This window comes from Salvelinus fontinalis, chromosome 40, assembly GCF_029448725.1.
Source record: "Salvelinus fontinalis isolate EN_2023a chromosome 40, ASM2944872v1, whole genome shotgun sequence".
In the NCBI taxonomy this organism is placed as follows: Eukaryota; Metazoa; Chordata; class Actinopteri; order Salmoniformes; family Salmonidae; genus Salvelinus; species Salvelinus fontinalis.
This window is the reverse complement of record NC_074704.1, coordinates 11,079,678-11,136,345: the sequence shown is the minus strand read 5'-3', so window position 1 is coordinate 11,136,345 and position 56,668 is coordinate 11,079,678. Positions and strand designations below refer to the sequence as shown.

Sequence of the window (56,668 nt, the reverse complement as noted above, 5' to 3'; positions counted from 1 at the left end):
TATATTTTCAGCTTGTATGGGAATTAGGTAGCTATGCGCCTAACATTCGTATGTATTCTTGTCTAGCTGGGTTTATTAAAAAATCTGGTATTGGAATTAAGCTCGTTGGGTTTCCAATGAAACACCTGTTGGATTTCACCATTGAGTCCCAATTATGAGATGGACCTGGTCCATTTTTAGCCCACGGTCATGGTCATGGATACCTCATTTCAGGAGATCAATTACTAACATGAGTTCAAACCATTACCAGTTCATTAAAATAATAATGATTCTCATAAAATATTCCAACATTACATCATTTTAGAACAGTAAAAGCAAAACTGGGTTTATTCTTTGTCCACTAGATGTGAAAAACGTGATTTTGATCATTCAGCATCTCTGTCCAGCCCTTGTTTTGGTTTTTCACCACGAGGAAACATACACCGAACGCTTATCTAAACACAACCAGACAGCAACAATAAAACCCTCATGTTCTTGTCTCTCGTTGTCTAACCTCTGTCTGTAGAATAGGGCCATAGAGCCACACACACACAACCTTCGGACCATAGACTGGAAACCCAAAGTGAGATGCTGCAGATGATGCTGAAAGTATTAGAGATGCTAAAGAGATGCTGGAAGTATTTAATGCATTAGGTAAACCTTCCTCCCATTTGGAAAGGCAGGCTCATAAATCACACTTTCCCCCTGTCCTCGAGGTTCGCTGTAAAGAGTTATTAGTCCGTGGTGGCCATCACAGTCATTAGTTCATGTCCCTGGCACGAGCTGCAGCAGTTTCACAACCGTTGAGACCAGCAGCCCTGAGGCTGGGTCTGGTGTTGAGGCCCCCCAGGGGGTTAGGATCAGGTCCACTGCACTAACTGAATAATCATGCATAAAAATGTAGGGGGGGGGGGGGTGCGATAGAGAGCGAGAGAGTGAGAGTGTTTAGGACTCTTTAGGAGTGGTTCACAAAGTATGAGATATTGGCAACAGTGTGTCTGTTGGCCTGTTTGTTTTGCTATCTAGTAGATGTCCAAATCCTTCTCCGGAGTCCCATCATTTAGCCCGGAGGAACCTCAGATATCCGGATATAACCCCCAGGTCTCTCTTGCCAAAGACATTTGATTTCTTAGGAATTAAACTGCACTCTGTTCTTTCAGAGTGCCCCGGGGTGGCTGACAGTTAAGAGTGGTAACGACAAACCCATAGAAATATAATTAGGTGTAACGGCTGTCGTCGGGAGAAGGAGAAGAGGACCAAGGTGCAGCGTGGTAAGTGTCCATATTACTTTTAATAAATACGAAACACTTGAACAAAAACAACAAAACGACAAACGAACAGTTCTGCATGGTATACACAAACAGAAAACAACTACCCACAAACACAGGTGGGAACAGGCTACCTAAGTATGGTTCTCAATCAGAGACAACGATAGACAGCTGCCTCTGATTGGGAACCATAACAGGCCAAACATATAGAAATACAAAACATAGAATATAGAATGCCCACCCAAACTCATGCCCTGACCAAACAAAATAGAGACATAAAAAGATCTCCAAGGTCAGGGCGTGACATTAGGCCTACTAGATTGGATAAAGACCCTCCGATCAAGGCAATTTGGCTGGTACACTCATGGGTACACTCAATATAGCTGACATGGTGTTGTGATGCATCATTACTGTGGTCATTCTAATTCTATGCACATCCCCACGGTGAGTGAGAGGGGGGGGCAGAGAGAGGGGGGGGGGCAGAGAGAGAGAGACAGAGAGAGAGCGTGTGAGCGAGAGAGATAAGGAACATAAAAGAGGGGGAGAGAGAGAGAGAGCTGAGGAACATAAAAGAGGGGGAGAGAGAGAGATATATGATAAAGGGAGGGAAAATGGAGCGAGAGAAAGACAGAGGCAGAGAGGAGAGAGAGAAGGGAGAGAGACAGATAGAGGGGATGCAGAGGAAGGCAGCCACTATACTGTGTTCACTGAAATTGTGACATATTTGATATTTACTAAGCCCACATGAATTCCTCTGTCTTGCAGGTTCGCCTATAACACTTTATGGCAGGCACGTGGAAAGGCAGCTATGAGGGCTGATTTACAGTAACTGAATTGGAGAATGATGAGTGAGAAAAAGAGAAAATCACATGTTTACATTGTCACCTACTCTCGTTCTCCCTGCATCCACTTCCTGCTTTGCTTCAAATTGATCCCTTCCTCATCCCCAACGGCCATTAAGCACCTTTTAAATTACACCTTTCCAAACAAACGTGTCTAGCCAGGGCCCTGACATAAGAACGTAAACAAAATGTATTAATAATGCTCAATTACTGTCTCTGAGCCTCCAGTGGCTTAGGCTATAAGTGATCTCCTGTAGATGGCAGTAAATTAGTGGCGATCCTCGTGACAGACGTTCCTATGGAGGCCTATAAACCTTTCTATACCGAAGAAGAAGAAGGTTATATCACAGAGCAGCGGAGAGAACACTGATGAACAAATGATTCTAAAAGAACATGAGTCATCTCTAATTCAGGAGCCAAACTTTGCTTGGGTCTCCTTCTCCTCGGCCAAGTCCCAGAACAAGAGTAGGAGTCAGCAGACGTTTACTGAACGTTAGACGTGTCAATATAAACAACCCGGGAGCACAACCACTTATCAACTTCTCACCGAGAAGTCAAAGAGAACCACATTTTCTGGACCGTTGTTTGGAATTTGGCTTCGGTTTTTTATTGTGCCGCAAAGACGAGGAGGATATGTGTTTATGTCTCTCTCTCCCCCAATGAAGAGTCACTGAGTTGAAGGGCTGGATTCAATCAATAGTGCCGAGGATCAGCGTTGTGGCGGGATTGAAATGTAAAGGCAATGTTTCCACGTTCGCGGAGGCTGCATTCCCGGGAAACACTGCATATGTCTGCTCAACCCCGCTACCACGCTGATCTTCAGCGCCCCAATACATGGAGTGTGACTTCCTGCCATTTGACTTTGTCACATTTTTGGAAGAGTGTGTGTGTGTCCTCAGATGCACTGCGGCAGATAAGGAGCCGAGAGTTGACCCTGCTCTGTTGCTGAGTGATGCAGGGAAGTCATCAGGGTTTACACAATGGTTCAGACACACACACACACACACACACACACACACACACACACACACACACACACACACACACACACACACACACACACACACACACACACACACACACACACACACACACACACACACACACACACACACACACACACCAAGCTGACACACCTATAAAGTGCTCACTTACCCTCCAGCTGACCCCCCACCTTGTATCAGTAAGCCTTTCTTTCCTGGAATACATTTGACCATGTGTTGACTCAGTAGACCACACCACTGGCTTGATAGAGAAGAGATATCAACCCCTATCCATTGCAGGCTCTGTATTGTTTCATATGCTCTACTACTGCACGACACTACCCTCTCTAATCCAGCACCTGGATACATGTTTTAAGGGATGTGAGCATCACACCTGGGTTCAAATACTATTTGAAATGATTTCAAATACTTGTATCTGTTCTTGATTGAGCTTGCCTGTTACAATGGAGCCAATAGAAAAGTCCCAAAAAGTGCTAACCCCTCCCACCTAGCGCTCCAGACACCGGTTAAAGCAAACGATCAAAGTATGAAACATTTCAAAAAGTATTTGAACCCAGGCCTGGTGAGCATACCACCACTATATGCATTGTAATCAAGGCTTAGATGAAGTACAGTATATGTCATTCTGTCATTGAGGTACACAGCCAATATCCTGCTCATTTACTCATCCTCTCTTCTGGTTTTATACTGGTCTACTCTAATTGGTTACAGAGTTTAAGTGTTGCCATAGCAGCCGAGACAACCTAAACCTAAGAAACGAAAGATCCTTGAATATCTGCAGGCGGGCTGCACTCAAAAAAAAAACATTCACCCGTATTCACAGACCCACCACCAGCAACAATAAAGGGACTTTGGCTACTAACTCCAATCTGTCTGGATAAAATAATAAACCCATTGGAAGGTTGAGTGAGTAAGTTCTTGGAAATGGAAAGGAGACACCTGACAGCGGACCATTCCCACAATGACTGAGAGCCACCCGCTCGCTCACTGCAGTTACAACAGATGTTTAGCCCTTCCTCAATGAGGACCATGCCAGTTTCTAGATGCACACACATGAACAAAGCACACCTGTATGCGCACACACATTCTCTCTCACTCCCTTCCAGCCCAAGGTCCTCTGGTTTCCACTGAAGCATGAGAATGAGATTACATGGAGGAGTCATCAAATCCACCCAGGTTATAAATGGATCATTGGTAACGTTATACAGTGTTGGGAAGGGAAGGGGAGACTAGGCCTGGATTGGGAAGATTAGATGAAGATCAGATCTGAATTGCAAATTCAGCTTCATTGGAGAGCCACCCAAAAGCCTTGTGCTTAAAGCCTTTATCATTTCAGAATAGGAATATTTCTTTCCTTGATTGGTATCTAGGACAGAAAGAAGAGATATGTTTCAGTAGCAGAGCTTCCCTCTGTTCTGTGTAATAACCATGGCAATCGATCTTCAGTTTAGAGGTTCCATTATGGTCCTCAGGAAGGAACACAACTCCAAACTTGTCACGTTCGTTGTAGTGAGGAGACCAAAGCGCAACGTGATGTGAATACATATTTTTAATAGAAGACGACTGAACACAAAATGACCGTGACCGCTATAAACACTGAGTGCAGACATGCAACTTCACATACACAATAACCCACAAAACCAACATGGAAAATGGTAACCTAAATAGGATCCCCAATCAGAGACAACGATAAACAGCTGCCTCTGATTGGGAACCAATCAAGGCCACCATTGACCTACATATGCCTAGACTAACTACACACACCTAGACATACATAAACCCTAGACAATACCAAAACCCCATAGATATATAAAACCCCTAGACAAGACAAAACACACATACCACCCTCGTCACACCCTGACCTAACCAAAATAATAAAGAAAACAAAAAATACTAAGGTCAGGGCGTGACAAAACAAATATTTTCTGGTAGATCTATTTCACCATCCACCCAACAAGGTCAACTATGTCTGTTGAAGGATCGTATGTTCATGACATTAAAAATGTCTGCTTTCATTAAATATAACAGTTTGATTAATTGGGTTGGCTTTCCTCCTTTCAGCAAGAAAACAGAAACTCTGTCTGGACTATAGTCAATGCTCATCGCTTGTGTCCCAAATGGCACCCTATTCCCTATATAGTGCACTACTTTTGACCAGGGTCGTATATATAGGGAATAGGATGCTGTTTGGGACGGAAGAGTCTTTTTGGACTACAGTCAATACAAATCAAGTACAGTTATATGGAAAGAGTTGAAAGGAGAATTAAAGCTATTGAATGAAATGAATGATGGGGTTACTGACTGAAAGGAACAATTATTGGGTTGTTCTACGAAAAGAGTGCCTTTAAGTAGAAATTGTGGACCAATATTGAATTTGAAAGTCTGTTATATTAAATTAAGTGCCCTTTAATTTTGACCAATTGGAGAATTCAAGAAATGTGATTTGTAATGTGAATAAAGGGTTGCTAAAGTGCCAAAATTCTATGAAGATTTTAACCCATTTAATCCCAAAATTCCTCTGTCAACCCTGTGTCAATTTTATGAAGATTTTGACCCATTTAATCCCAAAATTCCTCTGTCAACTGTGTGTCACTTCTCGGAAGACTTTAACCCACTTAATCCCAAAATGTCTCAAATTTCACCATCATTATAAAGCCTTAGTTATTGTGTTTGACAAAGAATGTGTTTAATGTGATTAGTGATTAATTTACATCTGTCCCTCATTTTAAGGTCAACCCTGTCACGTAAAATGAACTCTCTTTTGAATGTGGTGAAACATTTTATTTTAATTCTAAAGAAACACTGAACATCTAAGCAGGTGAGCTGGCTCTACCCTTTTTGACAATTTCTGGTGTTTTGTGTTGGAAAACTGAGCGTGTTGAGCGTTAACCTGTCAACACTGTTGCCCAGAGATACTGTAGACAGGCTAGAATCTTTTTTACAATAAAAAGCTTGAATTTTTGTGAAGCTTGCATTCAATTGCCACTCCCTGCTGCACACAACAAGCTTCCATTCCCCCTGTCACAAGGGGATTTATGGTTGATTTAAGAAGAAATTGTCAACCCTGTTACGGTCAACCCTGTTACGGTCAACCCCGCTACTTTATTTGACACTTAATAGGCACTTACTATAGCCATTTTTTTAAATGAGAAAACTCGTTTTTTATTAAGTTGAACATGTGCTCTTTATGACAGAATGTAACAGAGTTACACTACTTAAATGGCACCGAATTGGTGGAACAACCCTGCTACAGATGGTTGAAGAGGGCAGAGCCATAACAGAAGCTGACCATGTTGATTAATTGTATTGATTTATGTAATTATAGTTGTTAGGTGACGATAGCATGATAAAATAAACATAGCGTAAGCATGCTCCATCTTCATCTAACATTCACCTCCATGCATCTAAACATAATTGACCTAATACAAGATGAATGCTGAGTTCCAAGTCGAGGCATTGGGTTCCATTTTTAAAGTCTTTAAAATCTTCCAATGTCAGGGCATACACTGTAACCACAAAGCCACTGAGTTGGATTGACCTAATCACTTATAAAAATAGCCTTGTTCTTCTGACTCACATGTACCGAATGTACAAAAGACAGCGCTACATTCTGATGCTCTTGCTTGACCTATGACCCTGCATCCAGTCACTATTATATGCAGCTAGTGTGGTTTGTCCAAAAATGATGTACTATCTAGATTATAAATATTTCTATATTTTGTTATCAGAGCCATATTAGGGTGCAGAGGCAATGTTTGGGAATCTTTGATGTGATATGTGATAGTGGAGAGATATTTTTGTGTGTAGAGATCCTTTTAGGGATAACTAGAAATATACTGTATGGTCTCTTATCTCGAATGGCACCTTGTTCCCTATAGTGCACATCTTTTGACCAAGGCCCACTGGGATCTTGTTCAAAGTAGTGCACTACACAGTGAATAGGGTGCCATTTGGGACACACACTGTGCACCCTACAGATGGGCCTACTGTTTTATGAACCACTGTTCCTTTCCAACTCAAACAGAATATTTCAGAGTGTATGAACCCCCCCGTTTCACTTTGCTGGAATCACAACCACCATGAAATACGCCAGGATAAAATACTAAATTTTCTAGGCAGGCCGTTAATCATACATGACATATGATGTTGTTTGCATCCCAAATGCCAACCTATTCCCTAATTAGTGCACTAAATTTGATTCAGGGCTCTGGTCAAAAGTAATGCACTATATAGGAAATAAGTAGCCATTTGGGATGGAACCGTTGTGTATAGGAGGCTGGAAGAAGTGCATTCCATCTAATCCGGAATGTCACAGATTTGACTTATTTTCCTGGCAGAACATTGAGAGGGGGATGGAGGGGAAAGTACTTTAATCCTCTAGGTAGACGAATGATAATGTGGTGAAATCTCTAAATGCACAACCTAACTTGTTCTTATTTGTCCGAAAGCGTCATTGTGAATCACTGTTTACAGGAATTTCACTATTTCCACATTCATTGTTGATGGAACAAAAAACTTTGACATGAGGAACAATATTTTGACATCGTAATTGGACGTGTTGAATACATTTGGTTTGATGCTGCTAAGATTGTACTATGAGTAAGATTTAATGTGAGACTTTCCCCAAATGCATCAGGAACCTAAATATAACAGACCATTTACAGTAATAAGGTGGAGGGAAATCCTGGTCCGTTCAAATCACTCAGTAGTCTTCTTAGTGAGAGGAAATGATGTCACTGGAGATGTCTCCCATTTCCTGTTTGACGAGTTTTCCCAAATCGCTGATAGACATATAGACTGTAGTATATTTTAACTAACTACCAGATAACAACTTTATGTCATGGTTCCAAGGAGTAATTAGGCCAGGGTTCATTTGACTTATGCCAGTAATTACATGGAATATTGTAATTATGTGTAAGTAAACGTAAAAAAAAAACGAACTGATAAACCCCCTAAAACAAACAGACAGGCCTTTGAAGACTGAACAAGTCTCCAGACTTTTAAAGTTAGGAATGCATTATTTTCTGTCCCTTTATGGTCAACTCCCTTCACTGCCCAGCCCCAATGCCTAAAACAGAGCCCCTAGTGTCCCTAAGGAGTCCCCTTTCATGTCTCGTTTCCAGGCTAGGACTGGCATCACTCTCTGGTTCCAATATCATTACATGTCACATACTGGTGTGTCACAAATACCTTAATACCTGTGGGAATATTACTGGTATGTTAAATGTCCAATGACATGATTATTCCCCAAAATGTCAACATCTGAAACTTGGGGGCATAGAGAAAATACGGACAGGGTTAGAGGTGATAGGGGTCCCTCCTTTGAAGTGACATGATAGTGACACAAAGCATGGATTCAGTTTGGATCCCCGGTCATAAAGAACGACTGAGAGACTCTCCTCCACCTGGTGAGAACAGGTTACATCAGACTCCCTGTCTATCCACCTAAGAATAATGACCTCTCCCTCTCACTTTCTGTCCCGATTGACAACCATGCAGTATTGGAGGTGACATTGACAGGTACACTCTTAGAAAAAAAGGTGTGTTCTAGAACCAAAAAGGATTATTCGGCTGTCCCCATAGGAGAACCCTTTGGAGGACCTTTTTTGGTTCCAGGTAAAACCCCTTTGGGTTCCATGTAGAACCCTTTTCACAGACAATTATACATGGAACCAAAAAGGGTTCTCCTATGGGAACAGACGAAGAACCTTTTTGGAACCCTTTTTTCTAAGAGTGTATCATGTGAGGTTCAGTAACACTAGTGTTTACTTTCACACTGCAACAGCGGATTCTGATTAACGTTTGTTAATAATATCACACGTCCTCTCCTTTTCTCCACCCCTGCTCTGTCCTTCTTTATGTCATCGTGTGTGTTCCTTCATTCTGTCCTAGCACGCGATGACTCTGTGACAGGACGCGCTTAACGATGTCTGACCTGCCATCTGCAGGCACGCCCGTACAAACACACACACACGGGTGACTAACTAACCAGAAAATTCACAGACAGCGAGCTCCAGCACAGCACAGCCCAGGGTGCGAGAAGTAAGCATCCAGAAAAACAAAATGTACAACACAATTTTTGTTTCAGAGTTGTATTCCGGAATTCATATCTTATGGCCTGTCTGGAGCTAAATTTGTCCCTAAAAATACCGGCACAAACAGATGATCCACCGCATCAATCATTGACAGTCACAGTGGAAACGTTATAGAGATGGTAAACATAAGTCTCTGTTTACATGGAGATATGATGAGTCATCTTTATACGATGCTATGCTGTAGGTCAGTGTAGGTCAGTCAACTCCCGGTTCTGGGTGGAACTGGTCCCCTGGGGTGCTGCTAACTGGTCCCTCAGATGGTTATTTATTTGACCCTGATTTAGTCACTTCTCTTATTAAGTAGTAGTTTTAATGTCAGTGGTAGTTTCAATGTAAGGGCCATATCATACCAGCTCCAGGTATAAAACAGGTTGAGAAACACTGCTGTACGTTATCATTACAGGAATGCACAGTTTATAGTCAGACTCGAAGGTAAGTTTAGTTCTCTGTTTCACTCCAAGTCATTGATGATGTCACAGGTCATAGGAGAGGAACCATAGATCACATGACCTGACTAGTATGCTGCTACTGACCACATGAACAAGCCATCTGTGTTCTCACCATATGAACGACGAGGTCTGATATGTCTTAATGTACATTAATGTGTCATGGTCGTCATTAATTATGATGGATGAACCTGATACTGATGACACCAGCAGCACAGCACAGCCTCCTGGGTAGGGTATGGCCCTCGCCCCCCTATGGGGTCCAGTGTCAGTAGATTCCAGAAACAGCAGAGAGCCATCAGTTCAGGTAACCTGAGAGGCAGAAGGTGTTCTGCATGGTGACCCTATTATGACCTCATTACAACATATAGCCTGATCCCAGATCTGTTTGTACTGTCACACCAATGACCATAAGAGTTGACCAGACAGTACAAATAGATCTGGGATCAGGCTACATGCAGTCTAGGAACATACAGAGATGACCCAGTCACAACCATAGAAATAGAATGAATAGAAAGGATGTCTCCATTCAAGTCAGTGATGGCATAATGGGTGGACTGGCAGCCATTTTGAGTGTACCCATTCCATGAAGTAAAAGCAGGATGTGTACCCTTCAATCTGTGCTGTGTTGAGTCAACTCAACTGACATAAAGGAATATTTTACCAGGTAAATTGACTGAGAACACATTCTCATTTACAGCAACAACCTGGGGAATAGTTACAGGGGAGAGGGGTGAATGGACCAATTGTAAACTGGGGATTATTAGGTGACAGTGATGGTTTGAGGGGTAGATTGAGAATTTGGACAGGACACCAGGGTTAACACCCCTACTCTTACAATAAGTGCCATGGGATCTTAATGATCTCGTAGAGTCAACACACCGATTTAACATCCCATCCGAAAGACACTCTACACAAGGCAGTGTCCCCAATCACTGCCCTGTGGAATTGCGATATTTTTTAGACCAGAGGAAAGAGTGCCTCCTACTGGCCCTCCAACACCACTTCCAGCAGCATCTGGTCTCCCATCCAGGGACTGACCAGGACCAACCCTGCTTAGCTTCAGAAGCAAGCCAGCAGTGGTATGCAGGGTGGTTTGCTGCTGGCTTTTACATTCTACATTACTATGGCAATCCAAAATGACATGGAAATTATTGCATCAACATTCCAGGCAGCCATTGCGAGTGTACCTGTGAGTTTACTAGTCAGATTGCCAGGGTTAGAGCTTCCATTTCTATGGTCAGAACTGTGCTGGTGAAATGCTGAAGCCATCAGACAAGGACCTTGCCCCGTTTTACAAACATGGTGGAGATGACTGAACTACTTACTGCTCACTCTAATATATCTACTCTGGATTGTTAATTGGACTTGTTCTGACATTTCTTGATTTCTTGTTTAGATTTTGTGTATCTGTATTGTATTTGCTAGACAGTCTACTACACTGCTGGAGTTAGTAACATAAGCATGTCACTGCACCTGCTAATCTGTGTACACGCAGCCATTAAACTTTGATTTGATTTGACTAGTGCACATAGTCTTACAGGATATGTATGCTGCCTTGCTAAGTACACACTGACTGATACAGTATTGTATTCTGTAATGCATATGCACTGTATTCACTTTCATGTAGACAAATGACATGGTCTATTATGTATAATACTGCCTGACAAGCCAACGAGCTCAAAAACAAACTAACAATGTGATTTCAACCTCAAGAGTTTAAGATGATGAGATTCCCCCTGTTTTACATCTTCCCCTGTGTAACAAGAGAAATTCGGTCTCTACAAGACAATATGGAGAAGCACACAACACACACACACACACACAGAGTCCACAGTTCCACAGTCGGAGAAAATCGGTCCTTTGGGAACACTGATTGCGCAGCCACAAGTCGTGTGAGAAAACCATGTTGTCTGCCAAGTCACAGAGTATTTATATGAATCATCTATTGAAGACATATCTACGGTTTCAGTTAAAGTACTGTCATGGCCAAAATAAGGAGGGGAAAGGGAAATAATGGATCCTTCTAAATGTATCCCACAGCAGCACTGCCACACAAATTACACGTTGTCTGTCACTCAGCATGTGCTGTCAACTTGGTTCACCCACTACACTCTTTCCATGGATTCCTTCTTTTCATAAAGGAGAAAGGAAAGATGACTCTAAAGCCCTCAAACTGAACTCTGGACCTCGAAGCCAGTTCCACTGCATTTGTTCATTGTTCTCCTCTAATCAGGGACTGATTTAGACCTGGGAATGCCGAGTGTCTGCAGGTTTTCACTTCCCCCTTGTATTTGATTGATGAATTAAGGTCACTAATTGATAAAGAACTCACCTCTTTGTCTAGGTCTTAATTGAAAGGAAAGACCAGAAACCCGCAAACCTTAGGCCTTCCATGGTATGACTTTGACACCCTTGTTCTAGAAGATCAACTGACTGTGTGAATTCACAGAGTCCATGGTGGTGTTCAGTAAGGAGAACCCCTTTTGAAATGGAGCGAAACGGAAAGTATTACTTGAACTTGTCCAATAAGAACGACAGATTTTTGTTTCTTTTGCAAAGTGCTTTGCTACGTTGTGCCCTTCTGAACACGATCCAGTACAGCTCACTGGGCATCAACACAAACTCACGCTTGATATGGTAGCTAAAAATAGTGACACATATCACATAATGTCTCCTCTAGATATTTATATCAAGGACTGTGCCATCACTTCTGCCGGATCAAAGACCGGTGTCCGATGAATGGAGTAGAGCTACCACAGTCATTTATCTTTTAAACAGGCCTATAGTCTGTTTGATCATAGCAGACTTAGCATGCAGAGCCTTTTCACTCATTGGTACAGACTACAGTATCCACGATGGACCATCATCAGCGTAAAACACATCAAACACAGCTATAAACTCAGGATTACATTAGAAGTAGAACATCCAACTCATATTAGGACATTCAAGTCATAATCCAACTGCTCCAGTCCTTGAATACATCTAGAAACGATATTTTGAGGAGGTTAGGTGAGGGCTGGGTTCTCACTTAAAACAAGCAGGACTTCTATGAAACATCCAACTCATCCGGCCCTGGATATAGACAGAACATCTACGAACTGTCTCAACGATAATCTCTTCTGAAGAGATTAGGCTGTGTTCCAATCATCTCTTTTCAGGAAGGGATTGAGGCTGCATTCTCACTTAAAACAAGCAGGTCCCTTTGAAAAGGGCTCCTCTTCTCATTATTGGGTCATCAGGCATCAATTGGGCCGAACATGGTCTCTACTGCTCTGCCCAATCTGTCCAGTAATGACTATGTCCACTCCAGACAGACAGACGGATGAACATGAGTAATCTACCGGCTGCCTCAGACAGACAGATAGACAGACAGGGCACTCTCCCGGCTCAGGGAGTGTAATAAACGCATAGGGTCAATATGGAATTAACAGAATGGGATACAGGAATATGTTATTAGCAGGCTTTAAAAGTAGGCACTTGGGGCTGGAAGCGGATCAGCGAGGGTGGTTGAATGGTTCCTCAGGGACCATCAATACGTCCGTAATGTCTGGTGGAGAAGAGAGGATGGAAGCAGAGAGGAGCCTGAGACAGAAGCGTGATAGATCGATTCCAGAGAGAGGCCCACTGTTTGGAATAGGCAGATACACAGACACCTTGTCGTGCTCTATAAGCCTGGTAGGGATAATGTCCTCTCTCTCCCTCGCTCTCTCTACTCTTATTCGCCCTCTGACTCAATGATGTGGTTTCTTCTCAACACTCACTATACCAAGAAGAGGCCATTCAGCATTTACGTATGTAACATACTTGAGATACGTCATGTAGCCTATTTTAGGAGAGTCCAGTTGTGGGTAAAGATACTCATTTACAATTGTTTAGCAGTTAATTGGGAATTGATCAATTTTGAATAAGGATAATATTTCAAAACCAAAAACGTGTCAAACATCTTAGATATACTCATATTGTACCAACACAACCTATTTTACCAGACAGTCTATTCCACTAGCAAAGTAAAAAAGCCTGAATATTAGTTATTTTCGTACCCTATTTGACAGATATAGAAGTATCATTGATCTTCTATTATAAAACCTCTAGAGTAGTAGTTAATCTGTGGTACATAGATCTTCACTTTATTTGGCTGAAATAAAACTCATCGATCTTCATTCTTCACCATCTAGTGTAGTTTATCTAAGGTAGATTGTTTTTTACTCTATGTGACTGAAATACAACTAGCATCAGTCTTTTAAGTGTGGTTTATCTAAAGTAGATTGTTGAGTGCAGACCTAACACTGATTTAACGACCACCATTCCTCAGGGTCCAGTCCAGGAAGTTCGTGATTAACAGTACAACAGACGGATGAAACAGTAGGGAGTGGAAGGCTGCAGCATCAGGCAGAACTGTAGCCACTGGCCAGACATCATTTATACAGGCAATAAAATGAATGTCCCGGGCCTGCTACTGTCAATGCTGGGAAGCTGTCCTAGCTTTGTGTTGTGTGAAGGGAGCCATGGCCACCACCACCAGACCTGGGTTCAAATAGTATTGGGCTTCATCTACACAGGCAACCAAATTCTGATGTAGTACTTTAGCTGGGCTTCTTTGAGTTTGAAGAATGAGCTTTACTGGCAGCAATGGCACCAATGGAATAGTCCAAAAACTCAAAACCTGTCAATCTCAGACGCTAGGCAGGCTCAATGAAACGATTAACGTATTTGAAATATTAGAAATATTATTTTAACCCAGGCCAGATAGCCACAGTCTCAGTCTCACAGTTATGGGGAAACATGTACTGAACTGTTCATCAGCACTGAACCATTTCAACATTCCTTCAGACCAGTGGAGGCTGGTGGAAGGAGCTATAGGAAGACGGGCTCATTGTAATGGCTGGAATGGAATCAATGGAACGGTATTAAACATATCAAACATACGGAAATTACATGTTTGACTCCATTCCATTCCAGCCATTACAATAAGTCCATCCTCATATAGCTCCTCCCACCAGCCTCCTCTGCTTCAGACTGAATTGGTATGAAGTCGCTGTCAGATGTTCTCAGTCTAACGTGTTACTGAAGCCCGAAGACACAACAATGCGGTTTGGATGAGAGAAAACGTGGAATAGAGTGAAAATGATATGGTTCTATTTTCCTTGTATAGAAATAGTTTGAATTGTTTGGATTCTGAGAGAGGGTTTTGTGAAAGTGTTTGTGATGGATTCAAACTCGACGACATGACATTCAAGTTTTATGTTCTATTTTGGTTCGGTTTGACATTAAGGAATTGGTCATTGTTCTTGGCCAAGTCAACTATAACAGCTTGTTTATTTTTTACAACTACACTATATGGACGAATTGGACATACTGTAAGACTACCAATTCACATGTCCAATGGCATTGTCAGCAATGAAGGACGGATGGGCCTGGTATTTTATAGAATATAATTATGTATGTAGAAGTTTGGATAAAAAAGTATTTACAGGAGTCAACAGTAATTTCTCGATTTACCCTGCTAGACAGCCTCTTGTAGCTCATTGTGTTCGTCTTGGGTCTGTTTCTTTTGGTGCTACAGACAGTCACTTTCATTCATCTGTTGGATTTCTTTACATTGTAGTCTCAGCCTAATTTCATTAGACAAGGAACCTTGGACAAACCACTGTTACTGATGTCTTGACCTCAACTCAGTCAAATCAAACTGTATTAGTCACATGCTTTGTAAACAACAGGTAGACTAACAGTGAAACACTTACTTACTGGTCCTTTTCAAACAATGCAGAGTTACAGATAAAACAAAAAAGTAGATATACAGTATATATATACACTACCGTTCAAAAGCTTGGGGTCACTTAGAAATGTCCTTGTTTTTGAAAGAAAAGCACATTTTTGTCCATTAAAATAACATCAAATTGATCAGAAATACAGTGGAGACATTGTTAATGTTGTAAATGACTGTTGTAGCTGGAAACGGCAGATTGTTTATGGAATATCTACATAGGCGTACAGAGGCCCATTATCAGCAACCATCACTCCTGTGTTCCAATGGCACGTTGTGTTACCTAATCCAAGTTTATCATTTTAAAAGACTAATTGATCATTAGAAAACCCTTTTGCAAATATGTTAGCACAGCTGAAAACTGTTGTTCTGATTAAAGAAGAAATAAAACTGGCCTTCTTTAGACTAGTTGAGTATCTGGAGCATCAGCATTTGTGGGTTTGATTACAGGCTTAAAATAGCCAGAAACAAAGGACTTTCTTCTGAAACTCGTCAGTCTATTCTTGTTCTGAGAAATGAAGGCAATTCCATGCGAGAAATTGCCAAGAAACTGAAGATATCGTACAGCGCTGTGTACTACTCCCTTCACAGAACAGCACAAACTGGCTTTAACCAGAATAGAAAGAGGAGTGGGAGGCCCCGGTGCACAACTGAGCAAGAGGACAAGTACATTAGAGTGTCTAATTTGAGAAACAGACGCCTCACAAGTCCTCAACTGGCAGCTTCATTAAATAGTACCCACAAAACACCAGTCTGAACGTCAACAGTGAGGAGGCGACTCTAGGATGCAAGGACTTTTCTAAGTGACCCTAAACTTTTGAATGGTAGTGTATATATATACAGTACCAGTCAAAAGTTTGGACACACCTACTCATTCAAGCGTTTTCTTTATTTTTTACTATTTTCTACATTGTAGAATAATAGTGAAGATATAAAAACTATGAAATACCGCATATGGAATCATGTAGTAACCAAAAAAGTGTTAAACAAATGAAAATATATTTCAGATTCTTTAAAGTAGCCAACTTTTGCCTTGACGACAGCTTTGCACACTCTTGGCATTCTCTCAACCAGCTTCACCTGGAATGCTTTTCCAACAGTCTTGAAGGAGTTCCCACATATGCTGAATACTTGTTGGCTGCTTTTCCTTCACTCTGCGGTCCAACTCATCTCAAACCATCTCAATTGGTTTGAGGTTGGGTGATTGTGGAGGCCAGGTCATATGATGTAGCATTAGGATTTTGCTTGTGCAAAATGACCTAGTCCTTGCCCGATGACAAGCATGCCCATAACTTTGTGCAGCCACCATCATGCTTGAAAATATGAAGAGTGGTACTCAGTGATGTGTTGTGTTTGCCCCAAACATAACACTTTGTATTCAGGACAGAAAGTTCATTTCTTTGTAACAATTTTTGCAGTTTTACTTTAGTGCCTTATTCCAAACAGGAAGGCATATTCTGGAATATTTTTTATTCTGTACAAGCTTCCTTCTTTCCACTCTGTCATTTAGGTTAGTATTGTGGAGTAACTACAATGTTGTTGATCCACCCTCAGTTTTCTCCTTTCACAGCCATTAAATTATGTAACTATTTAAGTCACCATTGGCCTCATGGTGAAATCCCTGAGCTGTTTCCTTCCTCGCTGGCAACTGAGTTTGGAAGGACGCCTGTATCTTTGTATCGACTGGGTATATTGACGCACCATCCAAAGTGTAATTAATAACTTCACCATGCTCAGAGATATTCAATGTCTGCTTTTTAAATTTTTTACCCATCTACCAATAGGTGCCCTTCTTTGCGTGGCATTGGAAACCCTCCCTGGTCTTTGTTGTTCAAACTGTGTTTGATAATTCACTGCTCGAATGAAGGACCTTACAGATAATTGGATGTGTGGTGTAAAGATGAGGTAGTCATACAAAAATCATGTTACAATATTATTGCACACAGTCCATGCAATTTATGTGAGTTAAGCCAATGTTTACTCCTGAACTTATTTAGGCTTGCCATAACAAAGGAGTTTAATACTTGACTGAAGACATTTCAGCTTTTCATTTTTAATGAATTTGTAAAAATGTCAAAAAACACAATTCCACTTTGACATTATGGGGTATTGTGTGTAAGCCATTTTAAATTCAGGCTGTAAACACAAGAAAATGTGGAAAAAGTCAAGGGCTGTGAATACTTTCTGAAGGCACTGTAGGTTGAAAATGTCAGTGAAGACACTTGCCAGCTGGTCAGCGCATGCTCTGAGTACACGTCCTGGTATTCTGTCTGGCTCTGCTGCCTTCAAACCACTAATTACAGAAGAATTCAAGACAAATATAAAACCTTGTCTTATATTTCTTTACTTCAGAATACAGTTCTAGATTTAAAAACATCATTCATAAAAAAGCTAATACAAATTCCTGTACAATAGGGACATTTCAGACCATAATTCAAAAGTGAACATGCTGCCTTCCCTGCTATTTTGCAATGCAACCTATAATGCCACACTGCTTTGAAACAGCTGAAACAAGGGGAATGTATTTAATGCTCGAACAGGCTTTGCCTTACTTCTTCAGTGACATCACTGACTACAGTCTATGGAACCATTCCATCCAATGTCAGACTACTATGAATTTAGGTTTCTATGAAAACAATGTGCAATAAACATCCCAATAAAGAAATGGAATGTAACCATTGCTAGACTACTAAGTGGTAGGAATGTGTCATGATGGATGAATGTTAGTTTGTTTGACCCCATGTCTAAGTTACCCCAGCAAGAGTAATTAGTGAACGTAGACTTCTTCAAATGGCCCAAGTAGGCCCTCTAGAGTTGATATGAGGCTGGTACAGCTATGTCTGTGCTACACTAACCTTATCCCCAGGCTAACAGCTAGAGAGAGACAGCTGGTGGACAAGACTAGTGCTACAGTATATCCACTTTGTGCAGTTATCATTCAAACCAAGTCATTTCTTTAATGCTGAATAAATAAACGAAGGCATCATCCCCCACACACACCTAATTAGTAGGTGTTTTTACCACAGTGTAGACTGAGTTCAACAGTCCTTTGAGGAAAACAAACACATGAACAACAGATAAGACGATCCAACTAAGTGGTAATAAGGACAATGCAGTGAGGGTAGCCATAGTAGTGGACCATTTAAACCACCAGTGGTGCCAGAAGGACCGGGGTGGTGGTGGTGGCTGAGGGTTCGATGCCCGGGACCAGGGGCCGTTCTGGGTCAGGGGGAGGACAGGCCTTGTTGAAGCGGAGGTCCAGGATGTGTTTCTGCAGGTGTCTGATCCAGTCCTCCTGTACTGACTGAGAACCATGGAACACTGCCTCACAGAACCTGCGGGACGGAATAGAACAGAAAGCAAGAGAGAGAAGGTTGGTTAATATTAATATACAAACAGACCCGTGCTTAAACCACATTCTGTGAAACATTGTGGAACCTGTAGTGCAGAGACCCTCGTACGATGCCAATAATAAATCATACAAGTGTGTGACCTCGGGCAATCTGAATTCAGCGTACATTGAACTGTCAGCATTTTGGCAATCAGCTCACCTGCACTTGAGGGTGTACTCTTTGCCCACTTGTTTGACCAGAGGAGTGGAGGGGGGCCTGGGAACCAGGGAAGGGATGTTTCCTGACCGGGGGGGTTGTTGAGAGCCGCCGTCTCCCTCTGCTCCCTCCGTATGGGCGGTGTCTTTAGGGACCCGCCGCTCAAAACCTGGCAGACGGGTTGGAAAGGGGTTTAAAATCAGAGTCTACCATAGCTCAACGTTGGTTTTATCAGAGGGCAAACAGGTAGAAAGTTCTGTAGGGTGTGTGTGTGTGTGTGTGTGTGTGTGTGTACATGCACGTTTGAGTCGGTTTCCATATCTCACCTCTAGGAGAGCGTATGTGGTTGAAGTCTCCTCTAGCCCCCTGGGACTGCGTATGAGTGACGGTATGATGGTGATATGACGAGTGTCCCGTTTCCCCCTGTGACCTTTGACCTTGAGCTGTCCTGGACGAACCCCCGGCGACCCTGGCCACCTCTCGGCCCGCCCTGCGCCCCAGCCCCGCAGCCCTCTGGGCTCCCGAGGGGAAGGAGCCTGAGTCTGTGGAGGGAGAGTGGGACAGGGCGTTCCTCTGGAAGGGGAAAAGAAATCAAGTGTTGGTGAAATTGTTTTCCCTCTAAGTTGGACAGAACCATCTACATTCACCTGGATTGGTAGTAGAAATAGCATACAGTACAGACTGATGTTAGCAGCTACAGAGATCTGTTATTCTATTGGTGTCAACCTGCCGCTTTCCTCTCAACTTAAATCAATAACTGTTAGAGAACGTCCACTCATCTGGTCTCCCCAAGCCTCAGCTACTGTTTAGAAAAGCGAGGTCGAAACCCAGCCGCTCTCCTAGACTGAGAGTTGAAGCACTCCTGTCACAGAACTAAGCAGATGGAAAGTGCCTAAACGTCGTGCACTTGAGGGGTTGTGATTGTCATTGCTTTTAATCCAAGATTCGGTGATCAGCCCCACTGCCACAAAGCAATTAGATCCAAACCTAATGGGTGCTATACTTAACCAATAAGGCCCGAGGGGGTGTGGTATATGACCAATATCCCACGGCTAAGGGCTGTCCTTCTGCACGATGCAACGTGGAGTGCTTGGACACAGCCCTTAGCCTTGGTATATTGGCCATATACCACAAACCTCCGAGGTGCCTTATTGCTATCATAAACTGGTTACAAACATAATTACAGCAGTAGAAATAAACGTTTTGTCATACCTGTGGTATATGGTCTGATATACCACGACTATCAGCCAATCAGCATTCAGGGCTGGAACCACCCAGTTGGTAATAGAAGATGTAACACTCACCTTAAACCTGATGTTGAGGTCCCCGTTGCGGTACTGGCGGTGGATCTCGGCGGCCTTGCGGGGCTGCCTCTGTATCCAGGCGCTGAGCAACTCGATGGGGGAGGCCTTCACACCCTCTGCCCTCCACTCCTTAACCCCCAGCTGGCGGAGGTGGGCCCGGGCGTGGCTCGCCAGCGCCGTGCGGTTCTCAAAGTCAAAGCCGCACAGCTCGCAGCACGCATCCCCGGCTAGAAGGGGAGAAGAGGACGGGGGGGTTAAAAACAGACGTTTGAAGGTTGAAGCTTTTCACGTGATAAACGTTTCTGTTTCAGCACTAATTACTAGGCAGGTTACCTAGTTGATTTTTTTTTTACTAATAATGAAATCAGTCACCTTTGGAAAAAGCTTCTGCTAAATATAATTGCCATCACAGCTCCAATGGAAAACAGTTGCCTGCCACAAATAACCTGTCTGAGATCTGCTGGTCAGGCGTGAGCACTGTTAGTTTACCAGACTGGGAGGATCCATTCTTATCAGGGGAAGGCTTGTCGTTGAGGGAGTAGTCCAGTGGAGGAGTGAATGTCCTCTTAGAGCCCTGGGGAGCCCACGAAGGCTCCGAGAACCTCCTGTGATTGGCCCAGGCTGGGCCGGCGCTGGGGTGAGTGGACGCTGGCTCCCTCTTGACCTACAACACAAAACATCTTTATTGATCCATTTCAACAGGTTTTTGGCCATCACAGCCCCCAATCAAAGGAAGGCCCTAAAAAAAAACTGTCAAATACTTCAGCCACCCAAGTCATAGACTGTTCTCTCTGCAAGTGGTACCGGAGCGCCAAGTCTGGGACCAAAAGGCTCCTTAACAGCTTCTACCCCCCAAGCCATAAGACCGCTGAACAGTTAATCAAATGGCTAGCTGAACTATTTACATTGACCCCCTTAAGTTATTAATAATCACTCTTTTGCACAGGCTTGATGTACACTCACTGGACTCTAACCACACACTCACACATACTACACTGACACACCAACACACACGCATATTGACACCACACACACGGACATACTGACGCCACACACACGGACATACACACACACAGCATATTGATGCCACACACGGACATACACACCCATGCATATTGACACCACACACACGGACATACACACACATGCATATTGACCCCAAACACACGGACATGCTTTTGTTACTTCTAGGTTAGACTACTGCAATGCTCTACTTTCCGGCTACCCGGATAAAGCACTAAATAAACTTCAGTTAGTGGTAAATACGGCTGCTAGAATCCTGACCAGAACCCAAAAATTTGATCATATTACTCCAGTGCTTGCCTCCCTACACTGGCTTCCTGTTACGGCAAGGGTTGATTTCAAGGTTTTACTGTTAACCTACAAAGTGTTACATGGGCTTGCTCCTACCTATCTTTCCGAGTTGGTCCTGCCGTACATACCTACACGTACGCTACGGTCACAAGACGCAGGCCTCCTAATTGTCCCTAGAATTTCTAAGCAAACAGCTGGAGGCAGGGCTTTCTCCTATAGATCTCCATTTTTATGGAATGGTCTGCCTACCCAAGTGAGAGACGCAGACTCGGTCTCAACCTTTAAGTCTTTATTGAAGACTCATCTCTTCAGTAGGTCCAATGATTGAGTGTAGTCTGGCCCAGGAGTGTGAAGGTGAACGGAAAGGCTCTGGAACAACGAACCGCCCTTGCTGTCTCTGCCTGGCCGGTTCCCCTCTCTCCACTGGGATTCTCTGCCTCTAACCCTATTACAGGGGCGGAGTCACTGGCTTACTGGTGCTCTTTCATGCCGTCCCTAGGAGGGGTGCGTCAGTTGAGTGGGTTGAGTCACTGACGTGATCTTCTTGTCTGGTTGGGTTGGGTTGGGTTGGGTTGTGCCGTGGCGGAGATCTTTGTGGGGTATACTCGGCCTTGTCTCAGGATGGTAAGTTGGTGGTTGAAGATATCCCTCTAGTGGTGTGGGGGCTGTGCTTTGGCAAAGTGGGTGGGGTTATATCCTTCCTGTTTGGCCCTGTCTGGGGGTATCATCAGATAGGGCCACAGTGTCTCCTGACCCCTCCTGTCTCAGCCTCCAGTATTTATGCTGCATTAGTTTATGTGTCGGGGGGCTAGGGTCAGTTTGTTATATCTGGAGTACTTGTCCTGTCTTATCCGGTGTCCTGTGTGAATTTAAGTATGCTCTCTCTAATTCTCTCTTTCGGAGGACCTGAGCCCTAGGACCATGCCTCAGGATGACCTGACATGATGACTCCTTGCTGTCCCCAGTCCACCTGGCCGTGCTGCTGCTCCAGTTTCAACTGTTCTGCCTGCGGCTATGGAACCCTGACCTGTTCACCGGACGTGCTACCTGACCCAGACCTGCTGTTTTCAACTCTAGAGACCGCAGGAGCAGTAGAGATACTCTTAATGATCGGCTATGAAAAAACAACTGACATTTACTCCTGAGGTGCTGCACCCTCGACAACTACTGTGATTATTATTATTTGACCATGCTGGTCATTTATGAACATTTGAACATCTTGGCCATGTTCTGTTATAATCTCCACCCGGCACAGCCAGAAGAGGAATGGCCACCCCTCATAGCCTGGTTCCTCTCTAGGTTTCTTCCTAGGTTTTGGCCTTTCTAAGGAGTTTTTCCTAGCCACCGTGCTTCTACACCTGCATTGCTTGCTGTTTGGGGTTTTAGGCTGGGTTTCTGTACAGCACTTTGAGATATCAGCTGATGTACGAAGGGCTACATAAATACATTTGATTTGACATACACACACATGCATATTGATGCCACACACACGGCCATACACACAGACACGCTGCTGTTACTCTGTTCATTATCTATGCATAGTCCCTTTTCCCCTACCTACATGAACATATTACCTCTATTAGCTCAACTAACGTTCACCCCCGCACATTGACTCAATACCGGTACCCCTTGTATATAGCCTCGTTGTTACTTTTTTGTGTCTTTAAACAAAAATTCTAAGGGCAGTAAGGCACATTCCCGCATATGACCAAATTCAATGTTTTTGCTTACTGTTTCATACACATCTGTGCTTTTACGAATAAAAATACACGTAGCTATGAGGACTCAACGTTTAAATTCGTAGCTACATCCATTGTAAAAAGAAGATGACAATGGTGGTCAGGTCAAAAACTAAAACAGTTGACTCATGGCTCGATGATTGGGAGTTCTCCAACATAGGGCAGATGAGAGATGTGTATATATATATGTGTGTATATATATATATATATATATATATATATATATATATATATATATATATATATATATATATATATATATATATATATATATATATATATATATATATATATATACACAGTTACACACTTAAGCTGGACTCATTAAAACTCGTTTTTCAACCACTCCACAAATGTCTTGTTAACAAACTATAGTTTTGGCAAGTTGGTTAGGATATCTACTTTGTTGGAAAAATTACTTGTGTCATGCACAATTGTTTATAGACAGATTATTTCACTGTATCACAATACCAGTGGGTCTGGAAGTTTACATAGACTAAGTTGATTGTGCCTTTAAAAAGCTTGGAAAATTCCAGAAAATGATGTCATAGCTTTAGAAGCTTCTGATAGGCTAATTGACATCATTTGAGCCAATTGGAGGTGTACCTGTGGATGTATTTCAAGGCCTACCTTCAAACTCAGTGCCTCTTTGCTTGACATCATGGGAAAATCAAAAGAAATCCTGGTTCATCCTTGGGAGCAATTTCCAAACGCCTGAAGGCACCACGTTCATCTGTACAAACAATAGTACGCAAGTATAAACACCATGGGACCACGCAGCCGCCATACCGCTCAGGAAGGAGACGAGTTCTGTGTCCTAAAGATGAACGTACTTTAGTGCGAAACGTGCAAATCAATCTCAGAACAAACAGCAAAGGACCTTGTGAAGATGCTCGAGGAAAAAAGCACAAAAGTATCTATATCCACAGAAAAACGAGTCCTATATCGACATAACCTAAAAGGCCACTCAGCAAGGAAGAAGCCACTGCTCCAAAACCGCCATAAAAAAGCCAGACTACGGCTTGCAACTGCACATGGGGACAAAGATTGTACTTTTTCGAGAAATGTCCTCTGGTCTGATGAAACAAAAATAGAACTGTTTGGCCATAATGACCGTCGTTATGTTTGGAGAAAAAAGGGGATGCTTGCAAGCCGAAGAACACCATCCCAACCGTGAAGCACGGGGGTGGCAGCATCATGTTGTGGGAGTGCTTTGCTGCAGGAGGGACTAGTGCACCTCACAAAATAGATGGCATCATGAGGATGGAAAATCATGTGGATATATTCAAGCAACATCTCAAGACATCAGTCAGGAAGTTAAAGCTTGGTCGCAAATGGGTCTTCCAAATTGACATACTTCCAAAGTTGTGACAAAATGGCTTAAGAACAAAGTCAAGGTATTGGAGTGGCCATCACAATGCCCTGACCTCAATTCCATAGAAAATGTGGGCAGAACTGAAAAAGAGTTTGCGAGCAAGGAGGCCTACAAACCTGACTCAGTTACACCAGCTCTGTCAGTAGGAATGGGCCAAAATTCACCCAACTTATTTTGGGAAGCTTGTGGAAGGCTACCCAAACATTTGACCCAAGTTAAACAATTTAAAGGCAATGCTAGCAAATACTAATTGAGTGTATGTAAACTTCTGACCCACTGGGAATGTGAGGAAAGAAATAAAAGCCGAAATAAATAATTGTACTATTATTCTGACATTTCACATTCTTAAAATAAAATGGTGATCCTAACTGACCTAAGACAGGGAATTTTTACTAGGATTAAATGGAATTGCGAAAAACTGAGTTTAAATGTATTTGGCTAAGGTGTATGTAAACTTCCAACTTCAACTGTATGCATGCATGTATAATCACACACACATACACGTTCAAAAGTTTGGGGTCACTTAGAAATGTCCTTGTTTTTGAAAGAAATGCTAATTTTTGGTCCATTAAAATAACTTGTTAATATTGTAAATGACTATTGTAGCTGGAAACAGCTGATTTTTTATGGAATATATACATAGGTGTACAGAGGCCCATTATCAGCAACCATCACTCCTGTGTTCCAATGGCACCTTGTGTTAGCTAATCCAAGTTTATCATTTTAAAAGGCTAATTGATCATTAGAAAACCCTTTTGCAATTATGTTAGCACAGCTGAAAACTGTTGTTCTGATTAAAGAAGCAATAAAACTGGCCTTCTTTCGACTAGTTGAGTATCTGGAGCATCAGCATTTGTGGGTTCGATTACAGGCTCAAAATGGCCAGAAACAAAGGACTTTCTTCTGAAACTCGTTAGTCTTGTTCTGAGAAATTAAGGCAATTCCATGCGAGACACTGCGAAGAAACTGAAGATCTCGTACAATGCTGTGTACTAGCCCCTTCACAGAACAACGCAAACTGGCCCTAACCAGAATAGAAAGAGGAGTGGGAGGCCCCGGTACACAACTGAGCAAGAGGATAAGTACATTAGAGTGTCTAGTTTGAGAAACAGACGCCTCACAAGTCCTCAACTGGCAGCTTCATTAAATAGTACCCGCAAAACACCAGTCTCAACGTCAACAGTGAAGAGGTCGACTCTGGGATGCTGGCCTTCTAGGCAGAGTTGCAAAGAAAAAGCTGTCCAGTGTATGTGTTCTTTTGCCCATCTTAATCTTTTCTTTTTATTGGCCAGTCTGAAATATGGCTTTATCTTTGCAACTCTGCCTAGAAGGCCAGCATCCCGGAGTCACCTCTTCACTGTTGACATTGAGACTGGTGTTTTCCGGGTATTAACTGTCCAGAGTCATATTTGCTTACGATGCACATCATTTTATTATCAGAGCGTGCCAGTGGACTTCTGGAAAGTATGCTTTATTGAGAAAGTGTTGGGATCAGGTACAACTATGTTTACCTACCCTCAAAATGAATATTTATGAGCAAATTCCCCCCACCCACAACTTCTCACCTCAATGCATTATTTTTATTTTTTTAAGAGGTTGAGCTGAAATTGGGGTTGTGAGTTACCCTTTAAGCAGAAGCTATGATTTGCCCCTTAGTGCCTTGCTCGAGGGCACAACCGCAGCCGGTAGGTAGCACATGACAAGATATTGACCTGCCCTCCATTGCCAACACATACACAGACTCACCTGGGTGGCAGTGGCACTGCCCTCCTTCAGCAGGATGTCTCTCAGCAGGTCGATGGGCGACTCGTTGACAGACCACATGACTCCCAGCTGGCGCAGGTGGGAGCGGGCGTGGCAGGACAGGGCCTTGCGGCTGTCAAAGAACTGGCCACAGAATTCACAGGTGATCATGAGCTCCTGGTCTGAACCTGGGGAAGGGAAAGGGAGGGAGGGATTTGTCCCTTGACATGTCACTGCATTTAGCTATGCTGCTTTGACTGAATGGATGGTCAATGGTCTGAGTGCAGTTATTCAATGGCAAAACACAAATAGAAGAGGGACTTTTACATCAAACAAATTAGAAACCACAGAATTTATACCACTTAGTCAAAAAGATAGGACCCACATCTTACCGGAGTTGAAGGACTGGCCATTTTTGGCCCACTTCTGAGAACCCTGAGATCCATTACTGCTGCTGTACCCCCCAAGCGGACTGGAGAACCCCACACCCAGCTCCATCTCCAGGGGCTCCGGCTTGGGATAGACCAGGGCGGAGCCCTTCTTGGCCTTGGACCTGGGATTGTGGCTGGAGGCCAAGGGGCTGAGGTGGGCGTTAGCTGGGGATCTAGCTGGAGACCTGGCTGGGGCTGGAGACTGAGAAGGTGTCTTGGTGGTGGTGTTACTGGTTCGTACCGATGCAGCGGCCGCAAGCACGCCGCTGCTGACCAGCTGCTGCACCGTGTCGATGGCCGACGCCTTGCCCAGGAGGTCGGTGACGCCGAGCTGGCGCAGGTGAGAGCGGGAGTGGCTTGCTAGGCCTTTGCGGTTCTCAAACTCTTCACCGCACAACACACAGGTGAACTCACCTGTATTTCAAATAATATGTTTTTGATGAATCACTTGGTTTTATTATTTACCTTTCTTGTTCTGTTCTTTGAATTGTGACATCCTTTTAAATTACTTAAACTCAAATGACTAAATTTGACTTAAAATATGACTTAAAGTAAATGGATGTACCAATCGCAGATTCCCCCTTTAAAAATAACTTGAAACTCACCCGTGCTGAGCCTATGATCCTGTGGAGCAGTTCCTTCTGATGCGGAGGGCTTGGGCCGTTTGTTGGAGGGAGGCTGGTGAAGGGAGGAGGAGGGGGATCCTTTATGTCTAGCAGGCGATGTGGACGAACCAGAGCCGGAGGGCCGTTTGTTAGAGTTAGAAGACATAGAAGGGTTATAGACGTTGAGACCTTCACTTGCTATAGGTTGGAGGTCTTCCGCTTCCATGATCTGGTAGAGGAATTCTATTGGTCCTCCTTTCGTCTCGGTGTTCTCGGTGATGCCGAACTGGCGCAAGTGGGCCCGGCAGTGACTGGCCAGGCCTTTGCGGGACTCATACCAGGCGCCACACAATTGGCACACATGCACCTCGTCATTGGTGTCCATCGCTGTATAGGCAGGGGAGGAGCCAGAGACTGGTGTTAGAAAGTGCCATGTTATACTTGAGGTTAATAATGTCATTACATAAGAACAGAAATATCTATCTGTATACATGTAATGGTACAACGTTCAATTCCACAAATATAATAGGCCTAATATGTGACTTCCTGATGACAAACATCTAATAACGGAACACTTAAAATATCCACTCCAATCAAAAACACCCAGGCTGAGACTTACCCAGGGTGAGGGGGGCATCCGTCTCTTGCGGTGCCCAGGCAGGCTTGGCCGAGGGCAGGCTTGCTCCCCCTGAGGGCGATGGTGTCTTGCCTGCTGTTAGGAACGACGACATGGAAGACTGCCGAGGCTTGGCCAAAACTGTCCCTTTACGAGCTACCTTGGATATATTATTCTGTGGGGTTGTCACTACTTTGACTCTACCCCCAAGAGGGGACTCCTTCTGGGAGATGAGTGTCCCTGACACCTTGGGTTTTTTGGGTGATGAGTAGACGGGTTTGGGTGGCTGCATGGAACCGTCCCTGTCCTGAATCAGCTGGTAGAGTAAGTCGATGGGAGCTCCGCTGTTGTCCGAGACTGCCACGCCGAGCTGACGGAGGTGGAGTCTGGCGTGACTGGAGAGACCCCGCCGCGTCTCGAAGTAGGTCCCGCACACCTCACACATAACCGGGGCCGGGGCTGAGGGACAAGAGAGAGAGGAGGGAGGGAGGGAGGAGAAGAGGAAGGGAAGAAGAGATGAGGAAGAGAAGAGATGAAGTGGTGCAGAGGAAATAGTAAGAGTGGGAGTGTAAATCCAGAGACATTCTGAATCTGAGGCAAAACTATGCTTCTAATCAAAAATGGTTCCAACTGGCTCAGACTATAATTCATGCACACCTTCTCTTTTCCTCTTTGTTCTTACCCTCTTCTTTTGTGTTCTCCATGAGTGCAGGTGACTGGATGACTTTGATTCCAGGGTTGAAGATGGAACTAGCCTAGGATGTTGTCTTCTTCCATACATAAGATAATTGAGAGGGGGGAAATGGATAGAAAACATATGGTGTATGTCTTAGCAGCTCATTGGTTAGAAAGTAACTGAAACAGCATGCTGCATCCAGTCAATTCAGACCACTCTGATTTGGTCATAATGTAAGACCAGTTCCAACTCGAGGGCTGTCAAACTTATTGAATGACACTCAGACCAGCAACAGCAGCTGAGCCGAGTTCCCTTTCAATAGATGTAACTTAAACAGAGATAGGAGTTAATTTGCTCAGATTGTAAGCTAGCTAGCTAGCTGCCATAATGATTTGAAAATAGAACTCCACAGCTTGGCTATCAGACTCAATTTAGCAAAAAAGAATGCGTAAACTGGTATTGTAGTTTGTTAGTTAAATGACTGCACTTTGCTAGCTAACGTTAGCTTACTGGCTAGATAGCTAGGTTTGTTGAAAACTGGATTTGTCAGAGAAGAGGATACTTCACAATAAGACATGATAGGTAGCTAATAACTTAACTAGTTAAACAGACCAGAACTCACCGAAAATATACCTATATTGTCCTCTTGAAAAATTTAACTCGACAATTTAACCCATGTTCCACCATCAGCGCCTGTGAAGAGTTTACAGCAATCATTTCCGGGTCAAAATATGTACTTATACAAATTAAAAGTCCTTGTTTTAAATTCATCGATTGAACATTAAAAAAGTATAATATAATGTGGTGTCATTCCACAGAAACACTTTTGTGTATACATATTGTAATATCAGAAAGTGTTTGAATTGAAATGAATCACACAACAAGCTATCTAATTCGATTGACATTTATTTTTAACGACTTCTCTGGCGACTTTTATTTTGAAAACAAAATCTTTTAAAACGTAGAGGGAAGTGCTTTCTTCCGGATTAGCGGCTTTCACACCATTGCAGTAAACCGCAACACAAACGCTTTAGTCCTTTCACAAGAAACGTAAGTATATATTAGATACTTCGACTATCACTCCGTGCATATTATGCTTAGTGTATTTTTCAGCTGCGAACACGTCGCTGCTTTTGCTGTGGTTGCAAAGTTGCAGACAAAAGAAACCGGCTAACAACTAACGTTAGCTAGGCATTGTGGGTCAAGCCTCCTTGTATTTGTGGCCTCTGTTTTACTAACTGGTTTTTTGTCCCTTTGAACAGTTTGGTGGGTGTGGGGGTTTGGCACCTCGTTAGCCAATTAGCTAACTAGTTGTAATGTAACTAACTGCATAGTTGGCTAGTAAATCCATGCATACAATACTATTGAATTGTTTCATTGTTAATGCATTGAAATGCCTTGTTAACGTTAGTTCCAAACCCAACAATGTAGTAATCAATATCCCGACACTTGAGTGAGAAGTTACTATTTTAATGGCTCAATTATTTGATAACGACCGTTGAATGCCAACCGAGTATAAAATGTCTTCAGTGGGCAAGGTTTAAGGCTACACTGTAAAACCTTTGTTCTCACGCACAGCCTTGAACAACTGACTTGCATGTGACTAGGCTTGGTATTGGCAAGTTGATCCTGCAGCATTGTACAGCTAGGTAGGTAGTACAGCACTGCAGTAGAATTGAGATCAGTGTAAAAAAAAAAACTGGAGCTTTGAGCATTTTTCTAAAACGTTTCGTTTTATTACTTACTTTGACTGATTTACTTATCATATGCTTGTTAAAAAGGAGTGAGAGGCTCCTGGACCAAAGCCTACTAGATAGACTCCACCCTATTTGCTTTGCCATATTGAGACGAAGTTCCACACTTGATTCACTGTTTATTGACTTTGCTGGGTCGTTTGTCTTTCCCAGTGAGCTGTCATTGTCACCACCATGTCGTCTGGAAACGCTAAGATAGGCCAGCCGGCCCCACAGTTCAAAGCCACTGCTGTGGTGGACGGACAGTTCAAAGATATCCAGCTGTCTGACTACATGGGTAAGGACTTTATGATTTTCTCTAAATGACCATTTTATTGGCAGGTCAGTCGTATACAGGTTACCATCTAACAACAAAGTTGCTGAAACATCAGAATGTACCATGGTTACTCCATGGATATCAGTCTGAAAGAAGTTGATTTAAAGAGGCAGTAGTCTCTTAAAGCCAGAATGTTGTATACAATTGTATTTGAGGTTACTTTACTGGTTGTAACGTTACTTGCTGTTGGTACTTTTGGCGGTAGGAGGAAGACTTTTTTTCGACACCAGTAGGTCCAAATGTAACCGAAAATAGTCGACCACCGCGCGTTTCCTCGCAGTCAGCTAGCAGTGTTTTCCATTAAATCTGGTTCGGTTATATTCGGCCATATTGTGCAAGTGTTTGTCACGTGCGAATTGCGTCAGTATTGAAATCAAAAATAAGAAGTAAAGTTATACAGACCAGTGTACTGAAAGTCGGTTTAATAACACTACTCTGAATATTTTGTCTAAATTTGAGTAGCTGAAGGACAAACCGCACAGACAACAAGTAGTGCAAGTTTAAATTTTATTTAATTCAACGTTCTGACTTGAAATGACCATTTTCACCCATGTCACAGGCTGTATATACCAATAAAAAAAATTTTACAGCCTGATTAATCAGACTAATTACAAAGCTAAGGGTCTTCATTGTCTTTACAACCATGCAGAACTACTCATGACGCCAGTTTTAACAAGGCCAGTCAGCCGTGTGTGTGCAGGGTACAGAATAGTTCATATTCTGACTGGTTAGAATGTAATTGTCTTATGTCACCTTCCAGGATTCAAGTACATATCTTCAAAATAATAGGCTATAGAGTAACATGTACACCACTGGCACCTGGAGCCAAATCAGCTACTCAGTGTTATTGCTGTCCCAAGAGACAAGGCCTACATGTACCCAAACACACACTTCTGACTCCTCTCCTGCGTGTGTCCCCTCCAGGGAAGTATGTGGTGTTCTTTTTCTACCCGCTGGACTTCACTTTCGTGTGCCCCACTGAGATCGTAGCCTTCAGCGACCAGGCTGAGGAGTTCCGAAAGATTGGCTGTGAGGTCATAGGCGCCTCCACAGACTCTCACTTCAGCCACCTGGCCTGGTAAGAACTGGTTTAGACTTTTGAGCATTGAGTTTTAGTCATTTCTGTTGATGGGAACTTTAAAGGCATGGAGACATACACTAGGGTTGAATATTCCTGCACCTCGATCAGAACGGTCAAGAGGCTGACCTATTTCAACTGATAACAAATGTATCTGTTCATTTCTCTGTCAGTGTAAAATGCTTTCCAGTTGTCCACATCTGCCAATTGTAAAAAAAATAAACAGGCGTTTGAGTACACTCCCATGCTCTGGCTATCTCGTCTCTGCCTGCTGTACTGCCTAGTGGTGATAAGTGCCATAGCCCTTAGAAGAACTAACGGTCACTGGACTCAATCCAACAATGGTTTTAGAATCCTACCTCTATGTAGTTTACGCTTGCGTGATTTGTTAATTTACTTGACTATTACTGTGTGAATGTCAGCATTCAGAATTTTTAATTTGACTTTGTTACTATGTGATACTCACTACATCCTTAATGAAGCGTAAACAAGGGCTGTATTTGAGTTTGTTATGACGATGACATTGTGCCCTTTCCCTATAGGATAAACACCCCCAGGAAGCAGGGTGGTTTGGGACCAATGAACATCCCCCTTGTGGCTGACCTCACCCAGTCTATCTCCAGAGACTACGGAGTGCTGAAGGAGGACCAGGGCATCGCTTACAGGTCAGTTATTTACGACACTGCCGTCAGTAGTGTGTATGTGAAACCTCTGTATACAAAGGTGCTATTTAAAGTTTAGTGTGCACTTGCAAGGTTATTGTTAAATGAATGCAGTGAAGTGCTTTTTCATTTGATTCACTTTCATGTTGGCTGACTTTTTGATTTTACTCTTGTATTGGATATTGATTCAAGCATGTAGTCTCAGATGCCCCGTGTGGCCGTCTGACCCTCTCACTGTCTGCTTCCTCTCTCCCTCACTCTCTCTCTCAGGGGTCTGTTTGTGATTGACGACAAGGGCATCCTGAGGCAGATCACCATCAACGACCTGCCAGTGGGCCGCTCTGTGGATGAGACCCTGCGTCTGGTGCAGGCCTTCCAGCACACAGACAAATACGGAGAGGGTAAGCGATTTAGCAGGTTTTTACATGTTTTTGCTTCCTAGTTCTTATTTCAAGAGCCAGCACAGGGCTCTACAGTGCGACCACTTTACTTGCATATGCAGAAAAATATTTACCTGTGCGACCTGAAATTGATCCCCAACATTTTTTGGCATGGGTGCTCCTTATAAAAAAATCTGTTTTGATAAAAAGTATGCGTAGAGCCCTGCAGCATCTGGATCCAGTCTCATTGCTATGCACACAAGACATTCCAACACTAGTTGTTTTTTTTGGCATGAAGTCATTCAGTTAACAGATCAAGGGATCAATTTCTCTTTACAACACCTAATACCATTCCATTAGTCTCTTATATGGGAGCTCACTTTCAAACATGTGGAATGTGTTTGGAAAACATGGAATTTTTACCATTGGTTAGGAATTGTTTGAATATTCCATGTCAGTGTGACTCATCCTGGGCTTGTCCCTCTCTTCCTGTGATAGTGTGTCCCGCTGGCTGGAAGCCAGGCAGTGACACCATCGTCCCCGACATCCAGAAGAGCAAGGAGTTCTTCTCCAAACAGTGACAACACAACAGAGCCTCAGGTTGTGTCCAAAATGGCACCCTATATAGTGCATATGGACGCCGGTCAAAAGTAGTGCACTTTACAGTGAATGGGGTGCCATTTCCGACCCACGCTCTGTCTCTCCTGAGATGTCCTAGCACTTACCTTCAGATGGGAAGTCCTCCCTTCAGCAACCATCTCTTGGTGTCCAACCCACACTTATACATAAGTTTTAAAGAACTTGTAGACTCCCACTCTATCTGTATGACAAATAAGCTACTGGTGGAAACAGTTTATTCTAGTCCCATGCACTGAAAGTGTTTTTTTGTTTGTGCTTTTTTCTCAAGTGTTTAAAAAAATGCATTGAATATTTTGTACCTCACAATTGTTAACTACTCAGTCGACTGTCACGGGACATTAATAACAACAAATGGGGAAAATAATGATTTACATGTTGGCAGTGTTTTGTCTGAAAAATAAATCTAAGTGGAGGTTGTTTGTTGTCATGTGTGAAATTTAGTTTTGACCACTAGGTGGAGCTCTATCGCCAGTTTCTCTCCTAAAGCCGTTGACAGATCTGCTTCGACAATGGTAGGTGGTGATCTAATAAAGGTTTTGTAAGATTGTGTAATGTGGAGAATTCCCAGCACAGTCTATCAGTAAGATATCCTGCACCCTAGATTGGATTCCTTGAAGCAGGCTATGCTATAAACGCACTGTCAGTCATCAGATGACACCTTTTCGATAAAGTTGGGCTCCAAATAAATGCAGAGAACCTACCGCTCGCTGCATCCTACCCTGCCTTCCTTAGATCATTGGCTAAGTGTTCAGAGGATATGTACTAAGGCCTAGCTCTAGTTTATATATGTAATATGGATGTCTTCCTTTGGCTGGAGTTGAATTAAGATGACTTTGCTCGAGCTCTGCTGATATCAATGATATGGCCTTCATTTGGCCTATAATAGTCCTACACTTTTCCTGTTTATAACTTAATGGCAAGGCTATTTGCTGAGTTTACATTAGACTTTGAATGTTCGGAGACCTGTACAAGATTACTCCCACGTAGCCTACCAATGTTTAGTTTCCCTTCTCACATCAGCAAAGAACATCGTTTGCTTTGCTGGAAAATTGACCCGTGTATTTTTATCTCGACATTAGTTTCGCATAAGGTTGTTTTGGGAACTTGAACACTGCGGTGGCTGATTAGGGGAACTCCCCCCGTCTTTAAAAGCTTGCCATTGACAAACTTCTCTTCACACGCACAGTATGGTCTAGTAGTAAGGTCTCTCGAAAACGCGCCGCTCTACTGACGGGCAATGTAGGTGGGGGTTCACGGAAATCTTCCCCCTGCTGTGACGTGTAATTCCAAAAAATACCATATTTGGCAATACGTATGTACGTCATAGGGCAAACGACACAACGCGGGCACGTCTCGTACGTCAAGCCTGTTTCTGTGTTGGTTGATTAAAAACAGAAACCGTTCCTGATGATAATTTACTGGTTAGCGTGGGAAATGTCAATGTAATTATGAATCCATGTAAACACACCTACTTCTACACACATGTTAACACTAAAGCTTGTCATGAACACTATAGCTGCAGTGTAATATATAGGCCTAGGCTATATCTAGTTCATAGGCCTACAGCGTTCGTTGGTTTGAGAAATGTCAATGTAGTTGTGTAGAAAGGATACAATGTAAAATAGACGAGGGTAAATTTTAAGATTTTACTTAAATATATACTGTACAAGTAAAAAAGACAGTGAGGATCAACCTGACTTAAAACAATAACTTATAAATGGAATGCATTTCACAAATGACAGTTCAAATTAATTAAAATAAAAAAAATGTAAACAGGCAAAGCCATAACTAGCGGACACTGTATATAACTTGTTCAGAATGCCCCGAGTGTTATTAGTCTTATTATTGTGCACGCGGTTTCCCATGTCCATCATACCATGGAAACCAATAAACAATGCAAAAAAAATAACCAACTTTTGAATATTTTCAACATGAAAACACAATGGTAGTTCACTCAATTGCTGTCCCAACAGTGCAGTAAGTTCTGATTGCTTTAACAAAGGAAAACAAATGTATTCCCTATTATTGTCCAGTGTTTATTTTATAGTCCATCGTTTTATAGTTTTCAAAACGACTTGATCTTGGATGTCAACATGAGTTGACAGCCAGAACTGACGTGTGTCATAACTTTCTGTTTGAGTTGAGCTACCTGCTCGCGCAGGACGGAAGCTGTGCTGGAGAGCCCGGCGTTGTCTGTCTTCAGAATCTTGACCTTGTCCTCCAAGCGCGAGATGCGCTCCAGCTTGCGCTTCCGGCACTTGGTGGCTGCCAGGCGGTTCCTTAGCCTCTTGCGCTCGGCCTTGATGCGCTCCTGGTTCTCCATGTCGATTGGGGACAAGCCGCAAACTGACTCGTCGTCGCTGCTCTCCATGTCTGGGACAGTCTGGGGCTCCTCTTTCATCCCCGAATATCGCTGTGCGTGTAGGCCTGCTCCGGCTAGCGAGTGTTGGAAGTGGTGGGATGGGTGCGCCGCGGCTTGGTGGTGCTGGTACTGGTGATGAGGCAGGTAGCTGATGGTGGTGGAGGGGTAGCTGCTGGTAGCAGGTGTGAGGTTAGTGTGAGGGCCACAGCTGTTCAGGGTGGTGTACTCCAGGTGCTCCGGATGCATGGAGGAACCAAACACGGTGGAGGCCACAGTGCACGTGGAGACTCCACCGGTTCCGATGGACACGTTCGGTGGCGGCATCTGGTTCATCTTGTGGAGGTCGTCCAGAGCTTTAACGAACCCGTCCGCGAAGCCCTCTTGTTCCTCTGTGATTCCCCTACTGTAGAAGTACTGCCCAGGTGTCGGTGTGGTAGTGATGACACCGTTGCTGTTCTGGATGATCAATCGTTCCAGTTCAGGAGAGGCGAGCTTCAGCGAGCCGACTTCTGATGCGACCCCGGTCGGATAGAATTCACTCTCGTTGCGCAGCTGAGCCTTGAGGCTTTGGTTCCGATAGTTTTCGGCGAAGTTCAAGTTCATGTTCTGCTTGAGGAGCTTGTAGTCGTGCAGGGCAGCGCCTGAATGACCATAAGCAGAAAGAAACGAGTCGTCATGATAGAAAGGCTGTTCCATTATTGTGGACATTATTCAAATATTGCTGGAATTCTTCAGTGTAGTAGCTGAATTTATAAGTCCAAAAAAGGGCAAGCCCTCTCGAGTGTCTTTTCAGCAACCAAACGTTTCCGCAGAAGGTATATTATAATCAAGCCCAAAGTTATCAATGTAGAACAGAGCAAAACTTCCAAAATAGTGGAACTGTACTGTACCGAGTCAATAGTCGTCGGGTTTTTTTTCTTGACAGTTGTATTCAAACTGATGTCCGGTGACTAATTATTGGATTCCACACAGTCTTTCGTCCCGTTGATATTTTCTTTGCGAACTGGAATGTTCGTTGTTTTCTCGCTGGTTTAAACTCGTGTTCTACCAGTGTTCATGCGATACAGGCAATTTATACACTTTATAGTGCAAGAAACGCACCGATTGGCCAGCCCTTGTTCCACGCCCTGAAACGTCAGATGCTCGATGACGTTGTTGCCAGGAACTGCTGAGATAAACAAGACTTGAGAGAGAGGAAAGTGATAGGCTACGTAAATGATTTTATACATCTATCTGGGTTAAATGGTAGTGTTATTTGCGTCGAACCTCCACTTTCGGATTCATTTTGACTTCATATATTGATGTGGATATAATCTTGAGGGCTATCTTTATAACACCGTTATGAAGGGGCCATTGCCAGTTGGATATAATATTATATTGATACATTTGAGTACTCTACATGTATTGATAGGCTACATGTATTTTGTGCCTATTAGGGTCCATATCAGAAAATATCACTGACACATTTAGCTGATTGAATATTGCCTTACAATTACATCAGCTTGGGTCATTTACCTAAGAAAACTATAGGTCTTCCTCAAGCTAAGAACACGACTATTTAGCCTATGCAATGTCATTGTATAACTTGTTGAACAGTAGCCAAATTCCCCTTCCCATCGCCTTGTATCCACACAGTGTTCAATAGTGTTCGATTGATAAGGCGCGAGGCTGAGTCATGGCAACGAAATTTATAGCAAGTCCATATTTGGTTATCCTGGCGCATCAGTTCCTGCTCCGTGTGAAAAGCGGGAAGCCACTCCCAGGTTGGACCGCTTCCAGAGCAGGCCTCCGGGCGGGAAGAGGCGGAGTAGCCGTACTATACTCCGAGTAGAGCAGAGGGAGGGTGGGATATGGAGGAGAGCAGAGGCTAGAGTGGCAAGGTAGTGCGATATGTCCAGAATAGTTTATTCAGAACAAGAATAAGACTGGCACCATCACGATCACATGTGAAAAAGTGGTTGTGGCCCACATAGGCCAGTGGGCCTATTATTTCTCAAGTATTGGAGTCTTTCCTTTTCATTTTACGCATGGTGACGCCAGCCAAGTGGTTATGAATTTATTATGGAGTGTAAAAGTAGTTATGTCCAGAATATCCAAATCAGAAGAATTGCTGACACTATAATGATGAAACCTGACAAAAAGTGGTTTGGGATGCTTTTTATTTTTACAATCAACCTTTTTGAGTCTTTATTTTTTCTCTTTTACCCAGAGACAGAGGCCAAGCAGCTTTATTTTATTTTGTATTAATTGCTGTAAGCATCACGATGACACTTTGTGTGGTTTAGGCTTTTTTGTAATCAACCTTTGGTATTTTACGCATGGAAAGGCCACGCCAGACTTTTAAATGTATTATAATATTAGCTGACAAACAGCTATTATTTGGCCTCAGGTAGAGTTTTACCTTGAGAAACCATGGTAGCAAACAAAACAACAAAGCAGGAGACCCCTCTATCCGAACACCTGTTTTTGGTTCGAGGAGAAAGACGTCTCTGTCTCCTGAGTATGGTAATGAGGTCTGAATCATTTTCTCATCCAGAATAGAAGAACGTTCGAATCGAACGATGCAGGCATCCGCCCACGCGCCCCTAGTTCTCCAAGTTCTATCTCCATGTTCGACTCGTCCCAACCTTCCACCCATATCCTCAGGTGGAGTAGCAGTCTACTATGTTGTCTATACCTGTATGCCCATCAGGGGAACAGAACGTTTTCTGGCAATAACTCTTAAAAACACTTCCATTGTAATTTCCTTCAAGCCGTAAATACTGTTTTTTAATATTTTATTTATTTTTTACAATTATATTTTTGGCAGCCAGCAGCAAGCAAATGTGCTCAGTACGAATGTTTTAATATAATTTCCCTCTTTCTGTGTACTCAGTTTTGGTATGACAATTTGTCATATGCCAAGAAATATGACATATATCAATTACGCACTGACAAATTTCCTGACAACAATTTGACCACAGACCTTGCAATGTATAGATAAGATAGCTTAAGTAGAACATACTTAGAGCCAATAATCGATGACTTACTTGTATTATGATTGGACTTGAAATCATCGGTTCAGTGCGTCCTCTAAGATATTATGAATGTATTATGGTCATAAAGCGATGAGTAAAATGTGTTAATTATTTACAGACAAATGTTATGGTTATATTTCGTCTAGGTAAATTAATGAGTAAGCGCATTGTTTGTACTATAAAGCCACTCATAGTAAAATAATGAGATGAGTTTGGAGGGGAAACACCATAAAGATGTTGTGGCTAGTCAGAAACATTCAAGTTATAAGCGAAGTTGTATCAAAATTGTATTCAGGAAAGCAACTTCCGTTAGGCTTACCTTTACTCGCGAGCATCTACCATGTCTTTTGTGGTGCACCCAATGCTGTGACTTTTTGTGCTATTTTTAGGCAACTTGTTCAATAAAATTTGCATCACATGAATTGATCCCTTGTGATCATTTGAAATGAATAAAATAATACAATTAATATACTGTATCTGCAATTAGAAAGAAAGAAAAAATGTTTTCCCCATGAGAAATGTTTTCAGAAATATCTCCATTGATTTCTCAAGCCAATGCTGACTCTTAATATTTTTCTTTATGGGAACTAATGCTCTGCCTAAGTGGTGGTCAGCCCATGGGTCCAGCCCATAGGACATGTCAATTAGAGGTCACCCCTACACACATACTCCTCCACATGAAACATTGACCTTATTTACATCTGCCCTTCTTCTTCTCTCCTGTCAGTGAGTAACTTCAGAGGAACAGCATGATGCATAGCGGCTCTTTCTTTGACTTCTTGCTCTTTTCTCCACATCCCCTTCTCAATATGCATTGGGGGAGAAGGTTAGAGGGGAGTGAACTTGGATCCCCTCCTCCAATGTGGTTTGAGAAGGAGACGAGAATGTGAGGAATGAAGAAAATATGAATTGAGAAAGAGCCAGTCACCACAGCAGTGGTCTACTGTTGACTGGAGAGAGGTCACTGACCAGTCTGACCTCAGTCATTAAAAGGTCAAGAAGATTGTCAAAAATCAATAGGGATCTTGTTCATTGTGGGCCTATGATCTGTGACATGGTGTGCCATTTTTTTGGGGTCCCACTTAGTGAGTGGTTATTAAGTAATTATTAAGTAATTACTCACTCTAGTTATAGGCCTAATTATGACTGAGTGAGTTGTGGAGTGGTCATAGAAGTACACTGTTTCCGGTTTATTAAGATAGACATGGATATATTTGTTTTGCTTCCGTTAACCCAAAAATCTATTCAATATTTCATTAGAAAACAGGTATTTTCAGCACTTTATTTCGAGACAAGATTTCTCCTGAACACAAATAGAATACCCTTCTTTCCCCCCTTTCTCTCTCTTTCTCTCACACTCATTTACATTTAAGTCATTTAGCAGACGCTCTTATCCATCACATGCATAAGCACACAGACTCACTTGAGCCCATACTCTCTCTCTCACACAGACATACACACATCACATGCATGCCCAAACACACACACAGTTCACAGCTCATACGGGCAATTTCGTCATTTTTGTTGAGTGAGGGTAATTTAGGATGACATATTTCATTTGCTTTCTGAGGAAGGTGAAAGATGGGAAGCAAAATGCGGGAGAAAAAGACAGTTAAACCATAGAGCCCTGTGGTGTTAATCACTCACGGTGGTGAGCATGATGCAGGCATGTGTGTGAGCGTGTATGAGGCCTGTGGCAGGGCTGTAGGAAAAGAGGGGCACTTAAACCTGGTCACTCACTATTGGGCCCAAACATTACTGGGCCCAAACATCACTGCCCTACCATGGGTGTTACTCTAGCACTCTGCCCTGTGCTGGGCGGAAGGGCTGGAGAGAGAGAGAGAGAGATGGAGTGAGGGAAGGATATTGTATGAGAACGGAAGGAGAGTGGTAAGGTCAGGCAAGGCTTTGAAAGAGAATGAGGAAAGGATGCAGCATGCTTAGGCAGTCTAGTCTAGCTAAGGGTGTGTTCGTTAATTCGCTCTGGCAATCTACTCCGATTTCAGAGCACTCTCGTCTGAGTGTGCCAGAGTGCAGAATAACTGACGAATTTACGAACGCTTAACACCCGTTGAATATGGCCGGTGTCAGTAAATGTGGGTAAAAAGAGGCGTAATTAAATTGTTGCCAGCAGCATAGTTACATTCACCAACGCTCTGGATAACATAATGAAAACAGCATAACCAGCTTTGCTAGGGTGAGTGAAATGGTCAGAGTGAGGTGTTCTCTCATTTTTGTCAGGTAGTAGCTAGTTAGCTTGGGTACTTGACTGCCGTTGTGAGGTCAGAACGCTCGGATCAACCCTACTCCTCGGCCAGAGCATCCAGTGTACGCTCCGAGAGCGAAACGCTCTGAATTTACGAACGGAGAATCTGACAATGCTCTAAATTTATGAACGCCCAGAGCGCACTCTGGCACTCCAGAATGAAATTCCGAACACACCCTAAATGATATGACTATAGACAGTACAGACAGTACAGTATGGGGGCAGAGATAACTTTTGTTTGGCTGCTATTGCCTGAGCAGAGATGAGGTGATGACTTTAAGGAATGAAAAATAATAAAGTCGTCAAATAAAAACGAACTATTGTAAATAAACAACTGAAATATTGTATTATTTAATAGTAATTTAGTTGTTTACTATTGATATCTTACCCAATGTGGACCTGACTGTCACGCCCTGACCATAGTTTGCTTTGTATGTTTCTATGTTTTGTTTGGTCAGGGTGTAATCTGAGTGGGCATTCTATGTTGTTTGTCTAGTTTGTCTATTTCTATGTGTTTGGCCTGATATGGTTCTCAATCAGAGGCAGGTGTTTGTCGTTGTCTCTGATTGGGAGCCATATTTAGGTAGCCTGTTTTGTATTGTGGGTTGTGGGTGATTGGTCCTGTTCGTGTGTTCCTATGTTTAGTGTTCACTATTTCGGGACTGCTGCGTCTTCGTTTATTTTGTTCAGTTTATTGTTTTTGTTCGTTATTGAAAGTATTCTAATAAATATGAATACTCACCACGCTGCGTATTGGTCCGACATCTCCTACTCCTCCTCAGACGAGGAGGACGAAGAATGTTACACTGACAGAGACAATGGAATATTTTACATGTTTTAGCAATTGCATGTTCACCATTCTTGGCTTTGGAATGTCCATTAAAAAGCTCTAAAATAATTTTAGAGTAATTTAATAATGCATTTGATGTTTTTTTTGTTTTTTTATCGGAACCGACCTCAAAGCACAATAATCACTCAGCACTACCTTGATGACAAGACAGAGAGATTGGTGGTTAAGTGCAAAGCATTCTCTCACGGTAAATGGCTTGGTAATAGAAAGAAGCATGTACGTTAAGATCAATTTGATTGTGAGTCACAGAATTTGTGGGTGAAAGAAACTCATCTGAGATCCCGCTTGGCCATCCTTTTTCAGTAAGAGCTCTGCACGGAGGTGTATCCTATGCGTGCCATCACTAACAGTATCGTCTCCATTCTGCCATCATGTACTGTAAACCAAATCTACGTGTTTGTGTTCTCTGTCCGTTAGTCATTAGTTCGCTTACTCCAAAGTTGAGTCCTTAGTTAGTAAATGACAAAACAATAAAGCTGCCTGAAGGAACATGATGTCTATTTGGCCTTCACAATGATGACTGTTTTTTTTTACTTCCCTCCATCCCTCCCTTCTCTTATGCCCCCAGTTCCTCCATCCCTCCCTTCTCTTATGTCCCCAGTTCCTCCATCGCTCCTTCCTCCTATGCCCCTAGTTCCGAACTTCCCCCTTCACAATGACTATTTCTACTTCCTCTTTCTCTTCCTCCCTCCTCTTTTGCCCCCGGTTCACCCTCTGAGTCAGGCCCTTGCCGAACACTTAACACTGGCCATCGCAGTTAAATGAACCAGAACAAATCTCATCTACTCCCCACTACATGTCTTTTTCTCAGGCAAGGTCTTCTCTGCTCCATGCGCAGTGAACCAGAAATGGCCTGGAAGGTACGGTGAGTCAGGTATGGCTCTGTCCCCGCGAGGACAACAGCGGAAAACTCGCTCACTTCCCTGACCCAGCAAATTAAGTCAGAGGACGGTTGTTAGAGGTTAGACATGTAGACATGTAGTGGGGAGTAGATTAGATTTGTTCTGGTTCATTTTGTTAGAGGTTAGTAAAGGGGCTAGTCAGCCTTGTGCGTGGGGGTCACTATCTATAATTAGATACTTTTATTTTTTTATAATTTACCCCCACCCCATTCGACCCCTCCCTCTCTTCCTTTTGTCAATCCCCCTTTTCCATCTGTCGTCGTTATCTGTCCGCCCGTGGGAAAATTAGATTTTGTGTATGTAATCGTTTTAATGAAGGTAATGCAGCGTTGCCGTTGAATCTGCATATCCTCGTTCCATAGCTCCCAGAGAAGTGCTAAGGAGCCTTGTAGCAGTGAGAGACCTTTAGCACAAGACAGGAGGAGGCCAAATGAGCAGCGCAGAGCGCAGCATCCCTGCTGACGGTCGGCCCAAACTGTCCCCTCAGGCCCAGGGGCTGACGCGATACATATGGAGCTGTCCTTCCTCTTCCATCTCCTTAACTGTTGCTCTGCCAGTCTGTAAAAAGGCGAACGGTAGTAGGTTCTTATAAGTACAGGATTGATCATTTAATTTAATTCTTGCTAATTTCATTTAATTTCATTTAATTGAGTTGCCATTGTGTTTTTCATAAAGAGATGAGGCGTTTTCGATTGCTGTGTAAGGAATATCGAGGGAGGGTGGAGACTATAATAGTTTTTTTCTCGCACATTTAGAATGACTTTTCATTACATTTTTAACCCTGACCTTTACAAAGGTCTAAAACAGGTGATTCCAGAGTTCAAACAACTCATCCTGCATTAAATTGGTTTGTGAGCACCATTTGTTTGAGACCCGTGCTGTAAGGGGAAAAGCACCATGAATTTCTCAACTCTTCCACTATAACAGTTAAACAGGGTTTGTCATTGGTCTGCTAGGGCACAATGTCAAGGTGGTATCTACAGAGGGTTATAGAGGTCACGGGTTGCCATGGAGATGTCCGTGACATCAGGGATAGGGGGGGGGGGGGGGTAAATTATGAAAGGGTCATGGCCAGGTCAGGAGAGGTGATGTCATACCTAACGCAGAGCAGAGAGAGTGAATGATGGAGAGATGTGAGTAAGTAGTAACTCACACTCCACTCCAGACACACCAAAACAATGCTCATCACAGTCATGCTACTTTAAACATCTACTGTTGTAAAGTGTTGTAGACTAGACTCTAGAGTGACTAATGATATGTTGGTCCACATGATGTTCTTGGCCAACTGCCAGTCATTAGTAATGGTAGAGTAATGGTAGCCATAGAGTAATGGTAGCCTAGTATCAATTTATGCATGTAGACTTACAATTGTATTTACAGGTACATCATTCTGGATGAATTTGTTTCAAGTTGTATAGGAAGTTAGGAACTGCTTTTAGTTAGTTAGTTTTTTTGTTTGTAGTACCCTAGTGTGTTGCCCTAGTGTGTGAATTCAGAAAGTATTCATACTCCTTGACTTATTACACATTTTGTTGTTACTGCCTGAATTCAAAATGGATTAAACATATTTTTTCCTCACCCATCTACACATAATACCCCATAATGACAAAGTGAAAATATGTTTTTTGAAATTTTCACAAATTTATTGAAAATTAAATACAGAAATCTGTAATTTAGAAGTATTCCCACCCCTGAGTCAATACTTTGTAGAAGCACCTTTGGCAGCAATTTATAGCTTTGAGTCATCTTGCGTATCAGCTTTGCACATCTGTATTTGGGGATTTTCTCCTATTCTTCCTTGTGGATTCTCTCGGCGGTGAACAGCAATCTTCATGTCTTTCCACAGATTTTCAATGGGATTCAAGTGTGAGCTTTAGCTGGGCCACTCAAGGACTTTCACATTCTTGTTCTGAAGCCATTCCAACGTTGCTTTGGCTGTATGCTCATTGTCATTGTCCTGTTGGAATGTAAATCTTAGCCCCAGTCTGTCAGCACCCAGCACTGCAAAGCAACTTTTTGGAATTTGTGCTGCAGGATGAAAATTTCTGTTTGAAAAAGATAGCCTTTGCTTTCCTAACTGCCTGTGTATATTGGTTCCTAATTTCCCAGAAAAGTTGCATATCGCGGGGGCTATTCGAGGCTAATGCAGTACGCCACAGGATGTTTTTGTGCTGGTCAAGGGCAGTCAGGTCTGGAGTGAACCACGGGCTATATCTGTTCCTGGTCCTAAAATTGTTTAATGGGGCATGCTTATTTAAGATTGTGAGGAAAGCACTTTTAAAGAATAACCAGGCATCTTCTACTGACGGAATGAGGTCAATATCCTTCCAGGAGACCCGGGCCAGGTCGATTAGAAAGGCCTGCTCGCTGAAGTGTTTTAGGGAGCGTTTGACAGTGATGAGGGGTGGTCGTTTGACCGCAGACCCATTACGGACAGTGATCGCTGAGATCCTGGTTGAAAACTCCAGAGGTATATTTGGAGGGCAGGTTGGTTAGGATGATATCTATGAGGGCGCCTGTGTTTACTGATTTGGGGTTGTACCTGGTAGGTTCGTTGATAATTTGTGTGCGATTGAGGGCATCAAGTTTAGGTTGTAGGATGGCCGGGTTGTTAAGCATGTCCCAGTTTAGGTCACCTAAGAGCACGAGCTCTGAAGATAGATGGGGGGGCAATCAATTCACATATGGTGTCCAGGGCACAGCTGGGGGCAGAAGGTGGTTTATAGCAAGCGGCAAAGGTGAGAGGCTTGTTTGGATATTGGATGCACCTGATCTCAATTTGGAGTGTCATAGCAAAGGGTTGTGAATACTTAAGTAAATTAGATATTTCTGTGCAAAAATAAAATAAAACATGTTTTCACTTCGTCATTATGGGATATTTTGTGTAGATGGGTGTGAAAAACATCTATTTCATCCATTTTGAAATCAGGCTGTAACACAAAATGTGAAATAAGTCAAGGGGTATACATACTTTTTGAAGGCACTGTAAATGTTTTCCAATACTATACTTGTGTACTTGTGTATTTGGTCTTAGTACTAGAGACGGTTCCTCTTTAGAGAAATAGCAGAAGTGAATGTGAGGTGGGAGGTACTGGTCTGGGTGTGGCTGGATGGGTGGAGCTATAGTACACCACATCTTAATTTCCCAGAATGGTGGAGTTGATCTGTGTGGCAAGAAGACAGGAAAACCTCTCAACACAAGCACACAAAAATAATCTGGCAAAACTCACTCTCACAAACAGTTATGGTCCTAAGTAAAAGTATTGATATTATTTTACTACTGTCATATTCTTGCATCTTTAAATAAATGGAATTAAATGAATGATAAATACCCATTGATTCTTGAAGTATATAACTTAGAAATGCCTCTTGAGCTCAGTTCAGCTGTCATACCCCATCAGAACCCAAAATATAAGCGTGTTTTACCCAAATGTTTGTAAACAACCTAAATGTAAACAAACACTGTATAGCCTCAAAACATGGTTAAAACTATAATGTTGATATCATGGAGGGTCAGTCCTTGCATCCATAGCTTTGTCTATGAATTTTCGACTGGTTACATTTCTCCAGCCCTCTCCCTTAGCTTTTCAGCAAAACAAGGCCAGGGAGAACGATTTGTTATTGTTTAAATGTATTATTCTAGCTTTAAGGATTACTTTTAAATGTGAAAAAATGACAATTTGGAAATAGTGTTTTAAAAAAAAATGCTGTTAACCATTGCAGTACAATTACTTAGCATATATACGGTAGCTTACGTCTGGCATGCGAGGACTTGTACGTTTGTTTGGAGGTCAGTCACACACAGACACAGACAGTATTTCCCAGCAAGTGATTTGAATGATAGATGGTGAAATGTTAAACATGTACCTCATTGTGTGCATTCACAGAGGCCATGTATACTCTTCAAGTAATAATACTTAGAATACTCCAGTGATCAGAATCAAAAAGTGAAAGCAGTCATTTCCAGTAGCGCTCTAGAGTCTGGCAATCCAAACAACTCCACATCCCCAGGCAGTCCCATTTCAAAGAAATGGTGTGTGTCGATGAGATTGTGTGTGTGTTTATCAAGAGACTTTGTCATTTGTTTGACAGTGAAAACATCCAAAATTGCATAGGAAATGCATAAACATATATCTTAGAAAATAAGAGGGAGGGCTTTTAAGAAGAGAGAGAGGACACACTGTCTGTGTGTGTGATGGTGTGAGTTTAGCCGAAACTGTGTGGGTGGCAAGCTGCATTCAGATGCAGGGCTGATCACCATTTAGAATCAGCAACTGCCCCTGATGCTTCCAGGAAATAAAGCAATGAAGAGAAGTGTGTGTGCGTGATGATTGACATGATGATATGGTATATGCTACTAGACAAACATCAAATTCACTTTACTCTAGCTTGATTCACATGCTTGGGATGGAGATTTATTGAAGTTTCCTCAGGGCAGAGTTAAGTGAATTCACTTCCCCGGTCCATTGAATGACTGGTTACATTCAGCATGTTTTTACCATTCAATTATATTTTGCATCAAAACACCTCAATTGAAAACACTTCAGAAATCAGCACCAACAGATTTACATTTGACATTTGAGTCATTTTAGCAGACATTCTTGTCCAGAAACACTTACAATTAGTGCATTCATCTTAAGATAGCTGGGTGAGACAACCACATCACAGTTGTAGCAAGTCAATTTTCCCTCAAAGTACTTATCCGCAAAGTCAGTGCTAGTATGAAAAATGATCAACTTTCTCTTCCTCTACTATCAGCGACTGCTGTTTATTTTTTTTTATTTTTTTTAAAGAAACTTTATTTAACTAGGCAAGTCAGTCAGGAACAAATTCTTATTTTCAATGACAGCCTAGGAACAGTGGGTTAACGGCCTTGTTCAGGGGCAGAACGACAGATGTTTACCTTGTCAGCTCGGGGATTTGATCTTGCAACCTTTTGGTTACTGGTCCAATGCTCTAACCACTAGGCTACACTAATTCCAACTACCACAGATTTCCCTTCCTTCCAGTTTATTTACCAGAAGTGGTTCACCAGCTTGTACCCACAATATACATAGTCTGTGTTCATGAGCATTGATTGCTACCTATCAGAAATATAGAGCAGACTACCAGTCAGTTGAAATCTGCAATGCCAGAAAAGAAAGTCACACTTGCAACTGTTATATACGCAGGATGGATAACATACTTTTTAAAAACCCCACAAAACTTCAGTCCCATGGAAACATGGGACCGTAGTACATATACACACAGACACTTCCACTCATAAAGGCCCTCTGTGCACCCCAGTGACTCACAGATTCACACGCCCCCAAATAAACATGACACACACTTTTCGGTCACACATCAAATGCTCTGTGCCTGGCTGTGCAGACCCCTGAGCTCGGTCTACTTTCCCCTGAATCCCCTGACACACAGAGGGGAGAAAACACACAGTCACTGCTAGGCATGGTGAAGCAAGCTTTCTTTTTTCAGAAAATTGGCAGCAGATTTGTCACTCTCACTCTTTCTCTCTCTTCTTTCTCTCTCTTCTATTACACCCTTACTTTTCACTGAAAGAGAAAGCGTACTTACACTTATTTTTTCTAAGCGACACGTTGTGCAACACACATGATGTACCTGAACAGTCATAAACACCCATTCTCAGAACTAGACTAGCAGTGATGAATTTAGAGAAAAAAGCCAAATAATTCTGAAGGATATTTTCACTGTTGTATATGACAGTATTGTTCGTGCCGTGATATTACACTTATACTTTATCAATCTGTTGTATTCTAGGTGTTTTCTGGGTCATCAGCACAAACTAGCAGTAGTGACAATGCTAATTGTCAGGTAGTGGTAGCCGAGACAGGCGTAGCCTAGTTACCAACCACCAGCAGACTGGGAGAGGCCGAGCAACGGACCTCAACAACACCAGTACTGGTGCGACTGAAACTCCTCAGCCAGTAAGACAGAGAGAGAAAGGCTGCATGTTCTTAGTCAGGGAGCTCAGCCTAGACCACAGACGACTCAATTCTGCTCGGCAGTGAAACGGTTAAACTTGAATTCTGTCCGGCAGCAAAACGGTTAAACTGAGTTATATAATTTTTAGAAATCTCCCCCAGCTGTGCAGCTGACTTGGTAGTCCTGGTGGCTCAGGCCTAGAAATGAGGTTGTCTTCTCATTCAATCAGGAGAGTGGTTGTATGTGAAATATCTTTGCTTCCTAAGGCTTGTCTTCACCTGTTATGGTGGAAATGTTTTAATTATTGTTCTTGACATTATCTCCATTAAAGAAAGGTGATGATCCTAACACTGTTTTGACTGTGTCTCCATTAAAGAAAGGTGATGATCCTAACACTGTTTTGACTGTGTCTCCATTAAAGAAAGGTGATGATCCTAACACTGTTTTGACTGTATCTCCATTAAAGAAAGGTGATGATCCTAACACTGTTTTGACATTATCTCCATTAAAGAAAGGTGATGATCCTAACACTGTTTTGACTGTGTCTCCATTAAAGAAAGGTGATGATCCTAACACTGTTTTGACTGTATCTCCATTAAAGAAAGGTGATGATCCTAACACTGTTTTGACTGTATCTCCATTAAAGAAAGGTGATGATCCTAACACTGTTTTGACTGTATCTCCATTAAAGAAAGGTGATGATCCTAACACTGTTTTGACTGTGTCTCCATTAAAGAAAGGTGATGATCCTAACACTGTTTTGACTGTATCTCCATTAAAGAAAGGTGATGATCCTAACACTGTTTTGACTGTATCTCCATTAAAGAAAGGTGATGATCCTAACACTGTTTTGACTGTATCTCCATTAAAGAAAGGTGATGATCCTAACACTGTTTTGACTGTGTCTCCATTAAAGAAAGGTGATGATTCTAAAACTGTTTTGACTGTGTCTCCATTAAAGAAAGGTGATGATCCTAACACTGTTTTGACTGTATCTCCATTGAAGAAAGGTGATGATCCTAACACTGTTTTGACTGTATCTCGATTAAAGAAAGATGATGATCCTAACACTGTTTTGACTGTATCTCCATTAAAGAAAGGTGATGATCCTAACACTGTTTTGACTGTATCTCCATTAAAGAAAGGTGATGATCCTAACACTGTTTTGACTGTATCTCCATTAAAGAAAGGTGATGATCCTAACACTGTTTTGACTGTGTCTCCATTAAAGAAAGGTGATGATCCTAACACTGTTTTGACTGTATCTCCATTAAAGAAAGGTGATGATCCTAACACTGTTTTGACTGTATCTCCATTAAAGAAAGGCACTGTTTTGTACTTCTATCAGTGGAGGCTGCTGAGGGGAGGACGGTTCATAATAATGGCTGGAATGGAGTCAATGGAGTGGTATCAACCACATGGAAACCTCGTCTTTGATCTGTTTGATAACTTTCCATTGACTCCATTCCAGCCATTATTATGAGCCGTCCTCCCCTCAGAAGCCTCCACTGGCTTCTATGACCAGGGGTAGGATCTGACCTGGATGAAGAAGAAAAAACGGATCAATGAGAAGAGACACAGGTTTACAACACTAATGAAATACTTGTTTTCATCCCTCGACGCCACCTTGCTACATCAATGATTACGTTTACATGCACATTCATCATTTGATATTGTAACGATGTTCCTCCTCCTCTTCATACGAATGGCAGGTCCTGGCTGAGGGACTCTGGCAGGTCCTGGCTGAGGGACTCTGGCAGGTCCTGGCTGAGGGACTCTGGCAGGTCCTGGCTGAGGGACTCTGGCAGGTCCGGGCTGAGGGACTCTGGCAGGTCCGGGCTGAGGGACTCTGGCAGGTCCGGGCTGAGGGACTCTGTCAGGTCCGGGCTGAGGGACAGCTCATGACTGTAGGGCAGCTCATGACTGTAGGGCAGCTCATGACTGTAGGGCAGCTCATGACTGTAGGGCAGCTCATGACTGTAGGGCAGCTCATGACTGTAAGGCAGCTCATGACTGTAAGGCAGCTCATGACTGTAGGGCAGCTCATGACTGTAGGGCAGCTCATGACTGTAGGGCAGCTCATGACTGTAGGGCAGCTCATGACTGTAGGGCAGCTCCTGACTGTAGGGCAGCTCCTGACTGGCTGGCGGCTCTGGCAGCTCCTGACTGGCTGGCTGCTCTGGCAGCTCCTGACTGGCTGGCGGCTCTGGCAGCTCCTGACTGGCTGGCGGCTCTGGCAGCTCCTGACTGGCTGGCGGCTCTAGCGGCTCCTGACTGACGGACGGCTCTAGCGGCTCCTGACTGACGGGCGGCTCTATTGGCTCGGGACAGACGGGCGGCTCTAATGGCTCGTGGCAGACGGATGGCTCAGAAGGCGCTGTGCAGACGGATGGCTCAGAAGGCGCTGTGCAGACGGATGGCTCAGAAGGCGCTGGGCAGACGGATGGCTCAGAAGGCGCTGGGCAGACGGATGGCTCAGACGGCGCTGGGCAGACGGATGGCTCAGACGGCGCTGGGCAGACAGATGGCTCAGACGGCGCTGGGCAGACAGATGGCTCAGACGGCGCTGGGCAGATAGATGGCTCAGACGGCGCTGGGCAGACAGATGGCTCAGACGGCGCTGGACAGACAGATGGCTCAGACGGCGCTGGGCAGACAGGCAGTGCAGAAGGCGTTGGGCAGACGGCCGACTCTGCCCTGCTGAGGCGCACAGTAGGCCTGGTGCGTGGTGCCGGAACTGGAGGTACCGGGATGACGGCACGCACCTCAAGGCTAGTGCGGGGAGCAGGAACAGGGCACACTGACCTCTCGAAGCGCACTATAGGCCTGGTGCGTGGTACCGGAACTGGAGGTACCGGGCTGAGGGCACGCACCTCAGGGCGAGTGCCGGGGAGAAGGAACAGTGCGTACAGGGCTCTGGAGACGCACAGATGGCTTAGTGCGTGGTGCCGGAACTGGAGGCACTGGGCTGGAGACACGCACCATAGGGAGAGTGCGTGGAGGAGGAACAGGGCTCTTAAAACGCACTGGAAGCCTGGTGCGTAGTGTAGGCACTGGTGGTACTAGGCTGGGGCGGGGAGGTGGCGCCGGAAATACCGGACCGTGCAGGCTTACTGGCTCCCTTGAGCACTGAGCCTGCCCAACCTTACCTGGTTGCATGCTCCCCGTAGCCCGTCCAGTGCGGGGAGGTGGAATAACCCGCACTGGGCTGTGTTGGCGAACCGGGGACACCATGCGTAAGGCTGGTGCCATGTAAGCCGGCCCAAGGAGACGTACTGGTGGCCAGATATGTAGGGCTGGCCTCATGACATTTGGCTCAATGCCCAATCTAGCCCTGTCTCCTGTAAGGGTGCATAGCCCAGTGCGGGTTATTCCACCTCCCCGCACTGGGCTATGCACCCGTACAGGAGACACCGTGCGCTCTACTGCGTAACATGGTGTCTGCCCGTACTCCCGCTCTCCACGGTTAGCCTGGGAAGTGGGCGCAGGTCTCCTACCTGCCCTCGGCCCACTACCTCTTAGCCCCCCCCCAAGAAATTTTTGGGTAGTACTTGCGGGCTTCCAGCCTTGCTTCCGTGCTGCCTCCTCATAACGTCGCCTCTCCGCTTTCGCTGCCTCCAGCTCCGCTTTGGGGCGGCGACACTCCACTGGCTCTGCCCAGGGTCCTTTACATTACATTTACATTACATTTACATTTAGCAGACGCTCTTATCCAGAGCGACTTACATTTAACCTTTATTTAACTAGGCAAGTCAGTTAAGAACAAACTCTTATTTTTCAATGACGGCCTAGGAACAGTGGGTTAACTGCCTTGTTCAGGGGCAGAACGACAGATTTGTACCTTGTCAGCTCGGGGATTTGAACTTGCAACCTTTCGGTTACTAGCCCAACGCTCTAACCACTAGGCTACCCTGCCGCCCCACCGTCCAGGATCTCTTCCCATGTCCAATCCTCCTTTTCCCACTGCTGCTGTCGTTGCTGTCCGTTAACCCGCTGCTTGATCTGGGTTTGGTGGGTGATTCTATAACGATGTTCCTCCTCCTCTTCATACGAAGAGGAGGAGTAGTGATTCGACCAACATGCAGCGGGTTGTGAATACATAATGAATTTATTAAGGTAAACGACGAAACACGAAAACAAACACTGGGAAGGATTACAAAATAACAAAAAACGAATGTATACTGACCTAAACCATGAGTACTTACATAAAACACGAAGCACGTAGGAACAGGTACAGACTATGACAAACCGAACGAACAAACGCTACAGTCCCGTGTGGTGCAGACACAGACACGGACGACAATCACCCACAAACAAACAGTGAGAACACCCTACCTTAATATGACTCTCAATTAGAGGAAAACGCAAAACACCTGCCTCTAATTAAGAGCCATACCAGGCAACCCAAAACCAACATAGAAACAGAAAACATAGACTGCCCACCCAAAACTCACGCCCTGACCATCACACACATACAAAACAACAGAAAACAGGTCAGGAACGTGACAGATATTGAACTGATTATCTTAATAGATGTAAGGTCATAAAGTAAGTAAGCAGACACTGATTAAAACACCTAGATTATATCTTCAATTATAATTATTAGGACATGTGAACACCTTAATCGGTGTTCCAGCGGTGTGTTTGATCTGCACATGTGCTAGCACCAGCCGAGAGCCTCCCTCTTTAGCGCCAGTGAAGTGGGTTCAGAAAATCGAAAAGTATGCATGTTAAAAATAGTTTTCACATACAAACTTTAGATGCCCGAACTCAGAATTAAATTGGCTTCCCAAAAATAATATGGTCACTTTCATAAAATGTTTATTTTGATTGCCGATTTTTCTGCATTTATCAAATTCCACCAGTAGCCTGATTTGAGTAATTGTATTACTGTGTCCATGTAAACGTACCCATAGTTGTCTTCACACACACACACACACACACACACACACACACACACACACACACACACACACACACACACACACACACACACACACACACACACACACACACACACACACACACACACACACACACACACACACCCCTGCCATAAAGAGAAAAGACAACAGACTCCCCCTCCTCCATCCCTCTTTGTTCTGTATCTGTAAGTGCCTGTGTCGACAAGCCACATCAGAGCGCCGAGCTCTAACGAGGCCTAACGAGCACCTGTGTAATTCACCAATTATAATCAGTCTAATGGCGTGGCTCTAAGCGGACCCCCCCCCCCTACACACACACACACACACACCGCCTCCTCCCCTCACCTTCTCCTTTCTCTCCACAGGCGAGAGAGGGAGCAGCACACTTTCTGTTTTTATAGACTGGGAGCCAGTGGGAGGGGGGTAGATGCTTTGACTCCAGGGTTGTGTGTCCAGAATGGGGATACCAGAGGGAAGGATTTGGGGTTGGTTGGATGAGCAGAATGATATTACATGTGGATAAACAGCTTAACTTCAAGTTGAATAGGTAAGACAACGGTCACACTCAGCCTCATAGACACACAACCCAGACGGATTTGATTTCCGGTTTATTATCAATAAAAAGCTCTAGAACAGTTCCTTCATCAGGGCTGAATGACACTACGCCTCTCATTCATAATTCACCAAAAACACAGTTCGCCACAAACCTCACTTCCTGTGTGAAATGCAGCAGGAAATGCTTTATTTCCTGTAGTGGAGTGAGCATGTTAGTGACGTGGGGGGTTGGTGTGTGTGTGTGTATATGTCGGTGTGCGTATCCGTACGTACATGTCTTTGTGTGTTCAGCCATGTACGTGTAATATTAACATGGACACACACGTCATACAATAACAGTAAGGACAATACTTCTGAGCTCATTAATCATGAACTATTTTAATCATTACCCCTTAAAATGAATGAAGCATTAGAGGGCCAAGCATGCGTGTTAATAAACAGTAGAAAGTCAAAAGGGAGTTCAAGTCACAAATGTTGCAAGAGAGGTAGGAAACCATTTGACAGAATCATTTGAATATGGTGGCTGTTACCATAATGTCTACGGACACAGCAGGTGGGTGTTAGTCATTAGGGTGTGTGTCTTGCCAGATCCTCGAAATGACGTCAAGACAACACAAGGTGTTAAGCAATCCGAAAATCAAATTGACACATTCACTCAACACCAGGGAATTCAGAATTCTCTGTGTGATTATCACCTTGTACTGTAGATAAACCCAGTCTGATGTCTCCTGTTCCCAGTGTCTGGGGTCCTCAGGGGCCACGCTCGCTCCCTAGGGGCCTCTTATACGCTGTGGCTTCGTTCCAGTGTCTATACTAGCGTACTACTTAGAATGAAGCAATGTAATGGCCATGGATTCTAACTAAATAAGTGGCTATTATGGATATTGGAACCTAGCCAACGTTTCTTGTTACCAGTGTTTGGGGCCTCAAGGGCCACACTCACTCCGTCTCACTTTCTGGTACCACAGCTCACCTTGGCTATGGTGTTGTAGAGTGGCGGCCGGCACTCTTAAGCCTCTTCATGTCGAATGAGAAAAAGAAAGTCATGATATTACTTGGTGGATTAAGTTCAACTCATTATAGTGATAGGAATACAATGCCAGTGTCCTGATGTTCTGGTATTTGCCACACCCATGCCGTGAAAGGTGTGTATCTCTACAGCCATGAGCCTTCATAGGTCTGCTTGTAGTAGTGATGCATCCCTAGACTGTGTACCCCCCTACGCCAACGGGGATACGACCAATATAGATCTGTTGTCAAGGAAACAACCAAAAGCCAATCAAAGCGGTGTGTGGAGAAATGGCAACGAATACATCTAAAGAGCGAAGACCAATAAAAAGAAAGATCACGACATGCACGCAGTTTCTCTCCTGGAATTACATTGTGCGCGTAGAAACGGAGGGCTACAGAAACTCATATGTAAATGCTTTTGTGAGTGTGTGTGAGTCTGGGAATAGCTTCATTCTGACGCGTGGATGTTCGCAGTACACACACAGACCAGCTGAAACACTATTGCACTGTAGCTCCCTCTCTCTCTCACTTCACCCTCTCTGTGTTACGACATCAATCTGTCCTCTCTCCCTCTCTCACCATCTCTCTCTCGTTCTTCTTCTCAATATATTTCCTCTGTCTATCTCTATTTATCTTTCTCTCTCTTTCTAGCTTTCCTCGTTTTTAAATCTCTTTAAATCTCTCTCTCTCTCTTCTCACCTTCTCTCTCTTCTCTTGTTCTATCTCTCCACTCTTTCTCCTTGCCTCAGCTTGCCTTGTGCATATGGGCCAGAGAACATTCTCTCCTTCTATTGCTTGGAAAATGTGAACATGAGTCAATTCCCCCCCCCCCCCCCCCCCCACACTTCCCTCCCCCCTTGTAACTACTGTTCAATATTCAATACCTCATCTACATACTACAAAAAGTATCACTATTATCATCATGATAATAGATACAGAATTGGACAATAGGTGCTTTCATAATATGAAGGACAAATGGTGAAAGCGTTGCTGTGTATTACATTGTGGGTCTTCTATAGGAAACAACCTGATAAAAACATCATTGTGATTCATAAGTTTTACTTGCCCCAAGAGCTCACTCTAGATGTCCATAGTTAGAACGTTTGTTTGTGTTATTACTGGTAGCAACGCCACTTTAATGGGCCACGTGAGTTTTTTTCTTCTTCTAAGGCCACAAAATAAGATGTGGGGGCAATGACATCATTGTGTTGTTTAATAGTTAAATGATTAATAGTTACCCAGCATTCCACCACATGAAG

The 56,668-nt window shown here is 43.4% G+C and overlaps 3 protein-coding genes across 4 annotated transcripts; 1 reads left to right on the top strand and 2 right to left on the bottom strand.

The window, feature by feature from the left end:
* Positions 1–17,729: 17,729 nt before the first annotated feature.
* On the bottom strand, positions 17,730–29,484 carry LOC129839813 (protein Wiz-like). 2 transcript variants are annotated; one of them, XM_055907461.1, is made up of 11 exons: positions 29,375–29,484; positions 28,759–28,846; positions 28,080–28,535; positions 27,461–27,847; positions 26,817–27,269; positions 26,428–26,612; positions 20,743–20,917; positions 20,254–20,480; positions 19,276–19,522; positions 18,953–19,118; positions 17,730–18,736 (listed from the first exon to the last, which is right to left on the bottom strand). In XM_055907461.1, the coding sequence occupies exons 2-11, from the start codon at positions 28,778–28,780 to the stop codon at positions 18,544–18,546; spliced, it is 2,511 nt and encodes an 836-aa protein (XP_055763436.1). In that variant the 5' UTR covers positions 28,781–28,846; positions 29,375–29,484; the 3' UTR covers positions 17,730–18,543. The 2 variants fall into 2 exon arrangements, with proteins under 2 accessions (XP_055763436.1, XP_055763437.1); XM_055907462.1 differs by having other exon boundaries at positions 28,759–28,843.
* A 208-nt stretch (positions 29,485–29,692) lies between these two features.
* Positions 29,693–33,998, top strand: prdx2 (peroxiredoxin 2). The gene is made up of 6 exons (XM_055907465.1): positions 29,693–29,802; positions 30,660–30,783; positions 31,747–31,900; positions 32,443–32,565; positions 32,833–32,963; positions 33,441–33,998. The coding sequence occupies exons 2-6, from the start codon at positions 30,681–30,683 to the stop codon at positions 33,521–33,523; spliced, it is 594 nt and encodes a 197-aa protein (XP_055763440.1). The 5' UTR covers positions 29,693–29,802; positions 30,660–30,680; the 3' UTR covers positions 33,524–33,998.
* A 1,215-nt stretch (positions 33,999–35,213) lies between these two features.
* On the bottom strand, positions 35,214–37,016 carry LOC129839814 (transcription factor JunB-like). The gene has a single exon (XM_055907463.1). It carries the CDS (start codon positions 36,649–36,651, stop codon positions 35,647–35,649), a length of 1,005 nt encoding a protein of 334 aa, XP_055763438.1. The 5' UTR covers positions 36,652–37,016; the 3' UTR covers positions 35,214–35,646.
* Between the last annotated feature and the right edge of the window lie 19,652 nt (positions 37,017–56,668).

What these genes read in the sequence shown, in the direction of transcription:
- LOC129839814 (XM_055907463.1), bottom strand. Translation starts at nt 36,651, where the DNA reads ATGTCCACAATAATGGAACAGCCTTTCTATCATGACGACTCGTTTCTT.
- prdx2 (XM_055907465.1), top strand. Translation starts at nt 30,681, where the DNA reads ATGTCGTCTGGAAACGCTAAGATAGGCCAGCCGGCCCCACAGTTCAAA. An exon ending in CCAGCTGTCTGACTACATGG is followed by an intron (nt 30,784 to 31,746) that starts GTAAGGACTTTA and finishes TGTCCCCTCCAG; the next exon opens with GGAAGTATGTGGTGTTCTTT. An exon ending in GACCAGGGCATCGCTTACAG is followed by an intron (nt 32,566 to 32,832) that starts GTCAGTTATTTA and finishes TCTCTCTCTCAG; the next exon opens with GGGTCTGTTTGTGATTGACG.
- LOC129839813 (XM_055907461.1), bottom strand. Translation starts at nt 28,780, where the DNA reads ATGGAGAACACAAAAGAAGAGG. An exon ending in GGAGAACACAAAAGAAGAGG is followed by an intron (nt 28,536 to 28,758) that starts GTAAGAACAAAG and finishes CTTGTCCCTCAG; the next exon opens with CCCCGGCCCCGGTTATGTGT. An exon ending in GAATGGATCCTCCCAGTCTG is followed by an intron (nt 20,481 to 20,742) that starts GTAAACTAACAG and finishes CTCCCCTTCTAG; the next exon opens with CCGGGGATGCGTGCTGCGAG.